At 40.9% G+C, this 71,603-nt stretch overlaps 2 protein-coding genes and 3 long non-coding RNA genes across 7 annotated transcripts in view; 3 read left to right on the top strand and 2 right to left on the bottom strand.

The window, feature by feature from the left end:
* Nucleotides 1–1,384, bottom strand: part of LOC149401316 (uncharacterized) — a 4,803-nt gene extending 3,419 nt beyond the window's left edge. The window contains exon 1 of the mRNA XM_089610662.1: nt 1–1,384. This exon is cut by the window's left edge and continues 3,419 nt beyond it. Coding sequence (XP_089466788.1) covers nt 1–1,384 — 1,384 coding nt within the window.
* An 11,637-nt stretch (nt 1,385–13,021) lies between these two features.
* LOC149401315 (uncharacterized) lies at nt 13,022–34,916 on the top strand. 2 transcript variants are annotated; one of them, XR_016296542.1, is made up of 7 exons: nt 13,022–13,263; nt 13,749–13,859; nt 14,525–14,609; nt 14,985–15,221; nt 27,579–27,650; nt 27,783–28,004; nt 34,555–34,916. It is a non-coding gene; the product is annotated as an uncharacterized LOC149401315 (long non-coding RNA). The 2 variants fall into 2 exon arrangements; XR_016296543.1 differs by having other exon boundaries at nt 13,722–13,859.
* A 997-nt stretch (nt 34,917–35,913) lies between these two features.
* On the bottom strand, nt 35,914–55,727 carry LOC149401314 (putative leucine-rich repeat receptor-like serine/threonine-protein kinase At3g14840). Of its 2 annotated transcripts, none has more exons than XM_089612335.1 (24): nt 55,596–55,725; nt 55,263–55,437; nt 47,615–47,686; nt 47,401–47,469; nt 47,244–47,315; nt 47,101–47,172; nt 46,925–46,996; nt 46,631–46,702; nt 46,469–46,540; nt 46,297–46,368; nt 46,118–46,189; nt 45,958–46,029; nt 39,741–39,809; nt 39,509–39,565; nt 39,394–39,429; nt 39,262–39,302; nt 38,809–39,188; nt 38,508–38,703; nt 38,058–38,216; nt 37,399–37,517; nt 37,111–37,321; nt 36,789–37,026; nt 36,565–36,715; nt 35,914–36,490 (listed from the first exon to the last, which is right to left on the bottom strand). In XM_089612335.1, the coding sequence occupies exons 1-24, from the start codon at nt 55,681–55,683 to the stop codon at nt 36,116–36,118; spliced, it is 3,012 nt and encodes a 1,003-aa protein (XP_089468461.1). In that variant the 5' UTR covers nt 55,684–55,725; the 3' UTR covers nt 35,914–36,115. The 2 variants fall into 2 exon arrangements, with proteins under 2 accessions (XP_089468461.1, XP_089468462.1); XM_089612336.1 differs by having other exon boundaries at nt 36,237–36,490; nt 36,560–36,715; nt 55,596–55,727.
* Nucleotides 55,728–58,440: 2,713 nt separating this feature from the next.
* On the top strand, nt 58,441–60,047 carry LOC149401313 (uncharacterized). The gene is made up of 3 exons (XR_016296304.1): nt 58,441–58,600; nt 59,282–59,413; nt 59,970–60,047. It is a non-coding gene; the product is annotated as an uncharacterized LOC149401313 (long non-coding RNA).
* Nucleotides 60,048–67,798: 7,751 nt separating this feature from the next.
* LOC149401311 (uncharacterized) overlaps nt 67,799–71,603 on the top strand; it is a 7,196-nt gene continuing 3,391 nt past the window's right edge. The window contains exons 1-2 of the long non-coding RNA XR_016296309.1: nt 67,799–67,911; nt 68,593–68,724. This is a non-coding gene — a long non-coding RNA (uncharacterized LOC149401311). The remainder of the gene's footprint in view (nt 67,912–68,592; nt 68,725–71,603) is intronic.

Here is a 71,603-nt window from a genome sequence, read left to right as displayed (position 1 = left end):
CATTCATGAGGGCAACAATCGCGTCACCGTCTTCGTAATCACCCACTTTATTTGACTCGTCGGTGAATCGGGTGAGATACTTCTGAAGAGATTCGTCTCTCCCTTGCTTGATTGACCACAAGTGGGATTTCTCCTTCTTTCGAACTCGCGAAGCGGCAAAACGTGTGAGAAATCGGCCTTGTAGGTCTTCGAATGAGCGAACAGTTCCTTTTCCAAGTCTCTGAAACCACTCAAAGGCAGTGCCTGTAAGTGTGAGACAGAACGCTTGACACATCGCCGCCGGAGACAATCTCTTCATCCTCATTGCTGTCTGGTACTGGGTTATATGGTAGGACGGGTCACTCGTTCCGTCGTAAAGAGGAAAATTCGGTAGGCGGAAGTCGCCCATGATTTCTTCTTCGAGTATGTCCGCGATAAATGGGGAAGCCGTACTCTCTACTAAGTTCCGGACAGCAGGCGTGAGAGTTCGTGCCTCTCTCAGCTCTCGAACTTCCTCCCTTAGCCCTTGGATCATTCCTTCCAGGTCAACTTCGGTAGTCGCCGTTTCTCTAGGAGCGGGTTGCATTGTGCGACCCATTTCGTTGGGTTCCTGATTGACCGCAGCGACTCGCAGCGGAGGACGGTTCGCTACAACCGGTTCCGTCGCGTTCATTAGATCCGTGTTCACTCGCTCATTATCGCGGCGGGGGATTTCCCATCGCGCGTTGAGGTGTTGCCTTAAGTCTAGATTGCGCGAAGACGGTCTCGGAACACTTACTCGCCGTGGTTGTGAGAATCTTCGAATGTCTCCACTGTCTGCAACTTCTTCTCCTCGACCTAGGCGGGCAAAGGCAGAACGATGGGAGGTTTCTGCCCTAGGAGCGGACGTCAAGTGGACACTCCGGGGCTGGTTGTGGTTTGTTCGCCTCGGTGGCTGACGAGGGCGAGCTTCCACGCGTCGGGGTGCTCGGTCTTCTTCGTGGTCGTTCCTTTCATTTGAGCGTTCTCTGCGGTCTATGTCTCGGATACTTGGGTCGGGGGCATCATCTTGCGCGTCATGGTCAACGTATTCATTTCCCTCATGCCCCTCGGCAGCCTCTTCCGGCTCTTGTCCTTCGTGCTCCGGAAGGGCTCCAACCGGATCTTCTTGTTCGCCGTAGATTTCGCCTAGGGTGTCTTCTTCTCCTCTCATCCTCGCGATCATGCCGGTCAAACGAAAAAGATTATTCTCAAGGCGTTCCATTCGAGCATCTCTTTCGAGGTGGACGGGTCCGGAGGTTATACTCGCTTGGGGAGCGTCTTCGACTTGATTTTGTTGGGCTTGGAGTTGAGCCCGCGTGCGGTGAGCAACGTTTCCTCTTTGGCGGGGTGGTCCGCTCTCGGAGATGGCTACTCGGTTGAGCATCTCGTAAGGATATCGCCTAGTATGGTCGCACGGAGTGATCGTTTGTTGGTAGATCCGAAGCTCTATTTGTGGAAAGACGAAATTTTTCGTTGGGAATTCGTGGTTGTATTCGACCACCCCTCCTTCTAGCGCCAAAATGTTAACGCCGTTTTCGGGTTAAACACTTAGAATCACACGTGGCTCGATCTAGGGCCGGACCCTATGATCGCACGTGGATCGAGAGATGGTGAAGTTGATTGCTTCTTGAATTGTTTCGTCTGAAGTGGTTTTCGGGTTCGCTTTATTCTCCGAGATCTTCGTGTTCTTCGGTTTCTTCGGGTTCTTCGAGTTTGTTGTTTTCTTTGGGCCCTTCGAGTCCTTCGGTTACTTCGGGTCCTCCGGGCTAATCGAGCCTCTCACCTAAGAAACAAAAAACGTAAGCTTAAAGAGACGCGGAGGGTTTCCCCTCGACGCGCGCTCCGACGCTCAACATTAGTCCAATTGTGGTGCCGAGGTGGGTGATATCAAGTTCGTCTATAAGGATTTCAGAGAGAGGAAACGAGTTGTGATTTGGGCAGCCTTTTCCCAAGTTTTTTATCACTTACCTTATGTCTTGTGAAGGTGGGGTATTTATAGGTGAGCTTTGAGGTTGTGGCTGTTGGAGTTGTAATCTTTATTTTGAACATTTGATGTAATAAAGTCTCATGAAGACTCTTGCTTGTAATTGCCTATTCATTCATTAATAAAGTTGAAACGTTCATTCAATCTTCCTTGTCTGAAGCTTTATGATAAAACCATAGTCTTTTAGTCCATAAACAAACTAAACAATTTACGAAGAGACAAATGTAGATTTGCATGAACAAACTCTTCGTAGTTTGCTTAAAACGATATATTCGCAATCTTAGGGTCAAAGGACTATTGACCTCAGTATGATTGTTAGAAGAATCTATGATGTCTGGTTATGATGCATTGAGAGTTTGGGACTCTATAGTTCTTCTAGGTATCTTCCGAAGATACTGAATTGACCAGTGCACTTCTAGAGACAATATAAGAACAAACCATTTAACCTCTTATGTCTCGAAGTCACTATGTATGAATTACATCATGCTTACCTTAATCCTGAAATGAGACATGCCATTTCACACCTTAGTATTCTCATTTGAGAAAGTCAAAGTTCGGACTCACTATGTGATTCCGAACAAGGCCTATTGGTGAAGTACTAAGTTGTGAGTCTGTCATGAGTAACTTTGTGAAGTTCTCATAGATATGGAATTCATGTACAAGATTGCTGAAATGCAATGTATGTCACCTCATGCTTTGTTCCTTGGAGTGTGAATAAATGAACTGGCCAGTGTCCAAATTGAGTCCTGACTCTTTTGGATGAAACAATGTGACTTGTTAGCTCCTCGTCAATACATTGTTTCTAACTTATTCACAAGCGACAAAGGAGTTGAGGAAATAACAGCTAGAAGGGTAAAATGATAATTTAGTAAATCCCGACTAGCTGATGACATTCATGAAGGGTAAACATAGATAATATTCAGTGGATCCGCTCATTACAATTAGGTGAATTCTTGAGTAGAAAATAAATTCATTTGAACCGAGAGATTTTCAGTGTCAGCTCTTTAGTGGAGTCAGTTGGCATTAAGCTAAACTTGGAAAAGGTTTGTGGACTTTTGAGTCCAAGTGTTTAGCTAAAGCTTTGTTCATTTGGTTCCATGAGGTCACTGTCACGAATCACATCGATAGGAATAGTTAAACTGGAAGCTACGTCAAAACAAGAACGAAAATAGTTAAAAGGGTATTTTTGTCTTTTGAGACAAATAATGAAATGAATGTCAATAAATTTTTGACAATGTCATTTTATGACATGTTTCACTCGGCCATGACTTGATCATTGGGCCTTGTGAATTAATTTCATTTCATACGAATTTTATTGAAAATTCTTATTGGGCCTTTTTCATGTTGTCATGAACAAATGGAAAAGCTTCTAGAAGCCCATTCTAGAAGGACATAGGCGCCCAACATACCCAACCAAGAGATAATATTTTGTGCATAAATGTATCAAGATACTTGCCAAAAGAAAAAGAGGAAACAAATTTGCATGAGGATGCTTTAGGGTAATCGGCCAAGAGAGAACAAGGCAAGGCAAGGAACAAAAATGGAAACAAATCCAAGCCTTCTAGAAGGCATCCTTGGCCGAGCATCTCAAGTGGGAAAAGAGGTAATTGGCTCATGAATATGTGATATTCTATAGAAGAGGAAACTACCTTATAGAAGGTGAGACCTCTCATATAAATAGGAGCCCCTTTTTCTCACAATTGATTCATCCAAAGTTTTAGAGATTGAGAGCTTCTCTCTCTAGACTTGGCCGCCCCTTCCTCTCTCTCTCTCTAGTTTATATTTTCGATTTTTCTTGTCTTGACACCTAGGTCCTCACTCGACCTAGTCTTTAGCTCTGCGACTTTGAGACTCGTTCTTAAGTCGTAGTGTTTAAAAGTGTCCACTCACTGATTCCTTCTTTTCGAGTGATTTAGTGATAGAAACTTTCGTGGTTGCTCGAGGTGCCGAGGAAAGAAAGAGAGACGTGCTGCGAGGGGAGACGAGCGTTGCAAACTTTCCACAAGCTTCTTCAAAGTTCAAGCTTCAAGAAAGGTTAGTAAACTTCTAGCTCATATTGGTTTTTAATTACATGTACTTGCACTTGTCTAGGTTAGTAAAAACTGTTTTACTTGTAAAAGAAAATTTTTAAAATTCCGCCGCTTACCGAAGCGTTAATTATTTTCTCAAACCCTAGATCGATTCCAACAAATGGTATCAGAGCTATGGTCATAGAGATGCATGTACATGTTTTTTAAAATTATGAGCTTGAAAATCGTTTTCGAAAGTTTACTAATTTTGTGACAAGTTAGAATTGTTATCTTAGATTTTTTTTTTAATTTATTGCTCTTGTCTTTAAATTAAAAAGCATGTTGATTTTCTATGAGTTTGGGATGTTTTTAAAACACATTAGAATCAGTTCTAAAAGTTTTTAATTTTTTATATTGAAAAACGTGTTTTAAAGGTTTGAGAAATTTCGGTAAATTTTGTGACTAGTTACTTTGTCTTTCTAGTTTCTTTTATTTACCGTATTCGTTTTATGCTTGTTGTTATTTCTTTTATTCTATGTTATTACCTTGCTAATAAAACACAAATAAAAGCTTTAACAAACTTCTTTAAACGTTCCGTTACACTCGATTCTTTTTCGCACCTAAAAAGGACCAAGCTTTAATTATTTCTTTTTTCTTCGAGCTAGAGTAGACCCGCATTAAAAGTGACATAACTCTCTGCTCAGAAATCTTAATTTGATGATTCTTGAATCAAATTAAAGCTCTGTTTGTCCTCTGTCCAATGCCACCGGTTTCGGCCCAAAAGGACATCGGAGCCGCCAGATATGGCGATTTTACTCCGAGGTGCGCAGCTGTCTGAAACTCCAGTTTTTTAGAAATCCGGATTTTCAAACCCCACTACCATGAGTTATAGAACTCTAATGAGAAAATTTTCTTGAGCAAAAATGTTTTTCATATGATTATAAACATGATGTGTAAGATTAAAATGTTTTGATTTTTGAAAGTTTAATTGAAATTGAATTTTTACAAAACTAGTTTGAATTTTGAAAAACCGTTTTCACTTTCAAACTTTAAAAATATTTTGTCATCCAAATCAAATAAATTTTCAAAATGTTTTCAAAACTATATCTATATCACATATGTTCAAAATCTATATGCTCTTGAAAATTTGAGTGGGAGGTCTCCTTGTAGACAAACCGAAAAATAAAAAGATGTGTAATCTCAAACTTTCAAGTGTTCGAGTGAGTTGAAGTTCACACTTCCCTCACGCACTTTCCCGAAATAGAAAATAGGAAAAGATCGAGTATGTACCTTGTGCCTTTATGCACTAATACTGCTCTGAACATGTCAATCTAGGATTCTCTTCTAGTTGTCCGCTCTGTCGCTCTCTAACTAAGAAATTTGTTTCCGAAATTATAAGAGTCGATGAACCAACTCCAAAAACTAAGTGAGAGGGTTATATTCGTTGTTTGTAACCCACGATCCCCAACACTAATGAAAGATGCAATAACGTGGGACTAAGAGCCGCTCTTGCGACCCTCACTTAAATGTGAGTACTCCAAGGCGTTATTGCTTCGATCATTGCTCAATGAGCTACGTCCGAGAGTGATGCAATGATGGCAAGGCCTCCCCTTGGGGGATTGTTTTTCAAAGCTGATCTTTTGGACTAAGTGGTTGGTTGCACACTTAGGCTCAATCCCTAGTATCCTCCCTTGAGGCTATGCGAAAGGATGTGAGTGATCAAACCAATTTAAAAGGTGGCTAGTCAAAATAGATGTATTGACATCTTGGCTTAGCATTAATGATGTGTCATTTACTTATAAATGGAGATTTTTTGCGGCCTTCTCTTGAGGGTGTAAATTATCGTTTGGTTTATAACACCTTTGGATTTTACAAAAGTCTTAATAAAACTTAAATCCTAAACCAAAGACTAATCATAAACTTGTTTCAACTTTTATAGGCAATATGTCTCTCAACCCTCTCTCTACAATTCTTTCCTCGAATAAACTCGAAGGCGACAATTACGTCGATTGGAAACGTAACCTCGACATAGTCCTTACTGTCGACAAGCACAAATGGGTTCTCACCACCCCCTGTCCTCAAACGAATGATGATTCGACGCAAGAGGAGAAAGACGTCCTGGCGGCCTGGCTTCGATCCGATGAGATTGCGAGATGCTATATTTTGGCATCGATGAACAATGTATTGCAACAACAACATCGTGATTATGAAACTGCCACCGATATGCTCTACAATCTCCATGAGATGTTTGGAGGGCAAGGACGTCAAGCTAGGCAACAAGCGGTCCGACAATTCATGAACTGTCGTATGAAGGCTGGAACTCCCGTTAGAGATCATATGATGCTGATCATTAGCTATCTCAACGAGATGGAGATTCTTGGATCTGAGATTGATGGGGAGACTAAAATAGATATGATCTTGGAAACTCTCCCCGAAACCTTTGATACCTTCAAGTTGAATTATTCCATGAACAAGCTAGAGTACACTGTTACCGAGCTCATGAAGGAACTTCAAACCGCTGAGGCACTCACTAAGAAAAAGAGGGCTCAAGGAGAAGTACATGCTACTGCCTCCACCTCTGGATCTAAGAAGAGACCTCGCAACGCCGAGAAGAAGAACCAACCTAAGGTTCACACGAAGAAGAAGGCGCCAAAGGCTCCAAAGGTGGACAAGTCTAACGACAAGTGCCACCACTGCAACGAGCCTGGTCACTGGCGTAGGAACTGTCCTGCCTACCTCAAAACCAAAGCAAAAGGTATTGTACTTGTTACTGAAGCCTGTTTAGTAGCTGATAATGTATCATCGTGGATTATTGACTCTGCTGCTACTAACCATATTTGCTGCTCCTTGACTGGTTTTAGGAAAAGCAAAAGCTTAGAGGATGGCGACTTCTACTTCAAGTGGGGTGATGAGAGCGTGGTGTCTGCGAAGGCTGTGGGATCCGTGACGCTATCTTTTGAAGATCGAACTTTAAATTTGAATAATGTTTATTATGTTCCTTCCTTTGGGAAAAACCTAGTATCTGTTGCTCAACTTTTCGAGCAAGATTATTATTTAAAGTTTATAAAGAATGGAATTCGTATTTCTTTTTCTAATTCTTTCGTCACTGATGCATGTATGAAGAATGGTCTTTTTTACATCTATCCCACTCAACCTTCTCTTTTAGACACTGAAATAGATAACGATCTAATTAGGGAGCCAAAGAGGATCAAACTTTCTGAATCCTCCGATCTAACAAAATCAACATACCTCTGGCACTTAAGACTGGGTCATATCAGTCTAGATAGGATTAAGAGACTTGTGAGGGATGGTCCACTCCAAGCCTCTGCAATAGGTTCACTACCTACTTGTGAATCCTGCATAGAAGGAAAAATGACTAAGCGACCTTTCTCCGATAAGGGTCGAAGAGCCACTGAGTTGCTGGAACTAATACATTCTGATGTATGTGGTCCACTCAACCAACAGGCACGTGGAGGATACGAATACTTCGTTACCTTCACTGATGATTACGCAAGATATGGGTTTGTCTATTTCCTTAAACACAAATCCGAGACCTTTAACGTATTTAAGGTCTTTAGGGCTTTAGTGGAAAAGCAAACTGGCAAAATGATCAAAACCCTTCGATCTGATCGAGGTGGTGAGTATATGTCTGGAGAGTTTGATGACTTTCTTAAAGAAGAAGGTATCGCTTCTCAGCTTACCGCACCTGGCACACCTCAACAAAACGGAGTGTCAGAGAGAAGAAACCGAACTCTTATGGAGATGGTTAGATCAATGATGAGTTACTCATCACTCCCGCTTTCCTTTTGGGGATATGCCCTCGAAACAGCCGCCTACATTCTGAACCAAGTTCCGTCCAAAACGGTTCCTGGTACTCCTTATGAACGATGGACTGGCCGTAAAGTGAATCTTGGCCGCATCCGAATTTGGGGTTGCCCTGCACACGTGCTGAGGCAAAAGACTAGCAAGTTGGCTAGTAGGTCAGAATTGTGCCTGTTTGTAGGATATCCGAAGGAAACCAAAGGTTTTACTTTCTATAGTCCCGAGGACGATAAGACTTTCGTTAGCACGAATGCTCGTTTCCTCGAGGAGGACTTTATGAAAGATGCGAAACCTAGAAGCAAAATTGTGCTTGAAGAAAAGTTGGGTGAGGAAGCTTCTACCTCATCTGTAAGAACTGTTCTTACCCCAACTGAAACACAACCTAACTCATCAGAATCTCGTCAAGTAGTACTTAGACGTAGTGGGAGGGCTACTCAAAAGCCTGACAGGTACATGTCTTATGGAGACTCTCTTGTAGCCGTCTCCGACATGGATGACCCTGTTTCCTATAGCCAAGCGATGGCTTATTCTGAATCAAACCTTTGGCTTGACGCCATGAAAGTTGAAATGCACTCGATGTATGTCAACAAAGTCTGGAAACTTGTAGACCTTCCTGAAGGGATTAAACCCGTAGGGTGTAAGTGGATATACAAGAAGAAAAAGGGTCCTGATGGGAACGTCGAGACGTTCAAAGCACGACTTGTGGCAAAGGGTTATACCCAACAAGAAGGGATTGACTATGAAGAAACCTTCTCGCCAATCGCAATGCTTAAATCCATCCGCATACTCCTATCCATAGCTGCAGCTCTCGACTATGAGATCTGGCAAATGGATGTCAAGACAGCCTTTCTGAATGGCAATCTTGACGAGCGCATTTACATGGCTCAACCAGACGGTTTCGTGGATAAAGGTCAAGAGACCAAGGTTTGTGAGTTGCTTAAATCCATTTATGGACTAAAGCAAGCATCTAGGTCATGGAATATTAGATTCGATGAAACTGTAAAGAGCTTCGGCTTTGAACAGTCAATAGATGAGCCTTGTGTTTACAAGTTAATACACGAAGGCAAAGTTGTGTTTCTGGTACTATATGTCGATGATATACTACTCATTGGTAATGACGTGGGTAAGTTATCTGAGGTTAAGGTCTGGCTAGCAAAGCAATTCGATATGAAGGATCTAGGAGAAGCCGCGTACATTCTGGGAATCCAAATCTTTCGAGATAGGAAAAACCGGACCCTGTCGCTCTCTCAAGCATCTTATATTGATAAGGTGATGGATCGCTTCTCGATGCAAGACTGCAAGAGGGGTCAAACACCCTTTAGGCATGGAGTTTCACTCTCTAAGGACCAGTCTCCCAAGACTGCACAAGAGATTGAAGACATGAGGAAAATTCCTTACGCCTCTGCCGTAGGAAGCCTTATGTATGCTATGCTTTGCACTAGACCTGACATCTGTTTCGCCGTTGGCGTAGTTAGTCGTTTCCAATCCAACCCTGGACCCGAGCACTGGATTGCTGTTAAGCATGTTCTTAAGTATCTTCGAAGAACTAGGAACTTGATGCTTACATACTCAGGTATTGACCTGACTATGACGGGATATACCGACTCCGATTTTCAAGCGGATAAGGATTCCAGGAAATCCACATCAGGATCTGTGTTCATCCTTAATGGTGGAGCTGTTGTGTGGAGAAGTATTAAGCAATCTTGCATTGCTGACTCCACAATGGAAGCAGAATATGTGGCTGCTTATGAAGCATCCAAAGAGGCTGTATGGCTTAGAAAATTCCTTAAGTATTTGGAAGTTGTTACAAACGTCGACGAGCCCATGACCCTTTATTGTGATAATAGTGGGGCTGTCGCTAACTCAAAGGAACCTAGAAGCCATAAGCGCTCTAAGCATATTGAGAGGAAATACCATTTGATTCGAGAGATCGTGCAGCGCGGAGACGTGGAAGTGAAGAAGATCTCAACGGTGGACAACCTAGCAGATCCATTCACCAAGGCCCTAGCGAACAAGGTCTTCGACCAACATCGTGAGGGATTAGGCATGAAAGACTACACACATCTTCTTTGAGTCAAGTGGGAGTTTGTTGTCAATGGTGCCCACAAGAAGAGTTGTAATCTTTATTTTGAACATTTGATGTAATAAAGTCTCATGAAGACTCTTGCTTGTAATTGCCTATTCATTCATTAATAAAGTTGAAACGTTCATTCAATCTTCCTTGTCTGAAGCTTTATGATAAAACCATAGTCTTTTAGTCCATAAACAAACTAAACAACTTACGAAGAGACAAATGTAGATTTGCATGAACAAACTCTTCGTAGTTTGCTTAAAACGATATATTCGCAATCTTAGGGTCAAAGGACTATTGACCTCAGTATGATTGTTAGAAGAATCTATGATGTCTGGTTATGAGGCATTGAGAGTTTGGGACTCTATAGTTCTTCTAGGTATCTTCCGAAGATACTGAATTGACCAGTGCACTTCTAGAGACAATATAAGAACAAACCATTTAACCTCTTATGTCTCGAAGTCACTATGTATGAATTACATCATGCTTACCTTAATCCTGAAATGAGACATGCCATTTCACACCTTAGTATTCTCATTTGAGAAAGTCAAAGTTCGGACTCACTATGTGATTCCGAACAAGGCCTATTGGTGAAGTACTAAGTTGTGAGTCTGTCATGAGTAACTTTGTGAAGTTCTCATAGATATGGAATTCATGTACAAGATTGCTGAAATGCAATGTATGTCACCTCATGCTTTGTTCCTTGGAGTGTGAATAAATGAACTGGCCAGTGTCCAAATTGAGTCCTGACTCTTTTGGATGAAACAATGTGACTTGTTAGCTCCTCGTCAATACATTGTTTCTAACTTATTCACAAGCGACAAAGGAGTTGAGGAAATAACAGCTAGAAGGGTAAAATGGTAATTTAGTAAATCCCGACTAGCTGATGACATTCATGAAGGGTAAACATAGATAATATTCAGTGGATCCGCTCATTACAATTAGGTGAATTCTTGAGTAGAAAATAAATTCATTTGAACCGAGAGATTTTCAGTGTCAGCTCTTTAGTGGAGTCAGTTGGCATTAAGCTAAACTTGGAAAAAGGTTTGTGAACTTTTGAGTCCAAGTGTTTAGCTAAAGCTTTGTTCATTTGGGTCCATGAGGTCACTGTCACGAATCACATCGATAGGAATAGTTAAACTGGAAGCTAAGTCAAAACAAGAACGAAAATAGTTAAAAGGGTATTTTTGTCTTTTGAGACAAATAATGAAATGAATGTCAATAAATTTTTGACAAGGTCATTTTATGACATGTTTCACTCGGCCATGACTTGATCATTGGGCCTTGTGAATTAATTTCATTTCATAAGAATTTTATTGAAAATTCTTATTGGGCCTTTTTCATGTTGTCATGAACAAATGGAAAAGCTTCTAGAAGCCCATTCTAGAAGGACATAGGCGCCCAACATACCCAACCAAGAGATAATATTTTGTGCATAAATGTATCAAGATACTTGCCAAAAGAAAAATAGGAACAAATTTGCATGAGGATGCTTTAGGGTAATCGGCCAAGAGAGAACAAGGCAAGGCAAGGAACAAAAATGGAAACAAATCCAAGCCTTCTAGAAGGCATCCTTGGCCGAGCATCTCAAGTGGGAAAAGAGGTAATTGGCTCATGAATATGTGATATTCTATAGAAGAGGAAACTACCTTATAGAAGGTGAGACCTCTCATATAAATAGGAGCCCCTTTTTCTCACAATTGATTCATCCAAAGTTTTAGAGATTGAGAGCTTCTCTCTCTAGACTTGGCCGCCCCTTCCTCTCTCTCTCTCTAGTTTATATTTTCGATTTTTCTTGTCTTGACACCTAGGTCCTCACTCGACCTAGTCTTTAGCTCTGCGACTTTGAGACTCGTTCTTAAGTCGTAGTGTTTAAAAGTGTCCACTCACTGATTCCTTCTTTTCGAGTGATTTAGTGATAGAAACTTTCGTGGTTGCTCGAGGTGCCGAGGAAAGAAAGAGAGACGTGCTGCGAGGGGAGACGAGCGTTGCAAACTTTCCACAAGCTTCTTCAAAGTTCAAGCTTCAAGAAAGGTTAGTAAACTTCTAGCTCATATTGGTTTTTAATTACATGTACTTGCACTTGTCTAGGTTAGTAAAAACTGTTTTACTTGTAAAAGAAAATTTTTAAAATTCCGCCGCTTACCGAAGCGTTAATTATTTTCTCAAACCCTAGATCGATTCCAACAGTGGCCAAGATGGAGAATCATTGAAGACCCTTGAGAATGGCCTAGAATCTGAGCATCTTCGTCCAAAAACGTGACACCGAGCATCGTCATGAGACTATCGGCATTGAGTCTTGCCGATAGTCTATGGGATGATCGATGGTTTGTGCGCCGAGGTTTTGCACGCCGATAGTCTGATGGGCTCGTGTTCGCCGAAGGTCACGATCGCCGATAGTTTCACGCCGATAGTCTCGGTCATGTAGGTTCGCCGATGGTCTCGTCACTTGGAGGCTCGCCGAAGGTTTTCATGGACGATGGTTTTGCTTGCATATTGTCAATAAATTTATAGACAAGTCATCGGTTCGAGAATTTTTCCTTCATAAATCGCCTCGCACGATATTATTTATGATTTTTTCTCAACGGCATTCTTGATGACTGACTTTAGGATTTTAGCTCGTTGAAGTATCTTGAGTTGTTGGTCTAAGAGTTGTTACGTAATTCACTTCGAGATTTTTCATAGAGCCTTTTTGTCTAAGGATTATCCCCTAGTTGACGTTGCGGAACTTTTCTTGAGATGTCGTCTCGAAGCTATTCACGGTTCAACGCCGTTCATGGGATTTGGTTAGGCATCGATTTTAGTCCAATCTCGACACATCAAGTTAATGGGCTTCGTTATTGGAGGGATGGCCCAATACTTCGTGGGCCTATTTTTTCGGTGGTCCGCTAATTTCACATCTTGGAAAATAACGTAATAACATGAACTATTTCTCTAAAGAAATAGATAGTTATGCTATAATTTAAAAGTCTCCTCTATTCCTCTATAAGTAGGCTAGTTGTTTACAAATCTCAATAATTTTTAATAGCTATGGCAACGACTTGTCGTTGAAATTGCATATTTGTTTTGTTTTTTATTGCACCGCTGAATGTCGTAGTAATAGAATGGTTCACCTATTTTGCTTGTAAACTTCTCTGAGTGGTTATCCCTCACGATGCTGAAAGCCAAAAAAAAAAAAAAAAAATACGATGATCAAAATACATCATCTTCCTTCTAAATATTACACTCATAATCTCCTTCCGAACTTTTCCCCTTTTATTCACATTGTTAAAATCGAAGCCCCCTTTGAACGCTGCTGAACTCGATCGCCTATCTCCGGACGTCACTCTCTGTGGCGACTCGTTCAACACTACGACTATCCTTGCTCTGAACACACGGTTTTCTCTCTCTCTCTCTCTCTCTCTCTCTCTCTCTCTCTATATATATATATATATATATATATATATAAAGCTTTGAATGAACTCTGTAGAAATTGAAACGAGATGAATGACCAGAGTATGTTCGATATGATTGTTATTATTATTAGTCGTACAATAATCTATGAGGTTCTGATGATTTATGTAAGAAATTTGACTGCTAGCGGTTGAAATTTTGTTGACCCCTTGGGATTGGTAGGTTGGTGGGTTATAGACGTATTTTGCAGAGAGCCACTGGAATTGTATTTTATACGGAAAAGAGATAAAGGCGGGGAATTTAGTCCATGGATTTCAATATTTGTGATTTATTAAAAGAAAAAGGCACAATTTGACATGTCCACTGTTATACTTCATATAATCAATTTGTTTTTCTTCCCCTTGTTTTATGCCATTACTTTTTTGGCCTGATAATTTCTTAGATTGTTGTTGCCGTTTCAACACCGCAGACGCCTTTCACGAGATTGTTGCCGCACTTCACAGATTGCCTCCTCCCTTTGGACATCATTGTACTCACATACCACAGCCCACCTTCGAGAACAGCAGCGTGCATTTCAGAGGTAAACATTATTTGAAAAAAAGAATAAAAAATGTTCTTTTAGTCTGGTTTTATTCCAGCAAAAATAAAAAAATATAAATCCCGTGTTCTTTTTGCGTTATATTGGAAAATGTTATTCAATCAGAGTGCTTTGTAAAAAGCTGTTTTGGGTTTGTGTATGTGGTCCGGGGTTTCTGGTTTGTGGGTGTCTTTTTTTTTTTTTTTTTTTTTTGGGAATATTTGGTTTGGGAGTTCCTTTCCCTCAGGCTGGCTTATTTCTCATGCTCGATCCATGTTTCAAGGCTTGTGGTTCTGTCCCATTGGTGATGTAAAAAGTCTCTTTCATTTTCTATGTCGGTTGTGTTTGTGTATTGGAATCTCTCTTCACGGTTCATTAGTGTTTTCTATGTTTTATATTCATTTATCCTTTACCAATTTTGTTTCTCATGATGTGTTTTGGTGTTGCCCTGTTTTCACACTTTCTTTTTAATCTTACATGGTGTTGTCTTTCCTATATGTGTCATTTGTTTATAGCATTGATACGTGTGTGTGTGTGTGTGTTTTTTTTAAGCACTTCATTGTTTTTGTGTTCTGAGATTGTTTTCATTTGGATTTCATTGTTATAGTCACTGATTAAGTTGGTATAATTTACATGGATTTTGTTATTATGCTCATCGATCATGTTAGTTGTTTCAATTCTGTTTCTTCCTTGACGTGTCTTCGACTCGCCATCGACGCCGCTGCAACGCCCGACGTTGCTGCTCGTTTCAAGGTAACTAGTTCCGTTAATGATATCATTCGATAATGAATTTATTTTTGGAAGTCTGTAGTTTATGATATCTGTTAATGTGAATATATGTTCTATTTATGAAAATATGTTTCTTATTTTTGTTTAGTAATTTTAATAATTTGGTTTCAAAAGGTGTGACGAGTACATTTAATTTTTTTTTTTTTTTTGCTAACTAAGTGTTTTATTCGGATGATACGAGCCAAATCACCAAGGCTCCATAATTTGGTGGTACATAGTTGTTTTTTTTTTCATTAAGTTTCAGAAGTTAGGCATAATGCTTGGTTTTATAAAAAATATCAAATTAAAAGTCTATTAGTTTAATATATTTAGGTTTATTGTATTTTCGAAAATTTGTAGATATATGGTCGACAATAGATAAAAGTTGGATATTTGAGGAGAATCGGCTGAGTGAGAAGTACTTTACCGGAGTTATGATGTTTTTAGCTCTCGCAAAAAATACCGTTATGCCGTCACTTCAAGAACCACGGAGGGGTCCAAAACATCGAAGGAACTTTTACAAAGTGTCCGGTAACGGTTAATGATGTTGTTGTTTGGAAACTTTGTGTTGAGAGGTTTTGTAGCAAAGAGTTCCAGGTTAGTCAATACGTTACAGTTTTCAATTATTATTGTCAGTATTACTCTTAAATTAAATTTTAACTTAGAACGCTGAATTAATGAAGTAAAAACATATTCGAAACAAGGCGAATTCCATGAAGAAAATTGAAACTACCAGACAAGGATCGTGCATCTATGCTAGCCATCGATTTGCTTTGGTTGGATATATTATCAATAGTTTTTCTTTTTTTATGAATGATGTGAATTGACCTGGACATTTTGTGGTAGTTGGGATTTTATTCGCAGGTATTAGTAGTAAGGCATAGTGCCGGGTTTGTCAATATTTAAGGGGAAATTATGACAAAATTTCTGTAAAACTAATAACTGTTTTTTTTAACAAGAATCTTATATTAACAGGCTAAAAGTGCCAATTTACAAAAAGAGAGAGCAAAACGCTCTCCAGACCAATTCATAACCTCCCACAACAAACCAGGAGGTCGGTCAGAAAAAAGGTACCAAAAAAACAAAAATCCTAAAAATATATCCAAAAGATTTCTATGTGTTGTCGCTGTTTTTCGGACAACTATTTAGGAGCCACAGACGGTTAGACCCAAGGCCGGACCAAGTGATCTCGTCTTGACTCGAGCGTGTCGGACTTGGTATCCCAAGTCGTCCCTTAGCTGTGGGTGTAGCTCACCTCGTCTCGATACCTGAAAAGCAAACAAGAGCTTGTGAACTACAAAGGGGAAACAGGGGGGGGTGCCCCTGTTTACCTCTCCGACGCTCAACATTAGTGTGATTGAGGTGGAGTATAGAGGTTTTAGGGGTGTTTGGAGGCCAAAGCTTGAGAGAAACGAGCGAGGTGCGAGTTCGGCAGCGTTTCAGTACTCAAGAATGGATTACCTGGACCAAGGGGGGTGCCTTGGTATTTATAGGCAGCCAAGGGGTGGTTTGAAGACCCCTTGGCTGAGTGAGAATGTTTGGGTCGGCCTTGGAGGAGGCTGGGTCGGCCAATGGCCGAGTGAACATGGTGGTGAGGTTCACTCGGCCATTGGCCGAGTGAAGGTCTTGGGCCGGCTGAGGTTCACTCGGCCATTGGCCGAGTGAATTGCTGGAAGGTTCACTCGGCCAATGGCCGAGTGAACTGCTGAGGCAGCTGGGAGGTTCACTCGGCCATTGGCCGAGTGAACTGCTGGAAGGTTCACTCGGCCAATGGCCGAGTGAACTGCCTTGGCGGCTGGAAGGTTCACTCGGCCATTGGCCGAGTGAACCGCTGGAAGGTTCACTCGGCTAATGGCCGAGTGAACTGCCTTTGTGGCTGAAGGGTTCACTCGGCCATTGGCCGAGTGAACTGCTGGAAGGTTCACTCGGCCAGTGGCCGAGTGAACTGCCTTGGCGGCAGGAGGGTTCACTCGGCCATTGGCCGAGTGAACTGCTGGAAGGTTCACTCGGCCAATGGCCGAGTGAACTGCCTTGGTGGCTGAAGGGTTCACTCGGCCATTGGCCGAGTGAACTGTCCCATGGCCGAGTGAGCCATTTGACCCAGCCAATGGCCGAGTGAGCCATTGACTCGGCCCATGGCTGGGCTTTGACTTGGCCATTGGTTTGGGCCGGCTCCTGGTTGAGTCAGGGTTCCGCCGCCCAAGACCTCGTACTAGCCATGTGGGTCGAAGAGATGCCCTTGTTCCCGTTGGCCCTAGACGGGCCAACAACATTAGCCCCCCGAGTTTCCGGTCGAGCGTAGGTCGAGTGGAAACTCAAAATCTACGCTTTTATGCGGATGCGGGATGAATGCTCTCGGGTTTGCACCATGAGGAGTGGCTTTCGCGCGTCGCGAGGGACGAATTTTTGTTTCGGGTTGATCGTGCGTGGCTCATTTTCTCGATCTACCAATGAGGGCGTGATCGATTAGCACGGCTTTATTGTGTTGTGCGCGTCTTATTTTCTCGACTTGCCAACGAAGGCATAATCGATTTGCACGTCTTTGTTGTCTTGTGCGCGTCTTGTTTTCTCGATTTGCCCACGAAGGCATAATCGATTAGCACGTCTTTGTTGTATTGTGCGCGTCTTGTTTTCTCGATTTGCCCACGGAGGCATAATCGATTTGCGCGTCTTTGTTGTTTTGTGCGCGTCTTGTTTTCTCGACCTGCCAACGAAGGCATAATCGATTAGCACGTCTTTGTTGTATTGTGCGCGTCTTGTTTTCTCGATTTGCCAACGAAGGCATAATCGATTTGCGCGTCTTTGTTGTATTGTGCGCGTCTTGTTTTCTCGATTTGCCAACGAAGGCATAATCGATTTGCGCGTCTTTTTTGTTTTGTGCGCGTCTTGTTTTCTCGATTTGCCACCGAAGGCATAATCGATTTGCACGTCTTTTTTGTATTGTGCGCGTCTTATGTTCTCGATTTGCCAACGAAGGCATAATCGATTTGCACGTCTTTGTTTTGTTGTGCGCGTCTTATGTTCTCGATTTGCCACCGAAGGCATAATCGATTTGCACGTCTTTTTTGTATTGTGCGCGTCTTGTTTTCTCGATTTGCCAACGAAGGCATAATCGATTTGCGCGTCTTTTTTGTATTGTGCGCGTCTTATGTTCTCGATTTGCCAACGAAGGCATAATCGATTTGCACGTTTTTTTTTTTTTTTTTTTTTTTTTTTTTTGTTGAGCGAGCGAGCCCTAGTTTCGTTGAGCATTGTTTCCCATTAGCCCCCCGAGTTTCTCGTGTACTCGTAGAGGAGACTAGGAATTATAATGCAGCAAGATAAAGACTTCGAGGTGAAATGTGATACAATTATCATGCAAAAATAGTCAAAAATTACATCCCTGGGCCATTGGCCTTATTGAAATTCGAGATTGTCTTAAAACCGGAAATAAAATGACATAATGAGAAAAGGGGACGGGCTTAGCCCACGACATGCAGCTGTGAGCTCTCCGGTTCTTCAATCGCTGCCTGGTTCATGACAGTCACCGTCGCCGGACCCTTCCTTCCCTGCCGCGGATGGCCTTCGTGCATCGTGGCCGCCCCGACCGTTCTCAGGACATACTCTTTTAATTTCCCGTCCTGAATCAGGGCCTCGATCTGACGCCTAAGATGATAGCACTCGGACGTCAGATGCCCGTGATCCTGGTGGTACTCACAGAACTTGTTCCGATCCCTCTTCGCGGGATCCTTCGCTAGAGGAGCCGGACTTCCTAGCTTGTCGCGGTGCAGAGCTAGGATCCGCTCTTGCGGAGTGTTCAGAGGGGTGTATGTTGATGACGCTCGGAAGCTATCAACGTGCGACGATCTTGGACCGGAGAGGGGGCGACCGTTAGGGGCCCGGCCTCCCTTGCTCCTCTTGCTTTGAGGGTCGGGGCGATCTTCGTCCTGTTCTTCGCGGTGGCGACTACCTTGTCCTCCTGACTTTCGGCCATCGAGATAGTCCTCGATTCCCATATGTGTGCGGGCTCTCGTCATCAGCTCCGCCATGTCTCGCGGGACTTGCCCGACAATGGACTTGAGGAAGTCGCTCGTGCGAACTCCCTCGGTGATCGCCGTGATGGCGTCCTTGTCGTCGAAGCCCTCGACTTTGTGAGACTCCTCGGTGAAGCGAGCGAGGTATTGTCTCAATGTCTCATCTCTCCCCTGTCGAATGGAGAGGAGGTGGGTCTTCGATTTCTTTTGTGCCACAAGCGTGGCAAAGCGAGCGAGGAAAGCCTCTCGCAAGGCCCTGAAGGACGGGATGCTTCCAGGCCTCAAACTTTGGAACCACTCAAAGCCCGACCCTGTGAGGGTCAGGCTGAAGGCTTGGCAGAGGGTGGCGTCCGTCTGCCCTTGCATCGTCATCCACGTCTCATAGTGTTGGACGTGGAAGTGGGGGTCCGTACGTCCATCATAGGGGGGAATGGACGGTAACTTAAAGTTTCCCACGCATGGCTGCGCGAGGACCTGTGCGGCGAAGGGAGAGTATGATTCCTCGATCCCTCCGTACGGCCTTTGCCTCCCAGACTCCCTCATCTCGATGATTTGATTCTGGAGGCTCTGAATCATCGTGACCACGTCAAGCCCGTTAGCAGGGCCGACCGTCGGGGCCACGGGAGTCACCGGTTGGCGTTCGTTGGATGCTTGGTCCATGACATTGGCCTGAGGTCGGCCAAGAGTTGCGGCGGGGAGCGCGTCCCTTCGAGAATTTAGCCTTTGGCGGAGATCCTCCCCTCGGGAGTTTCTCTGCGCCGTCAAGCGCTCTCTAAAGTCCACGCTTGGCGCGTGACGAGGCGAGGTCGCCCTTGGTCGGGTCGTCCGGCGAGCGCTTCGGCTATCGGCTCCATCGTCGACCAGAGTCGCTCTCTCCTCGGCGAGGGGCCGTGTCCGGCCACCTCTTGAAACCGAGGGGGCGAGTCCCCGGGACTGTGACCGTGCCTGTTGTCGCGCCGGGTACAAAGGATCGGCCAACGCACCGTTGGCCCTCTCGGGTCGCGCTTGAGCGAGGCTAGGGGTGGCCTCGTTGGTCCTCGACTCCTCCACGTATTCGGGGTCGGAGTAATCCTGAGCAGATCGATCCTCGACGTCGTAGCCGAGGAGACCGGCGATGAGGTAGCCGTCAACGTCGGGACGGTCAAGGAGCTCCGCGAGCCGCCGAGCCGTGTCCTCTCGGAGCTCGGCCTCGGGGTCGTTCACCGGGTCTTGGGGCTGGCTCTCGCTATCGCGAGGTTGCCCTTCAAGACGGTGTGCGAGGAGTCGGAGACCGTACCTCGAGCTCGTCGCTCGGGTACCCGCGGAGGTAGTGGGTAGGTGACTCATCTCTCGAGAGTCGTAGGTGTAGTGAAAGTGTGGAATGGAAGGGAGAGCGTGCTAAGGTCGGTGGTCCCCTCCTTCTAGCGCCAAAATGTTGTCGCTGTTTTTCGGACAACTATTTAGGAGCCACAGACGGTTAGACCCAAGGCCGGACCAAGTGATCTCGTCTTGACTCGAGCGTGTCGGACTTGGTATCCCAAGTCGTCCCTTAGCTGTGGGTGTAGCTCACCTCGTCTCGATACCTAAAAAGCAAACAAGAGCTTGTGAACTACAAAGGGGAAACAGGGGGGGTGCCCCTGTTTACCTCTCCGACGCTCAACATTAGTGTGATTGAGGTGGAGTATAGAGGTTTTAGGGGTGTTTGGAGGCCAAAGCTTGAGAGAAACGAGCGAGGTGCGAGTTCGACAGCGTTTCAGTACTCAAGAATGGATTACCTGGACCAAGGGGGGTGCCTTGGTATTTATAGGCAGCCAAGGGGTGGTTTGAAGACCCCTTGGCCGAGTGAGAATGTTTGGGTCGGCCTTGGAGGAGGCTGGGTCGGCCAATGGCCGAGTGAACATGGTGGTGAGGTTCACTCGGCCATTGGCCGAGTGAAGGTCTTGGGCCGGCTGAGGTTCACTCGGCCATTGGCCGAGTGAACTGCTGGAAGGTTCACTCGGCCAATGGCCGAGTGAACTGCTGAGGCAGCTGGGAGGTTCACTCGGCCATTGGCCGAGTGAACTGCTGGAAGGTTCACTCGGCCAATGGCCGAGTGAACTGCCTTGGCGGCTGGAAGGTTCACTCGGCCAATGGCCGAGTGAACTGCCTTTGTGGCTGAAGGGTTCACTCGGCCATTGGCCGAGTGAACTGCTGGAAGGTTCACTCGGCCAGTGGCCGAGTGAACTGCCTTGGCGGCAGGAGGGTTCACTCGGCCATTGGCCGAGTGAACTGCTGGAAGGTTCACTCGGCCAATGGCCGAGTGAACTGCCTTGGTGGCTGAAGGGTTCACTCGGCCATTGGCCGAGTGAACTGTCCCATGGCCGAGTGAGCCATTTGACCCAGCCAATGGCCGAGTGAGCCATTGACTCGGCCCATGGCTGGGCTTTGACTTGGCCATTGGTTTGGGCCGGCTCCTGGTTGAGTCAGGGTTCCGCCGCCCAAGACCTCGTACTAGCCATGTGGGTCGAAGAGATGCCCTTGTTCCCGTTGGCCCTAGACGGGCCAACAACACTATGTAAACCGGGAGGTCTATATAGCACTACTCCAGTCTCGCTGAAGGTCCACCAAAGAGTATTTTTTAAAATCCTTGCAAGCAGTGTGAAGCCAAAGAGCAATGTTCCGATTGAGAACTTCCCGGACTCCTTCTTGACACCATCCCTCGTTCTAAAAAATACATTTATTCCTGCTTAGCCACAGAGCCCAAAAGCCTGCCAGCACCCCCGTTTTAACCGCCTCCTTCCAACGATTGTTCTTCCCCGGTGTCTCATGAAGCAAGAAAAAATCAGAAAGAAGAACAATCGAAGAGGCATTAATGTTTAACTTCCCGAAGAGCCACTTCCAAATGCTTGAGGCTGCTGGACAGTCGACGAAAAGGTGATGAATGTCCTCCGCTGCTCTGTGACAGAGGATACAGCAGCTCGGGGAAAGGGCCTGGTGAGGATTCTGCCTTTGAATGACGTCCGCCGTGTTTATTCTTTTGCGTGCCAGTCTCCACCCGAAGATTTGAACTTTTTTTGGGGCAGCGCACTTCCATACTGTTTCGTAGAAAGACACTGTAGTGGTCGGTCCCGGAGACGCGAGTGCAGCATGCATAGCTTTTACCAAGAACTCCTCCGAGTCATCCAACCAAACCCTTCGATCCTCTACCCCGTCCCCGAGGGAAACAGACTCTAGGGAGTCCATCAGCTGCGCATATTCCAAGGCCTCTCTATCTGTTAAGTGTCGTGAGACCATTTGCCTAATTGGCACATTTTTAAGAGAGCTTAAACGGAATAACCCGGGGAAGCGTGATTCCAGAGTCTCACCGTCGCACCAGACATCCTCCCAAAACCTGACTTTATTACCGTCTCGTACTATCCATGAGCACCGCTTATAAAATTCTTCTTGGATCGAAAAAATGGATTTCCACGGACTCCTAAGGGTGCATCCCGTTGCAGGCCCCGGATCCCATCTGTTTTCTTGAGTTCCGTAGATTGCTTTTATCACCTTATGCCACAACTCGTTCGGCTCGATTGGGAAGTGCCAAAGCCATTTCGCAAGCAAAGAATTGTTTTTCGCAACTAGTCTCCCAATCCCCAAACCTCCCGCCTCTTTTGGCTTGCAACACTCATCCCAAGAAACCGCTGCCCGCCTTTTCTGGTTTTCGAAACCTTCCCAAAAGAAACATTTCATAATTTTCTCCATTTCGTCAGCTACCCCTCTGGGCATCTTGAAGATTGACGTGAAATAGGTCGGTAGGGCAGATAGCACCGATTGTATGAGTGTCAATTTCCCGCCTTTCGACAGAAAGCCTCTCTTCCACCCAGCGAGTCTCTTCGCAACCTTGAAGAGAACGGGGTCCCAGAAAGATTTGCTCCTCGGGTTGTCTCCAAGGGGTAATCCAAGATAGGTGATGGGCCAATCCAGCTTTTGACAACCGAGAGAAGCTGCGAGACTCTCACTTTCCTCTACTTCGCAGTTAATACCAACCAAACTACTTTTCTCAATATTGACTTTAAGACCCGAGTCTTTGCAAAAGTCACGAATGATGTCTACAAGGTTTGCCCAACTTTGTGTATCGAAAACCCCGAAGATGAGAGTGTCATCCGCGAACTGTAGATGGGAGAGACTCAAACTCGGGGAGCCTACCTCGAGGGGTCTGAAAGATTCGTTTTCCACACCTCGTAGAATTCTTCTGGACATCGCATCCGCGGCTAAGATGAAAAGGAAAGGCGAGATAGGGTCTCCTTGGCGCAAACCTCTCGAGCTCGAAAAATGATTCCTATCTTTCCCGTTTATGATGATAGAGAAGGAGACCGATGAAAGACATCCTTTAATCCATTTTCTCCATCTTCCGTCGAAACCTTTCATATCCATGACGAAATCAATAAAGTCCCATTCCACCATATCGTAAGCTTTCTCAAAATCTATTTTAAAAACAGCTCATTTCCTCCCCGACCTCTTGGTTTCCTCAACCACCTCGTTTGCAATAAGGATCATATCTGCGATTTGACGTCCTTTGACAAAAGCACCTTGGAAAGGGGAAATAATTTTGTCCAAAACTGTTTTGATTCTTTCCGCCAATACTTTTGCCAAAATTTTGTACAATCCTGTTACCAGGCTGATTGGTCTGAAATCCTTGGCTTTACTGGCATTGAGTTTTTTTGGAATCAAGCATATGAAGGTCTCGTTTACACTTTTGTTTATTGTACCCGATTCCCAAAACTCGCTAAAGAATTGAAGCACCTCGGCCTTGATGATCTCCCAAAAATCTTGGAAAAACGCCATGGAGAAACCGTCCGGTCCGGGAGATTTATTCCTCGCACAACCAAAAACCGCTCTTTTTATCTCTTCTTCTTCGAAAGGTCGCGAGAGGTTTTCAGCGATATTGGAGTCCATAGGCTGCCAAAGAATGTCGTTCCACTCTCCTCTCGTAGATGGGTTCGCTCGGTACAAAATTTCGAAAAAACTGTTAATTTCTTCGACGATTTCAGCCTCATTGACCATGATGGTCCCATCCGCCTTTTCCAACTTCCAAATGGAATTCTTGGCCTTTCTCGCACTCAAGAGAGAATGGAAGAGACTCGTATTACCATTTCCATGTTTGGCCCATGCAACTTTCGACTTCATCCTAGCTATCCTTTCCTCATTCTCGAGAATACTGTCCAATTGTCCTTTCAAAAAGGCCATTTCGAAACGGTTTTCTTCCGACCAGTCGGGACCAGCCTCCTTTCTATCTAAAGTGCGAATTTCCTTTTCGATTTTCAATTTTTGGCCTATCTTTCTTTCTTTTTCACCAGATGCCCATGCTTTGATTTTCTTTTTTAGACCATAGAGCTTCCCCATAATTCGGTGACATGTCCAAGCCTCCGGGACGGGTTCCAACCACGAGCTGACGACCAAAGCCTTGAAATCGGGGTGTTCCAACCACTCGTTGTCCAATCTGAAAGGACCCGGGCCCCATTTGACCGGTTCTGTGGTAATCGTGATTGGAAAGTGATCCGAAACACCCCTAAATTGGACCTCTTGTAAATAGTACGGGAAGATACCCCTCCAACCTGTTGTGAAGAGGAATCTGTCTAGACGTGAACACGTGGGGCTTTCCCTGAAGTTTGACCATGTGAACTTTCCATTGTGGAGCGGAGGATCAGTCAAGGCAAGGTCAGAGATGATCTCGTTGAAAAGTCTCATGCTTTGTCTAGCTCTTACTGGTTTATTTTTCTCTGCGGCGAATCTGATGACGTTGAAATCCCCTCCGACACACCAACGAGAGCCGCATATCTCACCTAGCCCTGCTAACTCATCCCAGAATTCTGATCTACCAGCGGCTCGACACGGTCCATAAATCCCGGAGAACCACCACGGAAGGTCGCCATTCTCTATATTAATCGAAACCGAGAAATCCCCTACTAAGCTCTCCACAACCGACACTCTTCTTGAATCCCATATAATAACGATCCCGCCTGCTGCTTCGATTGACGGAAGAAGGACCCATTCTTTGAACCTAGAACTCCACACACTTCCTACGAACCGTCTATCGATTTTTGATCTTTTGGTCTCCAAAAGGACAAGGATATCCGGGTTGATCTTGCATACCAAAGATTTTATTCCTCTTCTCTTATCGGGGTGACCAGTCCCTCTGACATTCCATGAGACGATCTTCATTTACAAACAGGCTTCCTCCCGGAGCTTTTAGCCTTACCGAAGCTCATATCGAATTCCAATTTCCTCAGCTCTCTTTTTTTCTTTTTTGAAATCTTGGAACTATTTTTCTTTTGAGTGGACCCTCCATCGTGGTTTTTGCTGATACGTCGTTGTACTCGTCCGCCCCTACGTGCACTAGAATATAGTGTAACCGAAGTAGATAAAAGTGGTGATACCTGAGAATTTAGGTTCGGTTCGATGGGGGGCGAGCCGTCGGACGATGATGTCGATGAACCAAATCCGAGCATTTCGGCAATACCTTCTAAACACTCTGAAGAGTCATCACTCGGGATATCTTCGGAGGGCCCAATAGACTCCTTCGAAGAGCCTTCCGTCGGGGACGAGACCACGTCTTGAGTTTCCAGAAGACTATCTTGTGTTGGATCAATTTTGTCGTCTTCGTCAAGACCAAGAGGCGGAGGATGGAAAGCCGACTCCGCCTCCTGATTACCGAGCCACCATCTATGCGAGAAAGTCTTGCCGAAGGCGTCCTTTTTCCTCCCTTCCACCTCACTATCGCTATAACGATCTAGACAATCCCTCCTGATGATCGGCGACCTCTTCTTTTGAGTCGTATAGGCGTTCCACCTATCAATAACCCCCTTGCGGAAAGATGCGCGCTCTTTTGGACGACGAGTCTTTGCGTAACTACCTGCGCTCCTTGCTCTTACGAAAATGGCCGAATCAAACTCTTCTGGAAAGCGGCTCAGTTCGGAATGGATTTCTTTTGGAGCCTCCACGGAACCAACTGGAGTTTTTGGAGAGAAAGATTTGGCAAAAGATTCGCAGTCGGTAGTATGTATGCGCGCGATTTGGTCAGCTATGCGTGAGTGTAGATCTTTGATAAAGTGGCTCACACCGAAACCTATTAGATTAGCAGATGAGTCAGCCTTGTTGTGCCCCGTGACCCCATTAGACTTCGCCTTCACGGGGAGCTTCTCGTGATTTGACGTCGACTTTTCTTCTTCTGCTTTCGGATCTTCACTCGACCTCGAGCCGCTCGAAACCTCTTGAACCGTAGACCTACTGACTTCCTTTTCTTCCATCTTCTTTTTTCCTTTATCCTCTTGGTTACTCACCGGCTGAACGGTTTTTGACGAAGAGGCGATGCTCGGAAAGTCCGTCTGGTGTATAGGAGGGTGAAACGATGAAACCAGTATGGGACCTCTCGGCGATTCCTATAGATTGAAAAGACCAACTTGGATCGAATACTCTCTGTAAGGCAGCTCCAAAGAGTGCGCCATTAGACCGCTCTTAGGGCCTTTAACCTTAATTTTCGCAAATCTGATATCTGAGAGTTCCAGCGTCTCTTTTGCGATTTGAATCGCCCCTCCGCATTTAGCCCCAATAGTCTTCAGTGCGTGAATATTCCATAGATCCAAAGGGAGGCCTTCAATGCCAAGCCAATCATTCTTTACCTTCAAGAAGTTACCTTCCCATTGTTCCGAAGCCTTCCACTCCGAGAGGATCGCCACGTTCTTCCTGTTGATGAGGATCAAGCCGATTTTGAGGATTGCATTTTTTACTTCCAAATCTCGGCACCAAATAAGGCCTTTGTTCCCGGAAAAAGGTGAGATAACCACTTCATGGGAGGATAATTTGAATATGGCTGTCTGTATCTCCTCCCAGTTGTTGAAGCCGTTAAACCTTCTGACCACCACGGCCAAAGCCAGCGTTTTGGGGTTGTCTGGTGTGGCAACTGAGGGTGTTTGTTCTGCAACCTCCTTTCCGTTCTTTTTCCGGTACCCTTGAACTGCTCCACTGTAGCTTGGCCTCATGTTGGACGCTATAGATTCTTCGACTTTACGATCTCCGGCCTTTTGATTTGCAGACCATCGTCCTAGGACCGCATCCAAAGATCTCGAAAAAATCTTCCAGCCTTGCCTTCTCTCGCCCTCAGGAACCAGTATCATTCTTCCTTGTCCCTGAGCAATCTTCAGAATTCTTAAACAAGAATCTCTTTTGTTGATCAATACATCCACGATGACTGAGAAACCATTTCCCACAATCCTTCTCCATAACCCTGTGTTTGGGAGATAAAGCAAGACTTCCGTCGATAACCTTTGCGAGCCATACCACTGTATCCCTGTTTAGAAAAATACTGAAAGAAGACCTCCTGCTCTCCTCAAGAAGACGGACGATTCCGCCGTCTCGACCAAGAGACACAACGAAACGCTTATCTTCTATGACGAAGCTATCCAGAAAAACATCTTCTCTTAGGGCAACCATTATTATCATCCACGGAGGGAGCAGAGAACATCATACTAATTGAACATAGCAGAAGTTGCTGAGAGCAAAAACACAAAACTCACAGTGCTGTAGAAAAAGAGCGCTCGAAACGGTTTCTAAGAACGTGGAAAAGGCCGAGAAGAGTCAGATGAAACAGAGGGAGCCGGAAAAATCGAAAAAAACGACCAGGAGGCGGCGCGTGACCCGCACGCGCGGCGGAGGGGGAGGCGCGTGGGTCGCGAGTGGCGGCGCGTGACTTGTCGCCCGGAGCTAAAACCGACACAGACCTGGACGAAATTGGAAATCCGGTAGATCTAGGGGGGTGGTGGGACTTGAAATCCATTCTCTCCAACCATTTCCGGAGTTTGAAAGAGAAGAAAGGGTTTGGGTAGGAGAGAGAACATAGAAAATTATAGCCGTTAGCTTTGGTCACCACCAAAATTCATATTCTTTGCACCTTAGATAGGAAACTGCTCTGTAAAACTAATAACTGTATTTGATATGTTTTTAGAGAAATCAAGAAACATGAAAGTTAAGAGCATAATGGAAAACTGGTGACCAATACATGAAAGATGGGGAGAAGGTGAACGATGCCCTGCGCGACACTTACTTGAATAATAGTCATAAATTATTTTATTCATTAACATATATATATATATATATATATATGTATGTATATATATGTCTGTATTATAATTCAAATTTTATGATACAGGATCGGATGCTTGAGTAGCAGACAATTATTACCCAAGAGGAGTCTATTGATTTGTCATCGAGGATGGACGCTGATGAGATCGAGACGTGTGCTGTCGAGAACACTTTGGGATCGCGGCGCGACCTTCGTAAAGGAGTCGGTGCATTGTTACCAAAGATGGTGAAGATGGGGGCTGATATTGCTGAGTCTTGCTCTTCTCATCACCCATGTCTAGTTTCCATGGTGAGTCTTGTTGAACCGATTTCTCGACCCAACAATCTACACTAGATTATTTCGAGTTATCTAGTATATTTATTTATATAAATAGAGGGTCTCAGATCCGTTTATGAAGACTGAACTAGAATCCGATACAAATTAATAAACGATATAAATAAAAGTATAAATAGGGCGAAATGATGTTCCTTTTTTATTGATAATCGAATAAAGCTCTATAAGAATAAGAAAAATTCGAATGGAAATGAACAGAAAATAAGCTTCAGAAAATAATATCACAATCTCTCTCTTCCTCCAAAAATCCGTCCTTCTGAACGAGGATTGAATGAGCTTTTATAGCCACTTTGCTGACTTTCCTTCGTCTTCAGATCGATGCACGTGTACGTGCAGAACTGGTCTTCGATCCTTTATTCTTGCGCACATCTCCACTCTTCTAGGTGATTTGACCGTTTCTTTGATGACTTCGAACTTCAAATTCCTCGGCGGGACCGTCTAGGAACATCTACGGGCCTGGGTCGAGCTTAGACTTCTTCGAAATAATGTTTTGGACCGCTCTTGCGCGTACCCAGGTTTATCAGGTTGAACTGGGCTTTGGGTCTTTCTGACGATCATCCTCTTTTGGGCCGAACTCGCTATGGGCCCGGCCGATCCGATTCGCTAGAAGGAGGGGGGAGATATTTACTCCCACAATCAGTCCCCCAGTATCTTCTATATTATAAGATAATCTATAGAATATACTTTGGCGAACCGAGATTTTTCGGAATCCGGTTGAAATTTAACGAAATATTCGGGTATTTCTACCTCTTGGTTGCTTTTAAACAGACGCCAGGGACACGTGTCGCCACGACCATGTCTCGATAACTCAAAGATTTTTTTTTATCATGACGATCTTCTCGGGATTCTCAACCGTCGATTTGACGCTTAAATAAAGCCGCGACCCTTCGATTTTTATCGTTAATATCAGTTCATTCGCATCCCAGAGGTAAAAATCGTAACTTTCCCTTCTTCTTCTTCTTTCTTTTTTGCGTTTCTTGAATTCCTTTATTTCCGCCATTTTTTACTGTGACAATTTTAGAAATCCCTTCTGTTATATTAGCCGGTGTCGGGCTTTCTAGGTTTAGTCGATTCCAAGTCCTTGCCTTTTCTTTTTCGGAACCAGTCTTTGAGAAAAATGTCGGCTCCCGACAAGAAGGGCGATGATCCTAATCGTGAGTTGTCGTCGCCGTCGTTGCTGACGAAGCGCGACCTTAACGATATGGGGGAGCGATACAACTTCCCCGATGGGCTCCGGGTGAAGTTAGGAGGCAGGTCCGCCGATCGAATCATCCCTGGATATGTTTGTGCATACCAGGTATTTTTCGAGGAGTGCGGACTTCGTTTTCCTATTCCCCGTCTGCTCATCGAGTTCTGTGACCGCTTGGGACTTCAATTCGCCCAAATGTGTCCGAATTTCGTTCGCCAGGTGATGGCTTTGTTGCTATTGTCTAAAGAGGCCGAGGTTTCTTTAGACGTCAATGACCTCGGCCGTCTGTTGGTTGCGAAGCGTAATTCTAGGTACCATCCGGTGTGCTTTTATTTGGCGAACCGACCTCACCAAGGTATAGTTATCGACCTCCCTGGTAAGGACAAGAACTGGGGTTCGAAATACTTCTATTTCGAAATCTGCGAGAAGACGTTCGAGGTAGTGAAGGATTGTTTGTCCGTTCCGTGGAAGACGGACTATGGTAATTGGGGGGGGGGGGGGGGGGGGGGTGGATTTTCGGGCGATCTGCGAGCTAGTTGTCACATGCCTGGAGCGAACTGACGTTTTGTTGTCTTCGTCTTTGCAGAGAAGATCGTTGTGTTTCCGTCGGACGTTTTCGATCTAAAAGTCCAGAAGCTGCGCGCTTGCGAAGTCTCCTGGAAATCTTTTTCCGAAGCTCGGTTCGTAGTAGCCGATCTTTGGCCCGCTCCTTCTTTAGGTCGGTCTTTATTTCCGAATCCTTATTTTGCTTCGTTGCTTTATTATTTTTATTTATTTTCACGTATTTTCCTAGACGATACTTCGGACGACCTCTCTTCCTCGCCCGAGATGAACGACGAGGACGTCGACTGGCGGGCTAAGAAGAAGGCCCTCAGAGCGGCCAGTGAGACCAGAACCTCTTCCGGATCGACTGAGAAAACCATCCCGCCCGCTTCGGCGGCACCCATCTCCACTCCTGGTTTTCAGGAGCTTTCGGTTTCGGTGCCTCCGGCCACGCTGCTCATCGAGCTCGACGGTGAGCCCGAGACCGCAGAGACCGTCCAGGCTGCCAAAGCCGCCGAGGCTCCTTCTGCCAAGGCTACGTCCGCCGAGGTTGCGAAGGCCTCGGCAACCGCGGCCAAATCCTCATCGGCTCCGTCTTCTCAAGCTAAGAGGAAGGAGGTAGAAAGCGTTCAGCCGGGCGACTCGAAGAGGGGACGAACTGAGGACCGACGAAAGGCCGTGAAGGGCTCTGGTCAGCCGCAGGGATCTCAGCCGGGCTCCTGCAAGCTGAAGTTTAACTACAATCTCGACAAGCCGATCTGCGACGATCCGGCGGCGGCGGCGTGCCTCATGCGATAATTTAACTACCCCGAGTATCGGCTCCCAGTGGTTTCGAGGATGCACGGGGCGAAATTTTATCGCTCGATTAGCGCGGCGGGCTCTCGGGTAGGTTCTTGATTTCTGTTTAGTTTATGTTATTCCTGAAGCTAACTTTTAGTTCTTGCAGTTCATGGCCGAGCTGAACAAGGGCATCCTTGATTATGAGGTGATGTACGACCGCCTAAACCAAGAGATGCGAGCTAAGTTGAAGGCCTCTGAAGACGAGCTCGTGAAGTGTCAGGGCTCTCTTGGTCAAATGGACCATCTCATCGCCGAGGCGAATGAGTACGCCCGTCGCGTGAAAGACCTTGAAGATCTTCTTCAAGACTCTGAGAGGACGCGGGTTACTTTGAAGAGGGAGCTCGACCTGGCTGAGGCCTCGCATCGTAACCTTGGGTCCGAGCTGGACCGGGTGAAGGCCGAGCTGGCGAAGGAGAAGACGGGGTATCGTTCCTTGTATCGAGCCTACCGTTCGGCTAAGGACGACGGCATTCGTTCGGGCAGGAAGGCCGCTGGGACGAAGTATAGAGGGGCGCTGGTGGCTTATCGTCAATTCGTCGCGGCTGTGAAGAAGAGGACGACCATCATGCGGAACCTCGACCAAGCCAAGGCGGCGTCGTCGATCTTCCAGGAGGTCGTCAACAAGGAGATTGCCGATGCTCCCGCTGAGCTCAGGAGGCCAAGGACGAGCTGGCGAAGCTTCAAGCTGAGCTCGATAGCGTTCCCCTTCCCTCTCTTGCCGGGGCCGAAGATCTCGAGTTCACCCCTTACGATGATCGATCGCCTCCCGATTCGTCTGCGCCTGGGACTTCCGAGGTCGCGAACCAGTTCGGCTCGATGCTTGACAGCTCGGGGGCCGTGCTCGCGTCGATTGATGAGACCGGGGAGAGCTCGAAGGACGCCAAGCTCGCCAAGGACACGCCGGCCTAGACCTGCCTCGTCTCTCCCATTTTCTTTCTAGCTCGTCTGAATAATTAATTTGTTTTCTTGGGCCCCTGCATGGGCATATTTCATTTTGGGCCCGATGTCTGGGCAAGGTTGTCGAACTTCTTTATTATCGTTATTTCCTTTTATTTGTGTCGAACATATTTCATGAATTCTGTTAAATGTTATTTATTTCGTATTTTTCCTGCGTTTTTATTCCAATGAAGGCCTTGACCGACAATGCATAATTATCCTTGTATTTTTGAACGAACGCACTGATTTACTACGTCGTTTATTTGTTAACTTATTTGCATGATGTATGTCGGCCATCGTCAGTCGAACCCCTAGTCGTGTCGGGATTACGTATACGGCACGTCACCAGGTCATGCCTTATACGTGATTTGTCTTTCCCGAACTCAAACTCTGAGTCTTTCTTTCCTCTCGAGTTAGGTTTGTAGTAATTTATCGTACACTACGCATGAACGGAGCCTTAGGCACGTTCATTTGCGGGTGTAGGTCGAATCCGTCGCGTTTGGCGAATTGATCTGAATCGAACTTGTTTGTTTCAAGTTTCTCTCGTTTATGTGAGGTGGGGGCTGAACCTTGTCTCAAGGCTGCCTACGTACCCATGTTTGGGATCAAGCCGTTGCGTAGTTCGATTGTTGTGATATTACCCTTTAACATTAATATTTCTTTAGGTTCATGATATTCCAATATCTGAGTACTGGGGTACCGTCGAGCGTTTCAAGCTTGTAGACGCCTGTTCGTGGGACTTCTGAGATTCGGTACGGTCCTTCCCAGTTTGCTCCCAATTTTCCTGCATTTTCTTCGGCCTTGTTTTGATACAATTTCCTCAATACGAGATCTCCAGTATGAAATTCTCGGAAGTTGACTCCTTTATTGTAGTATCGGGCGATTGATCGTTGGTACAAATTCATGCGCGTTAGGGCTTGATTTCTTCTTTCGTCTGTCAAATCGAGGGAGTCGCATAGCATTTTATTGTTAGTTTCCCCGTGATCGTTCGCGTACATGGTGCGAATTGTTTGGACTTCGTGTTCAATGGGCAATATTGCTTCGACACCATAGACCAGAGAGTACGGGGTTTCCCCGGTGGGCCTTCGCGGACTCGAGCGGTAGGCCCAAAGTACTCCGGGGAGTTCATCAGCCCATCGCCCTTTCCTGGCTAGAAGTTTCTTTTTCAGGTTACTAACGATTGTTTTGTTGGTAGCCTCAGCGTGTCCGTTCCCTTGTGGGTATCGGGGTGTCGAGAATCGTAAAGTGATTCCTTCTGCTGCGCAAAATCGTCGGAATTCTTTTGATATGAATTGTGCGCCGTTATCAGTGATTATTTATTGTGGCGCTCCATGTCGAAAAATTATATTTTTCCAAATAAATTTTTTTACGTCCACGTCCCTTATTGAGGCGAATGCTTCGGCTTCAACCCATTTGGAAATATAGTCTGTTGTTATAAGGAGGAATTTTAGCCCGGGCCCCGGGTGCTTTGGCTAGGGGGCCGACGATATCAATAGACCATTTTAGAAATGGGTATGGAGCGGATATGGAAGATAGTTCTTCGGCTGGTTGTTTGATATTTGGGGCGTGCTTTTGGCATTGGTCGCATTTCCGCGAATGTTGTTCGCAGTCGGCGACCATGGTTGGCCAAAAGTACCCTTGATTTTTTATTTTGACGGCTAGGGCTCTTCCGGCCGCGTGGTTCCCATATTCTCCTTCGTGTATTACGGAGAGGATGCGTTTGGACTCTTCTTTTCCTATACATCGCAGGTATACTCCGGAGAAACTTCTTTTGAAAAGCACTCCGTCTATTATGGAGAATCTTGCGCTTTGGTTGATTAGCTTTCGGCGCAATTGTTTAATCTTCCTGATTGATTGGGATATCTAGCATGCGATATTCGATGTCATATTCGATGTCTCGCACCCTCACTTTGAGACTCAGATATCTAGCACGGTCACGACTCTAGTCTCGCAGAATCTCCGCGACTTTGTTGCTATACTAGAAAGAGACAATATTGGGATGCAGATACCTGAAATACCGATGGTATATGATCAACTTCAAAAGACTCGTGTGGAATCTCCATTGACTACTCCTAGATCGTCAGAGCAATCTACATCATGATAATCCCAGTCAGCCCCTGATCATTTGTCATCTCAGAATGGACCTACACCAATAGAGCCAACAACGACAATGTATCAAGCCACACTGGCGGTTACACGAGGAATGCGAGGAGGACGGGCCGTCCAAACTTCAAAACGTGGACGTTGTTAGTTATATTAATTTATATTTACTCTTTTGTTTTTATCTTTTTGCAAACCGCACTCTTATATTTTGCAAAATTGATTTATAATATGATTTCAGTACTTTTGCTCAATATATTATCATACATATGATCTTTGATTTAATATAAATTATGTTTGATTTATAATATTATATATTTGAAATAAAATACCTAAATAATGACTTTTGTGGTTGTAATAATAATATGAGTCGTCGTTAACGTTTGGCGCAAATAACTGCGAATGTCTATCACAAGGATTCAGAATCGTTACAATAGTTATATTACAACGACACTTTCATTGCAAGAAAGTGTGTGCATTTAATTATTGTAAATTCCTAAAACAGCGACATATTACGTTGTAATAGATATGTAACGATATATATATTACAACGACTATCGTTGTTGTAGTAGACTTCTAGCTACATGTTTCGAACAACGATTATTGTCGTTGCGATAACGTTTCAATGTCGTTGTAAGATAGGTATTGCAACGAGTATCAAAGTCTATTGCAACGACACATGTTGCTGTTATAACGTATATTAATTGTAGTGTATTTACTTAAAATTTACCAAGCATTGGTTATATGGAGTGATTTTAATTTTCATGTAACCATATATCTAGAGAGCCCTATTTTTATGTATAATTTCGATATGCTATATTCAAGAACCACATGAAACGTACAAGATTTTATCTTTTCAGGTTTCTAGCCCGACATTATTTTTTTTCCTTCCTTTAGGTACATTGTGTTTTCAAGTGTATCTTTGGTCTTGGACGATGGAGGACAAGATCATCAAACTGCAAGATATATCTCATTCAGAAGAGAATGAATTGTGAATATGGATAACCTTTGTATTCAAGAGGGGCGAGAAGAGGTCCAGTTCAGCCTTTTCCCCTTCCTTATGGAATCCGAAAGGAAACCTAGATATGAACTAAGTGGTTGCGGACAAGTTTTTGTTCATTTTTGGCGTCATTATAGATATGTAATGGGTTCTTGTGAAAGAACGGTGGAATTTTGACAAAGCCTTGCTATTACTCAAAGACATTTCATCTAGATGATGATGGTTGTATTTCAATAGCATGTGGCTCCAAATAAATGAAATTCCGGTGCATGTAATGGCTTCATTGGTTCGTTTTTTGGAAATCATATTGGTCATGTATTGGAGGTGGATAGTGATGGTCGGGCCGTGGTTCAATTTGTTTTCTGATAGTTCGGATCCTGTTTGACACGAGAGTTTCTATGAGACGGGATCTTAAGATCAAGCACGAGAATGAAAATGAAGTTAATTGGGTTGACTTTAAGTATGAAAAACTACTTCTATCTATTTTAGGTGTTAAAGTCTGACTCACTCAATTAAAGAGTGTAGGAAATGATTTGTGACATTAACCTAAATCAAAATATAGAGAGCTGTTTTGGCCTATTTCTTTGTGAGTCTTCATTCCAAAATCTTGATGGGCTTTGAAACTCCCAACGTGACTCCTCCGTATGGTCGGAAAGAAAGAGAACTTAGATGGTCATTGTTCCCCGTGAAAAAAAAAAGATGGGACAAGGTTTAAACGCGAAAACACCAACATTTAGAAACCATATGTATATATTTATGAGTATCATTGATTTGTTTTTTTACCTTATATTTAACTACAATAGCATTATAGCGGATGAACTTTAAGCACAAAAAAATAAGAAGTGTTATATGAGATTTTAACACAAATATTGTTAAACTCATGTTATTTTATCAAAATCAATTAAATATAAAATTTAACGCTTTTATTATAAAAAATCAAGAGAGAGAATTATTTTCATATAAAATTATCATTTTGTGACTGTTTTCTTATCTCGTGACCGATATTTTACAAAATTTTAAAATCGTTCACAAAATATAAAATATTATAACCTATCTATCTATCACAAAATTATGAAGAATATTTCAGTCTTTTTACAACTTATTTATTAATAGAAGTGTCAAATTTTAAGTTTTAATTACTTTTGGTAAAGTGACATAGTTGCATATGATTGAAATATGAGTTTTAACATTGAAGTTAAAAAATTATTACCCTATTTAGTTTGAGTGACACTACCTCTTTCTTACGAGGTCTTCCGTAACAATGCAGATACAATCTCCATATATGATGAAATGTCTGTACATGCACACCAATATTTCTAGTATTTCACTAGATACCAACATCAAAACTCTATTTTTCTTAATTAACATCCACTTAAAAGCAAAACACATTCACTAGCAACAACAACAACATGATCACACATGCGCGCGCGCACACACCAAGGTTTGACATGAATACCTTTAGCTCCTACTCTTCCCATAGTAGTCAGAATAAGGGTTGACCGGGTAGAGATCAGACGAGGACGACTGTGTCAGCGGCCCATCCATTGACTCAGTTTGAGTTTGGCTTTCTTCTTCTATGTCTTCATAGCGTCTCCTCATCTCATCTAGAACGTTCTTCGATGACATGGCATCGATAGTTGCAACGTCCTGAAGTGGAGCTTTGCCTTCGAGCACGCTCACAACCGATGACATGCTCGGCCTGGCTGACGCGGACACGCTGGTGCATTGTAGAGCCAACTTGATTGTCAATAACACCTCTTCTTGGTCGTAGTCTGTGCCTAGTCTCGGGTCAACTAGCTCCATCAAATCGCCTTTCTCTTTCAAAAGAAGTGCCTACAGAGACATCGAAACAACGGGTTTAGTAATCAAGTAATGTTTGGATCCAAATGATTTATTTTTTACCTTACCCAATCAAGGATATAAAAGCTCTTTTGATTTGCCCTGTAAGTTGTGTTACTTCTTCCGCTGATGATCTCAAGGACGACGATTCCGTAACTATAAACGTCTGCTTTATCGGTCAAATACCCGCGCATTGCATATTCTGGAGCCATATAACCACTACCAGTACCATATTTATTCAGTTGATTTCGTTAGAGGAAATATTAATTTCGTGAATGCGGTTGAAACTTACTAAGTCCCAGCGATTCGGGTGCTTATGTGAGTGTTGTCTTCTTCATCGAGCTTGGCCAAACCAAAGTCCGATATTTTGGGATTCAAGTTTCTATCGAGAAGAATGTTAGTCGCCTTGATGTCCCTGTGAACGATCTTCAATCTCGATTCTTCGTGGAGGAAAGCCAAGCCTCTGGCGACGCCAATGCAAATCTTGCTCCTGGTTGGCCAATCTAATTTTATTTGGCTTGCTTCGGGACCTTCAATTTGTAGGAAAACAAAACCATTTACACCAAGTATTTAATTTCTCTTAGTTCTGAACATAAATAGCCAAAAGATTTTACCGAATAAGGCACGACCGACATTGTTGTTTTCCATGAACTCGTAGACGAGCAACAGTTGATCGGCTTCAATGCAACACCCATGGAGCTTGACAAGATGAGGGTGTTGAAGAGCTGAAAACATTGCTATCTCGTTCAAAAACTCGCGATTCCCTTGCTTTGATTTAGAAGAAAGCTGCTTCACCGCAATCATAGTTCCATCTGATAGAAGACCCTGCATTGTACACACATACAAAACTTATTCAATCAAAACTCTTATAATTTCAATCATAATTAGATTTCAAAATGTACCTTGTATACAGAGCCAAAACCACCTTCTCCGATCTTATTTGTGGCGTGAAAGTTATTCGTGGAAGCTTTGATTTGCCTCAACGTAAATATTCCAGTGTGCAACTCCAAGCCGCTTAAATCTGCATATAAGAGGCAAACTTATAATTAATCATATTGTCAAGATATCTGTTTTACAATTATTTTCGTATTGAACAAACACACACACACACACACACACACACATATATATATATATATATATATATATATGTGTGTGTGTGCGCGCGTATAGACAAATCATGCAATTTGACAATCAAGAACAGATTACTTGATTTGCAAATAATTGACGAACACACACGAAAATGCTGTAAAATTAAGACACTCAAGTTTTATCTTGGTTCGGCAATGTGTCCAAGTCCAGTCGATCTAGCTCTGATACCCACTAATGAATATATATATATATATATATATATATATTATATATATATATACATATATATCTTTTTCATTCTTCAATATAGAACACAAACTGCTTAACTAGACTAAATGAATTCAGCCAACTTAAGAGCTATATTATGTACAAGTAGCTCAAAACTCTGACTTGAAAGAAAAGACATCAGAACTTCCAGAAAGCATATGTTTGAACATGTAAATGACTAGGTCGATTTTCCATTGATTACCTTGTTCTAGATTGCTTTTCTTTCTTAAACAGAACATCCACCAAAGAAGACTGGCGATGGCCAATACAACCAGCGTCCCTGAAACCACTACGCCAATTTCCTCACCAATTGGTATGTGGCTTTCAGTTTTAGCTGTTGGTGTGGCCGGAGGTACAAAATCTGCCAAATAACATTTTTTTGGCAAAGCCAAATATTACTCAATATTACACAACAAAAGTTCTGAATTTGAATTGAACCAAATTGCCATATTTAAACGAACAAAGTAAATGCTGTCAATTTTTTTTTTTTTTTTTTTTTTTTAATAATAAAAAAAATGGTAAGCTCACCTAAAGTCATTTTAATCATGGTGTCATGTAATGTAAAACCCTTTTGGATATCTTGAAACCCAAAAGAAGAAAATTTGCGTGGTACATTCTAATAGGTTAATGCTAACGGCGGCTTAAAGCTTACTTGAATACATAGAAATAGCTGATATGAGAGGACCATAGACTCCTCTTGTTGGGATAGCAGTTGTTCCTCTTCCAGCCCAATAGAATCTTACTTCCAAAGTAGAGCCACTCACATTAACCAAAAACTCTTGAACTGTTGCTTTGCCTGTCCCGCCGGCCTCTGCTGCGATATTAAAGTCCTTCAACACTTGCTTTCCCTGCACACACCAGTTAACATTCCAATTAATAAACGGCGACAAATGAATTTTTTTTCCCATAAGTCTAATCATATTTTTGTTACGTTCATCTCTGAAAACCCCGACCTGAATGTAGACATCAAACACACGCCTTCCGAGGCTGAGGTACGTTTGGTCACTTGTGAACATGGTCTCCGCAAAATAGAGTCTCACGGTGTAGTTTCCTTCTCCGAGGCAGAAAGCATAGTAAGTCAGGGATATGGGTGATAAGCGTGCGTTCATGTAGAGCTCGGGACTTGCCATGGTAAGTCTACTTGTGTTTCGTAAAATATAATTGTCAGAGCGAGTCTTGTTGTCTGTGAAGAATCCGGTGGTGCTGACACCCCAGTAGCCGCTGCTGCTTTTCGAGAAAAAAGATGATGTGGCAGGCGAAGTGTCGTCTTCATACTCGGTATTATTGATTCTCATGCTTGGTCCACCACAATTTATGTGAAGACTGTACAAAACTGAGAAAAGTAGATTTTTCTTTAAGTGATAGAAGATAAACCATCATTGTTACTTTCAAAGAAACTCGCTTACGTTTGGTGCAAATGAACCCTCTCAAACACGAAGCAACACCGCTGGTAGAATAAAAGACCATGTCAGGAATAAAATCTTGAGATTGATATCCAAATTTGAGGTTAGTTTTCTCTGAGTGTTGAAACTACTTACGATGTATTCGCTCCCGATGAGCTTGCAAAAAAGTTCCTAGAAGAAAACAAAATAAAGTGTGAATCTGATATTTTTCTTTTTCGAAGCCAAACCAGAAACAAACAATATCTCTTACACTTGCCCTTGCTGACATTTTGAAGTTCCAGTTGTGAAGTTGTTGTATGAAAGGTCACTGCACAATGAAATTGCCGGTAGTTATCTTAATAATGGTCTCAGTATATCGGATTTTCTGTACCCCATGAAATAAAAATTTCAATCTTAAATCATCTTTTTAATTCCTGTTTGAAGTGCAGATATACAATTTTTTATTTAATTATAAAGATAGCTATTAGATATGAGAAACTTACACGTTGACGTTGGTTTTTACAATCAATTGACTGGGCACGGCGCCGGTTAGCATATTCCCTGTCAAGAATCTAAACAAAACCGATGCAAAGAGTAAGAAAAAAAAATCCAAATAAGTAGGTGTTTTGATACGTACTTGGTTTATGGTTTTAAATGAGAAAATTGGGACTTTTAAATTTTGAATTAAGGTTTTTAAATCTTCCGATTAGTATTTTCAATTAGGGTCTAGAAGATATATATAGCCATATTTACGTGTATAATTTGCCATTTAGCCAACGTTTAATAAATATTTGGTAAATAACCAACTTTTTTGTAATCAGTTGTAAATAACAGTTGTAAATAATAAAGTAAATTAGTTGTAAATAATAAAATAAATTAGTTGTAAATAATTGCAATTGTAGTAAATGTTGACTATTTACAAAGTATTTACTTCGATAAAAAATATGTACAAAATATTTACTAAACGTTGGCTAAATAGCAATCTAAATATGTAAATATGACTAGTTTGCTAATTATTTGGTGTAATAATGTGCTTTTTTTTTTTATTACGAATTTAAATAAATTAAGTAAGTTTAATGTTTTATCATGTAGCTAGGTTTATACTTTCTGGGCCGGCCTCTCAGGTTATAAACATTGGTCTATTTAAGAGGCCTAAGTCAATGAGAAAATCAACATCAAACCAAATAACTTAATCTCTCTCAAGAATGATAAGATTAGGTTCCAGTGGAGCTTTGTGTTCTTCATTCTGCTTATTATAAAAAAATCTAATCATCAACTGCTCCCGTTACGATATCTAAATCTCGAGCCGTATCAATTTGGTATCAGAATTGCTTGTCGTGGGGGTTATCTCAAAGAAATTTCAAGCAAGATTGTAAGCGTTTATGATGATGACAACATTGCAACCGAAGCAACAGTAGGATCTGGTTGTCGCTCTTCAAAAGAAGCTAACGGCGGTGGAGGCACGCGTGGATATGTTTTCATTTGGACAGAATAGCAGTCTGATCATCAAGGATGCTGCAAGAAGAGAAAGGGCGACGCGTTCGACAAAAGTATTGCAGAAGATTTCAGATCTAGATCTGAAAGTTGGAGGCGAAGGAAAAAAATTCAAAATCTCGGAGAACACGTCCCCGACGGCGCAGGTGGTTGGTCGGACATAATTGATAATGACAACCCACCAGAATTGGGGAATATTGACGGTGTTGGAAGAGGCAGAGGCCTAGGGTTTCGATTGACATGTGGACCCAAAATCCAAAACACGAGGCTTCTTAGTCAGGCAATGGGCTGTCTACCAAAGGAGGTTGCAAAATTGATCGAGGGCGAGCAAGGGCTGGTGACGGCGGTGGCTGCTCTGATGGCAACAATCTCAGCAAACTCGAAAGCCTAGACTCTAAGTTTAGGGTTAACAGAAGCAGCAGACAAATCGCCGTGGCGGTCCAACGACGGGGGTCTTGGGTGTATTTACTCTGAGTTGGCCTTTTGGTTCAGACAACTCTATTGTCTTTGATGATGTCTCTAGCATCGCACAGAACATTATTGTTGTTGTACGAACAGGATTCGACATGGCCTTCCTGACAGCTTTTTGGCTATCCTCGTTCTGTTGTGCTCCATCTGTCCTGGTGTCCGATCTCAGGACATTCTCTTTTGTTGTCTCTTATAAAAGAGAATTTCATACCCTAGGAGAGGTTACCAAATTTTACCGCCGAAACCAACTTTTCAAGAGTGTGTGTGTTTTTGGTTTTCTAGGTTTTTTTTACTATCGTCTGGCGAAGTCTTACCTAGTGTGTTTTACAGTTGTTGCTGTGGTATTTGTTATTGTAATGAAGTGAAACACTGAGAGAGTATAACACTGAAAAGTGAGGGGAGCTCAAACCTATGTGGAGCTTAGGTTAACAACACCATAGAAATAGCTTGGAGTTAGGAATAGTGGAAGGTGACCATCCATTGTATTCCGACGTGTACTCAGCGTATTGTCTAGTGAAGTTGTTCTTTTCACGGGGATTGATATCTCCCCAGAGTAGGTATTTGAAGCCGAACTGGGTTACCATTTCTTGGTGTTCTTTACTTGCTTTCATCACATGTTGCTTGTCGTTTGTCTTGTTGTTCTTAACATCATCTAACAAGCTGGTTACACAGTAGATCTGGACTTTCAAGTGGTATCAGAGCAGGCACCCTAAGGTTCTGGGTGAGGTTCTCTTCATCTTACTGTTGTTGCTAGATATGGACATGTTCAAGGAAGGAGGCTCTATTTCTCGAGCTCCGCTCCTCGATGGCCAGAACTACACATATTGGAAGGCCAAGATGGGAGCCTTTATACGGTGCATCGACCACAAGATCTGGAAGTCCATTATTACAGGGTGGGAAGCTCCCAAGAAGGCTATGGAGGATGGCGTTACCCTTGTAAAGAAAGCTGAGATTGAGTGGAGTCCTATAGAAGACGAGGCCGCTCTATCCAACTCCAAGGCTCTCAATGCCATCTATAATGGTGTAGACAAAAATGTTTTCAGGTTGATCAATACCTGTGAAAGTGCCAAGAAAGCTTGGGACATTCTTGAAACAACCTTCGAAGGGACGGACAAAGTGAAGAATTCACGTTTACAGCTTGTCACCACCAAGTTTGAAAACATGAGGATGCTTGAAGAGGAAACAATCAACGAATTCTATGTGAGGGTCAGAGACCTCTCCAATGAGTCTCACTTTCTTGGAGAACCAATATCCGATGCCAAGCTGGTCAAGAAGATCTTGAGATCTCTACCTGAGAGGTTCAAGATTAAGGTGACCACCATAGATGAAGTGCATGACACCTCGGCGATGAAGGTGGACGAGCTCATAGGATCTTTACTCACCTACGAGATGTCATTTACAGGGTTCTCTGATAAGAAATCAAGTGGTCTTGCTCTCAAGTCCACTGCCTCTGAATCCTCATCCTCGAACGCTGGGATGCCTTTAGAATCATATGAGGAGTCCCTAGCCTTGATGGTCAAGAACTATGGGAAACTCATGAAGAAGTTCGAGAAGAGATCACGTAACTTCTCTGGACAGGCCTCTGGTCCCTTCAACCGCGAGAAGACTTCTCAGGGTTACAAACCTAGGAATTACATCAGGAAGGTACGAGAAGATCAAGGAACCTCTTATGCGTCCAAGGGAAATGGGATTCAATGCAGGGAGTGTGAAGGTTTTGGCCACATACAGGTTGAGTGTCCAAACTATCAGAGGAGGCAGCAGAAAATTTTTAACTCCACTCCCAGCGATGAAGACAGTGATTCCAGTAGTGAAGCAAGAGAGGATGGAGGCAACAATTTTCTTGCCTTCATGGCTCGGAGTTCAGATTCTCAAGACAGTCCATCAGAGGAGAATAAAAGGAAAATCACCCTGGCTCCTTCTGAATGCTCCAACAACTCAAGTCAGCTGGAAGTGGGGAACTCAGTGACGAATTTCTTCTTCATGCATATGAAGTCATCATGTCATAGACTGGTTCCACAGGAAGTGCGAAGTCCTGCACAGGAGAAGTGGAGGACGAGCTCGGTGATGAGGTCATTCTTGAGGCATACAAGACTCTGTTTGTGAAGTGGGCCGACGAGTCCAATGCCTTTCTCAAGCAGAAATCCAGGATTGAAGAATTTTAGGCTAAGCAATCTAGCTTACTCGAGGAGATAGAAGACCTGAAGAAGGACTCTCTTGACATGCTGAAGAACAAGATTGAATCGCTGCTTGGTGAAAAGTCTCACATCTTGAAGTCATTGGCAGTTTGAAGAAACAAATCGCTAAACTCAATGCTGATCTAACGAATATGACCAAGTCAGTTCAGATGCTGAACTCAAGAGCTTCCAGCCTGAATGAGATCCTAAAGATTGGGCAACCGTCCTCAAGTCATAGAGGACTTGGATATCATTCTGGTGCCTCTACCTCGCGCAAGACTGTCTTTGTGTCTCCGTCTGAGGTGTCGGTGGAGAATAGGCGCAAGGTGTCTCCATCATCTCAGAAGACATCAAGTCATGTTCTGCCAAAGCCAAGGTCTGCTCCTAAGTCTGACTGGAGATGTCATTTCTGTGGAAAATGAGGGCATATCCGCCCTTTATGCTATTCTCTTTATGGCAGGTTTCTAGAGAGGAAGAACACTGGTCAAAATGTTCTCTATGCTCAGAGTAGATTTCCCAGGATGAAGGTGGATATGAGAGAACGTTCAGAGAGGCAGCACCCGGACACTGGGGTCGGTTTCTCCTGCGTCTGAAGACTCTATGCCCTCCAGTTTGAGCTTGTGAAGGAACTGTCGGGTGGAAAAGATGAGAAGGGTTGGCCTGAGACTGGTTTATACCGAGCCTCTCTGCTTAGCTCCAAGTACTCCATCTTGCACAAGATCGGAGTCAAAAACTGGCTTCCCTCTACTCACTCCACAGATGTCTCCATTGCCATTGCTCAATTTTTATACATGATAGGGACTGGCCGGACATTGGATTTTGGGAAGTTCTTCTACTCTCTAATCATCAAGCATGCAGACTCCGACGCCATCTAGCTTCCCATAGCCTACCCGGCTATGATTACTGGGATCATTTTTCGCCAGCACCTGGACATTCTTACTCCTGAGGAACTGAAGGCTTGCAGCTCGGATCTGAGCAAAATTACATTCAGCTACAAGTTGTTCCAGAAGCACCATGTAGCTGATATTCATAAGCCGCCTCAGACCAGTCTTCCTCACGCCAAGTTCTTCTCATCTGATGCGCCAGTTGTGCCGCCCATGTCATCGGACATCAGGAAGCTCATTGCTCTCTCTATTCAGGATAAGATTCAATACTTGGAGTCCTTCATTGCCACGTCCTCGGAGCGCAAGAAGACCATTGAGGAAGCTTTGACGTAGATGTTCTCTGGAGACCCTGCCTCGACTTCTCGCTAATCACCCTGTTTGCTCAAGAATTTGGTTGTTATGTTCTTATTTCCTATTTCATCATCCTCCTTCTCGAACCCTCTGGTCTGTAATATTTATTTTCTTACTCTAATTCTCTCTTCTTTTTGTGTTTGCTTGGCAAAAAGGGGGAGTCAATTGCAACTCTTTTTTTTTTTTTTTTTTTTTTTTTTTTTTTTCTGATTTCAAGCTGATACAATGCTATATAGTAGTGTATTCTCTGCTTTAGCCTTCCTCTGTCAGTCACTGTGACATGAGTGAATCTTGCAGCGCCTTGTTGAGGGCTCAGTTGTTGCAAGATAGAGTTTTGTCTTCTCAAAGCCAAAAAGGGAGATTGTAGTTACTCTGAGTTGGCCTTTTAGTTCATGCAACTCTATTGTCTTTGATGATGTCTCTAGCATCGCACAGAACATTATTGTTGCTGTACGACTAGGATTCGACGTGACTTTCCTGACAGCTTTTTGGCTGTCCTCGTTCTGTTGTGCGCCATCTGTCCTGGTGTCCGATCTCAGGACATTCTCTTTTGTTGTCTCTTATAAAAGAGAATGTCATACCCCAGGAGAGGTTAACAGATTTTACCGCCGAAACCAACTTTTCAAGAGTGTGTGTGTTTTTGGCTTTCTAGGTTTTTGACTCTCGTCCGGCGAAGTCTTACCTAGTGTGTTTTACAGTTGTTGATGTGGATGGTGTAACGGGCTCAGCGAGGTGTTTGGTCTAACACTTACAAGAGTTACAATTCGAGCTAATATAGCAGGGAGGACTACTGTGATAGAAGTGACGACAACTGTTCCGCCTGTTTGGGATTTTTAGGTTTGAGCTTGAGGACAAGCTCAAAGAGTAGGAGGGGAGCATTGATATGTACTTTTTTTTTATTTAAGGTTCTAAGGAAATTAACAGTTTTAAATTATGAATGAAGGTTTTTAAATTTGGCAATTAGTATTTTTAATTGTATGTTATTCTTATATATTACGAATTATAATTAATTAATTAAGTTTAACTTTTTATTAGGTAGCTAGGTAGCCTAGGTTTATAATTTTTGGGCCTTTCCCATAAGTTGTAATTTTGGTCTAGTCAAGAGGCTTTTAAGTCAATGAGAAAATCAACCTCCAACCAAATAACTTACTCTCTCTCAATAATGAAAAGAGATTAGGTACATGTGGATCTTTGCGTTCTTCATTCTTCTTATTATAAAAAATTTAATCATCAATTGTTGCCGTTACGAGATCTAAATATATGGTCGTATCATACTTCCTTTAATGTCTTATATAGCTTGCTTTGATGCAAATTCCGTTCAAACGTTGGTAAGATTCTGAATTACTTACATGTCCTCGAGACGGGATAGAGTGGTAAGACTAATAGGAATTTGTCCACTTAATTTGTTGAAGCTGAGATCTCTGCAAAACGTAAAAAGCGTTCGAACTTAAGCGCATATGCACAAACACCACAGAAATATCAAATAAAGTGAAAGACTACTATACTAACAAATATCTTAAATTAGGCATGTCCTTGAAATTATCAGGTATTTTTCCTTTGAGATTGCAATTCCTCAAGATCCTGCGGAACGAGGGAAATAACAAATACAGTTAAATTATAAAAATTGAATGAACAGATTCTAGTACACTTTTTTATCATATTTTACTATAGGAAAACGATAGACCCACAAAGTTTGCAACTTTGGCATATTTTCAAGTGGCGGAAAAGTTGCTTCTGGCCCACTCAAGTCGGTGATTCTCCTGTACAAAAACAAATAAACATCGGATCGAATATTAATGTTCAAAATACTTTTTGCTCAAAAAGAAAACGAGGCACATGCACTAGTCTCTGCATACTAACATGTCAGTTATATTTTTCAATTTGGAAATGCTTGCAGGAACAGGCCCAGTAAAACCGCTTGCATGAATGAATCTGCGATTGCAAAAAAAAAAAAAAAAAAAAAAAGCGTGAAAAAAATAAATCATCAATTATCCTTCAAAAAGAGATCACAGAAAATCTCACATTTTATTTAGTTTAGTCCAGTTTTGTATAAACCCTGGTATTACCCCAGTGAACTTGTTGTCTCCAGCGAAGCTGCATAAAAGCTAATCAACATTAGAGTTGTCAAAGATACCACATCGAAAAACATTATGGAACCTATTAATTAAGGTTCATAACGAGTAACTCCTCTTATCAATCTCTCTCGGATGGAAGGCCAAATTATTATGATGATATTAGAGCTCAAGCATATATACTGAGCAACTATTGCTAATTCATTAAAAAAAAAAAAAAAAAAAAAAAAAAAAAAACCCTTACAAGTCTTCTAATGTCGCGAGATACGCTAGCGTTGTCGGTAGTTCTCCAGTAAGATTGTTTGAGGTAATCAACCTGTATCAGCGTAAACATGTATTGAATCTTCCTAATAATTTTTGGGATGCAGTTATTGATGATAATAAACAACAAAAGCAAACAATGGTTAAAGACTTTCTTACATTCTTTTCATGCCAGTAAGTTTGCCTAGCTCTGCGGGTAGCTTTCCTGATAAATGGTTCATCTCAAGGCCCCTAAATAATATATTACATTTGTGGTAAGTTAGTTTGATCACAAAAATGGCAATATGAAACTTAGAACTCACAAAATTTTCAGGGTACTGATGTTTCCGAGCTCTTTTGGTATAGAACCTGTTATCCGATTTTCTCCAATGGAACTGCATTTTATCGTATTCTCAATTTTAATTTTTTTTTTTTGTGTGAAATTAAAAGCTTGTGAAAAAACAGAGTGAGTGAGTATACATCATGACAAGCTTTGAGGAGCCCCATTCTAGAGGAATTGGACCGCTGAGCAAGTTACGTTTGAGGTCACTGAAAAAAAATTCATACAGTCACAACGAGAACCGCCTAACTAAATTCATGTTAATTTTTTTTTTTTTTTCCCTGTATTTCTTTGGGTTGTGCGAAGAAAAGACACATGCGAATTGTAGTAAAGAGAACGATTGAAGGAACGTACAGTTGTTCGAGATAGGGAAGCCCTGTGAGATCCTTGGGCAGCGTGCCTGCCAAATTCTCATTCGAGAAATCTCTGCATTTAAAATATATATATATATATATATATATATATATATATATATATATATATATATATCGCGGTTTCTTTGGTTAGCCAGCTTCTTAGAAAAAAGTTAGTCAGCTTCTTTGCACTATTTTTGTGTCGTGATTTTTCACGTTTGAGACAGTTATACTTTTTCGAAAATTGGAGTGTTTAGTAATTTAGTTAGAGCATCTCCGAACCCAAACTCTAAATTCCACTTTTTTAAATTTCAAAATACAATTTTCTATCACATTTAAACAGTTACAATTTCAAAAAAAGTATACCCATCTCTTATTTTTCATTTTAATAACTTTATCAATTTTTAATATATCGTATTATAGTCCACATATATTTAATTTATGTCTTTTATATTCAACCAAGGTTTGAAATTCCGCGGATTCCGGTCGAAAACCGGACTGGACACCGTTTTTTGAGAGTCCCGATACTGGTATGTACAAAACCGGAATTTTTCTTGGATTACGAAGAAATTGTTTCGGTTTCCGGTGTTTCCCGGGGAATCCTTCAACTTTCCGGTTGTCTTTAGGCAAATTCTCACGTATTCCGACGGAAACTTACCGGTAAGTGATCAAATACCGACAATTCTTAAAATTTGATGATATTTAGTGTTCTTTACAAAATTTGTCGTTAGTTTTTGATGATTTAGTTTAAATTCTTAGTTTCTAACTTCATTATTGTGTTTAATTGAAGTTTGTATCCAATTTTTTTCAATTTTTTTGTTACGTCAGAAAATAGGGTTTAGATTTGAATGTATTTTTTTTTTTTTTTGCTAAATTAGCTGTAGAATATGAAATTTTATGTATAATTAGTTGATTTTTAACATGAATATTATCATTATTTTGATTTTGTACTTTGTATTGAACTATATCATTAAGTTTGTGTTAGATTTTTGTTGAACTATTATTGTAGACTTTTTCCATTTTTATCTTATGTTATGTATGATTTTTTTAAAAAGTATTTATTCACTACATTCCTCTCAGTAAATACGGTATTCGACGGTATTTCTCGACGGTAACGGTATTCTCAATGGTACAGTTTTCTTTTTCCTTTTCTGAATTCCATGGTATTTCACTGGCTTACCTTCAAATACAGTAAAATCTGAGTCCCGAAACGGTAACAGTAAGTAACGGTATTTCGATCATTGTATTCAACTATATTATTATATTTCTTATTCTATTATGTGAATATAAAGTTTTAAGTTGGATATAAAATATTGTTTGATACGACAATATAAAAAATTGAGACAATGTATATTTTGGGTTGAAGATAGACTTAGATCTATAAATAGTCAAACTATGAGTTTATCACCAAACATTTGTACATATATCTTCATAGACAAATATAAAAAAAAAATTTAAAAAAAATCACATTTGTACATAAACTTATATATAGAAAAAAAAAAGTGTCCATAAACTTTGTGAAAATTTATAACAACAATATTAATCTATTTCTTTTGTTGAAATATATTCAACTTTTGTTATATGACTACTATGAGTGTATCACCAAACATTTGTACATATATCTTCATAGACAAATATATAAAATTAAAAAAAAAAAAAAAAAATCAGATTTGTACATATATCTTCATAGACTTATATATAGAAAAAAGAGTCCATAAACTTTGTGAAAATTAATAACACTAATATTAATCTATTTCTTTTGTTGTTGAAATATATTCAACTTTTGTCAACAACGTGGAAACCTTTTAATAGTTATCATAAACTTTGACTTTATATTGGAAGTTGTTAGGGCATCACATTATTTTTGTGTTTTTAGCACAAATTTATTTTCCAACTCTAAAATTGCATACTAAAAATATTATTCTCCATGATTATATTATTAAAATCAACAACCTCTTTAATAATAAACATTTCAACAAATATTATAATTCTAATACTTTATAATTAATTGATTAAATTTTTTTCTTACGTGTAATATTTAAAAAAATTAAAATGTATATTGATAAAATGAAATATTTTTAAATTATGACTTCCTAAATACTTTTAGACCGAAATCCAATATGTCAAAATTAATCCAAAACTATGACTTGTCATTTTGGGTAACCTCTCTCTCTCTCTCTCTCTCTCTCTCATGTGTGGTTGAGTTTTACTTATGTTTTTGAGTTGCCGAATGCACATAATCAAGGTTTGTTCTCTTTTTCGTTCACTAAAGGGTTTATAACTTTTCATTGAAGAAGTTTTTCGTTCTATTTGTGTTTTTTTTTTTTGTTATCTGTATGTGGTATGTGAACTTAAAACAAAATGAACTAGCGATTCGGGAAATTTAGGGAAATTTTGGGAAATCGTTGAAAATTTATTGGCATCGTTGTCTTTTTATTCGCAATGATGTCAGTAAATCTTCAAACGATTCTGGGAAAATCCTTTGAAGATTTATTGACATTTTTGACAATAAATAGACGAAAATCCCAATATATCTTGACCTTTTTTATTTTTATTATTTTGTTATGATTTTAAATCTTTAAAAAGTAGTTTTAAATGTTTAAAATAGAAAAGTAACATCCCGATTACTCTCTTTTTATGCAGTTATGGGTGAAATTTCAATGTATGTCAAGCATAGTGGTATATGGGTTAAATCATGTGTATACTAGGAGGGTGAATCGTTTGTACTTGTGTATCTGGATGATTTTGACAACCATCATCTTCTCGAACTCTTCCATCATGCTGTCGAGATTGTCGGGGCACGAGAACAATATGAGCGCATCGAGGTCCTCGTAGGGTAGCTATAGAAAACTTCAAAAGTTTTGTTGAATTAAATTGGGCGTATTAAACTGAAATTATATATATATATATATATATATATATATATATATACACTTTAGTTTTTGGGCATTATTTTTTTTTGGAATTGTTGACATTAATGTGTCTTGTTTATTGATATTGTTGTCAATGATCTATTTAGTTCATTTACATAATCATCTATAATCTATTTGATTTATTAACATTATCGACATTCGATTTTTTTTTTTTGTGAAATATGAAAAATCTAAAAAAAATCGTTTGAAGATTTATTAACATTTTTGTCTTTTTAATGACAAAAATGTCAATAAATCTTCAAACGATTTTAAGAAATTTTTTTGAAGATTTAATGACATCTTTGTCAATAAAAAGACAAAGATGTCCATAAATTTTCAAACTATTTTTTTCAGATTTCTAACCTTGCTTCTGTAAGTATCAACAACTCAAAAAGAAAAGAGAGAGAGAGAGAGAGAGAGAGAGAGAGAGAGAGAGAGAGAGAGAGAGAGAGAGAGAGAGAGAGCTCTTCAAGTACGGTCAAATAAGTCAAGAAGCAAATATACAAATGATATATGTTAAGTAAATAAAAAAAAAACTAAGTACAAAAGATAAATAAAAAGATATTTCATTGAAGGTATTTTTGTACTAACAATATCAAGAATTCATATTTTTGGATTAATTTTGACATTTTAAAGTTTGATCTAAAAGTATTGAGCAGATCATAGTTTAAGTACCTTGATAAAATGTTAGTATGTCATAGGGAAAAATTAGTCTTATGAATATATATATATATATATATATATATATATATATATATATATATATATGTATGCGCGCGTGCGCGTTTTTGATAAATTGTTTTTAAAATGATTATTGGTGACACTATAATACAAGAATTAGGTATAATTGATATATATATATATATATATATATATATATATAATGAAAAATATGGCGATTCTCATATTTGAAATTAAAATTTGTTTATGTTTACATGTATTTAGTGTATGTAATAATTATTACAAAAAATGATAACATATATTTTTGTTTTCTAATATGAGTATGAAACTTTTATATATAAAAAAATGCGAGATAACTGTTTAAAACATTAAATTATTAGTATTTAATAAAGTTAAACCAACAAAATATTCGATCTACAAGACACATAAAAAATTATGTGAAAATGTGATATGATTTTTTTTATGAAAATATTTTATGTTAAATGGAAGTATCTTGATGTAGTGTATAAAAAAAATAGTACTTTCTCAAAACTCTAGGTTATATAAGCAAATAAGATAGCTTAAGGGATAAGTACCTCAACGTTCAGTTTGAGTACTACCCTTTACAAAAAAAATTAAAAAAATTGTTTACATGCTTTTACATTCCTAGTTATATTTAGTTAATATTAAACCAAAGACAAAAGGGCTTAAGATTATAAATATCAAGCCCTATAAATATCACGGTTCAAAATGCCGGCGAAAATCCAGGAAAGTCGCTGGAAATGTCGTTTTCGGACAGCTGACGGCTGGAGAAAAGAAGAATGCCGTTTCTCGTCGTTTTGTCGTTCGAAAATCGACGACATGGGCATGTCGTTTCCAGCCGGTCATTTTCGTTTTTATACCTTAAACCCAGTTTTTTATTTTGTCATTTTGATGTTTAAGCTGATTTTTTTTCATAAGATCGCCTTCATTAATGTTGTTTATTACTTGACGATCTATCATATCTATTTTTTTCAGATTTTTTGGAGAACTTCCGGCGAGTCACCATTTTTTCCGGCGAACCACCATTTTTTCCGGCGACCCACCATTTTTTCCGGCGACTCAAAAATCAGATTTTCAACTACTTATTTGTGTATTTTTAAGTAAGATCATGTCTTCAAATTTTAAATTACGTATACTTATGTTTTGAATTGGAATTGGTATATGTTGAATTGAATTGATGGTGTTTGATTTTGAATTGAAATTGAAATTGTTAGACTTTGAATTGAAATAGTTAGACTTTGAATTGAAATTAGTTTATCATTTATGCTAAAAATGAAATTGTTAGAGTATGAATTGAAATTGTCACATTTTGAATTGAAATGAAATAACTTAGAATAGAATTTATTGACATGTTAAATGGAAATTTGTTGACATATTGAAATGAAATTAGTTGATGTAGACTTTGAATTGAAATTAGTTTATCATTTATGCTAAAAGTGAAATTGTTAGAGTAGGAATTGAACATGTATGATTTGAAGTGTTTTGAATTTGGACTATATTTACAAATATATATGTATTATTTTGTTTCGTCACATTATTTCCATTCGGTTTTTCGTCGGCACGTCGGTTTTCCATCGAAAACGGAATTTGAAAACGGCATTTCATTTTCTATTTTCCACATTTTTTCGTTCGGTTTTTCATCGCAGGACGATTTTCCGTAAATCATGAGGCTCGAAACGACAACGAAAACGATATTTTTTCCATGATAAATATAGCCAAAAACAACTTTTTGAAATTCACAAATGCGTAAATGAATACTGGTTTTTTTAAAAAGAAAAAGAAAAGGAGTTCACTTATGGTTTTTCACATAAGAGTAAGATACACAAACAAATAGTAACAATAGGCAATTATGAGTTTGTGACATAAATTAGGCACCGTTGACTAGGAGTCAACGAACGAGACTAGCGGGACCCAAACTTTCGCCCATGAAGTTTTAGGCAACGACTTTGAATTTCTAGCCTAGTCCGACAAGATATTAATGGTTTTAAATGTTTGGCTTTTGTCTATTATCTCTATATAGGCCAGAAAGTTCTATGATCGGGATACCCCTGTGGGACCATATATTTATTTCCTTTGGTAACCAATAGACTTTTCATTATCAGAAGAGGTAAAAGCATTTCCCTAAATAAAGAAAAAAAAGAGAGGTAAAAACAATATGTGCCTTGAAATGTCAATGCCCCGACAGAAAATACGAATGGTTCGAAACTGTAATAAGAGGACATATAAGACATAACATGTGCATGTACATATGCGATTTTAGTCACATAGGTGTGATTTTAGTCTCGATATTCCGTGATTTTAGTCGTAGCCAATGCCAAAACAACGACATTTGAATAAACAGCAATTAGATTGGTTGACAGCACACATTAAACTGATTTCATAATTTCAATAATAAAGATTCAAATATTGTTTATTTAAATATATATATATATATATATATATATATATATATTTGCATTTTTTCTTAAGATTTCTTATTAATTCAAGACCATTTGATTCCTTAATTTTACTATTTTTTTTTTATAAAGGCATTTAATGTTTCATACTTCATTCTTCTTTCAATATTTATAAAAACTTATAAGACAAATTTAATTGTTTAGCAATAGCCATGGCAACTTTTATGTAAGTAGTCACTTGTTTCATGGATTTTCTTTATTCTACTCTTTCTAATATGCCCTTTAGCTTTTTTCTGATGTAATTTTTTATTTCTTATTTTAATCTTACTGATATAGATTTTTTTAATGGAATGAATTTGAAATTTCTCTCTAAATTTCTTCCTTCTACTACATTATTTTTTTTCTCCTCTATTCTTATATACTCATATTATTCCCTACGGATATAACATGTCTCTTTTTCTTAATTAGTTGACTCATATATAACATGGATCCAAATCAATCTTACATTATAAACATAACTCAATTTTAATTACGTGAAACAAGTTTGGTTTTTTGAGCTATTTTTCATATTCAATATAATATATATATATATATATATATATATATATATATATATATCTAAATCAGTTTTCCTATGTAACGGATTATATTTTACGAATCATACTTTATATATTTTGTTGGTCTATATGTATAAAGTCTATCAAATCGCATTTACACTTCAATTATGTTGATATTATGAACCTTATCCCATATGAATAGTTAGTTTATAATATAATACAAATCAGTATAAGTTTTTAGTTTAAATACCATATTTCATATTGAAGCAATTATACCAGCTCAATTGATCACTGCTCACTCTCTTTTTAAAAAATAGACATAATTTCATTTTATTATGAAAATAATTTATCAGACATAAGTTAATTTAATTAATAATTAAATTAACTTCAGCCTGATAGATTATTTTTCTAATAAAATAAAATTTAGACTAAATACTTAAAAGAGACAAAAGACTACAGACACGACTGATAAACAGACGCGACTTGTCGATTGATTGTAGATGCGACATACAGACACGAGATGTCGCGTCTGTATGTCCTTTTTTCGTTGTAAAAAATAATTCCCGCCTTATGACGGGAAATATATAGATGCGACTTCTCGCGTCTGTAGAGATTAATGTCTTATGTGTGCTGCTTGGAAGATGGTTTCATTAACAAAAATCGATACGAGATTACTAATATTACAAACTTAATAATTTTTTTTTTCCTTAAGATGTATTATGTTAGTTGTTTAATGTGTTTTTTCCTGTTTTACTTTCAACAAGTGTATAGTTGCTCACGGTCTATACAAGTCTTCGGCTTTCTAGTGGGACCTTTATAATACAAACCTACAAAGGCTTTAAATGAAATGGGGCCGAAAGATTAAAGCCATCTGCCCCGCTTACAATAATGCTTGAATTTTCTAAATAAATTATTTTCAATCATACCGGCCGTCAGAATAGAATATCTGAGCATCCCACTGACACTACCAATTCTGTATTTAATGTTTCATTTTCCGGTTGGTTTCTTATGACCTAATCTACGCACATTTAAAGTTTGAAATTATAGGGAAAAAAGATAAAAGAGTTCAACTTAGTACGTACAGGCCAGTGACGCGGCATAGTGTGTTGTTGTTGTAAGAACAATTACATTTCACGCCTTGAATCTCAGTGGAGTTGCAAAGTGTGTAGTTGTTATTAGAACAAACACAGGTCACGCCATTCTCAGCGCTGTCTAAACTCTTCCCAAGCGTTTTCGCTATTTCCACCAAAGCTCGCACTGAAACTCAGTATTAAAGTATTAGAAACATCACACACACACACACACACACACACACACACACATATACTCAATTTCTAATTTTCCTGTTTGTTTGTTTTTTATTTTTTGCATTTTAGTAAGAGCAATTACAATGCTTAATATTCAATCACTATGACCTTCGGATTTTGGCAAGTGAGCAGCAGCCACAAGGCAGACAACGGTTGTGATCGAGCCCAAGAAGAGAAGAGATTGAGAGACTACCATTATATTTTGAGTATGTCTGTGTCTAATGTTTGATGTGTATATATAATAATAAACTGAATGAGAAAATTAAAACCCGAGTAAGTAGAAAAGACCTGACTTGATATATATATATATATATATATATATATATATATATATATATATATATATATATATATATATATGTGTGTGTGTGTGTGTGTGTGTGTGTGTGTGTGTGTGTGTGTGTGTATATATACAATTCATTTTCTAGGATTTTTATTTGAGATTTATTAGTAAGAGCATCTTTTAATGCACAATTTCAAATTTATTACTAAGAACATCTAATGCACAATTTCAAAACTCTATAAATAGAATTTCCTCTCTAATGATAAAAAATTCAAAACTCGTTCAATAGTTCACTCAAACTGTTTTCATTTTATGTTTTTATATTTTTATGCTTGCACGCACTCTAATAATTTTTTGTAGTTGTTTTCAAATAAATGTTTGGTGGAGATTTCAATTTTTTTATTCAGTTTTTACGTTGTAGTGTAATAATCCACAGAAGAATTAGGCGTCGAGATATAAAATAATTGAAAGTCTTTGCTGCGACTATCATTGTCGTACTTTTCGTTTGGATAATTGTCCACAGAGTCACCAGAAAACACCACATTTGTCGCCGGAGTTGGAACGACAACCGTCAGATCCTGAAACCTAATTTTGACTAAAATAGTGGAAACTGATCTATTCAATGAGAGTACGGTTTGTGAAACAGAGTTCCGATTATTGACATATTAGAGTTTAAAGATTTCTCGCCAGAGTTGCGAAGCTTGAGTTTTTCGGGGAACAAAAACAAGTTCAATATTCGAAGGTGAAGAAGATGGAATGATATTGAGAGTAGAGAAAGATATGTCAAAAGGAGATAGTAATTTTTTTTTGAAAAGTTGAGTGAAAAATTGGAACACACCTAAAAACTGTTTTCCGATTTCATTTATTAAAACAAAATACAGCTTTAAAACTTTTTGAGTTGTATTATGATAGTTATCAAACAAACACTTAATTTAGTTATTTTATTGTTCAAGTTTGGAAAGTAAAAAATAATTTCAAGTTATCAAACAAACAGACCCTAAAACTCTATATTTGGTGTAACTTTTACAACAAATGAACAGTTGTATATCAAATTTAGTGTAAAATTGTACATTTGGTGTAAAAATTACACAAAATATTTAAATATTATTATAAGGGTCCATTAGGTAAATAGTCACATTTACAGTTTGACATTACTAAATAGCCAACGTTTCGTAAATCTTAGGTAAATAGTCAGTTTCATATATTTACATACGCAAATCATAGGTAAATAACCACTTTCATTTATTAGGCCACGTCATCTTTATGGCTATTTTCCTAAGATTTACGAAACGTTGGCTATATAGCAATTCCAAACGTTTTAGATGGCTATTTACTTAATTTATTATTATTATAATCTAATTAATTTATAATCTTAAATTAAAAGTATATATTTAATTAATTTAAATTTAATCAATATATTTTTAACTATATGGAGTTTTGTTTATAATCCAAATCAATTTCTTCAATACTACTTAAACTAGACCAATATTTAAAAAAAAATTATAGATATTAAACAAAATTAATTCAATTAGTAATTTTCAATTTTTTTATTTTTTAATCCGTATCATTTATTCCCTAAAAAATGTTTTATTATTAATGTAATGAAATGTATTAATTTTCACTTTTACTAATTGCATTTTTTAAAAATAATTTGATAAATAAAATAAAATTATATTTTTATATCTAATTAGACATTACAAATAACTAAGAAAATTAAGACACGTTAATCTAAAAGCATCTTAAATAAAAATCCTAATAAGAAAAATATATTATTAAAATATTCACTTTAGTGTAAGATATAATGTAATATTATCGGAGCAAAACAAATATTTGGTGTAAAAGTTATACTAAATTTACAGAAAGTTGAATATAAAAAATGGACTTTTCTCTCCGTACGATTGACTTTTCTTTCCGTACATCCCTTTGAGTAAACTTTTCCGGTGGGATAGTCGTTGGTCCCTGGAGGGTGGCTGTAGCGACTCGAAGTTTTAAGGTTAATCTTGTAAATTAAGTTAATCAAAGGACGAGAAAATTATGTAAATTAATTTTCTAAGAAGTATTTCCAGTATTTTTGGTTTTGAAATATATTAAGGTAAGGAGAAATCTCGGAATAAAATAAAGGATTTATCGAGTTTGTCGTGAATGATAAATTATTTTCCGATGAGATATTCCGGAATTTAATTTAAGAAAATAAATTCTTAAGGACGAGAATTATTTCCGAGAAACCTTGAGTATATTTGAGTTATTTGAGAACGAATGAGAATTTTCTTGGTTTTGAAGCTTTTAATTAAAGGTTCGATTGGTTACGGTTGAAGTCACAAAATTTTGTGACAAGGACGTGGTTGTCATGTTTTCTGGAGTTATTTGAAATAAAAAGTTAAGCTCGGGGTCGGTTTGTTTGAGGTGGAAGTGAGGAAGACTAGCAAAATTTGAGGTTTTTTTTCTACACATTTCTATTTTGTTTTTTCTTCTTCTCTCTTCTTTTCTTTCTTCTTCTTCCACGTTTTCTCTCCAGATCTTTTCCTTTCTTCTCCATTCTCGCGCGACCCACACCTACACAGAAGAAAAAAAAAAACAAAGCTTCAACAACCAAAGAACCACGAAACCAGTCGGCCGATCCTCATCCACTACCTTCTTCACCTCGTTCTTCTTCTTCTTCTTCTTCTTCTTCTTCCTTGAACGTCTTCAGCTCCAGCCACCGAGCCGAGACAGCGCGCGCCCGCCGTGACCGAGAGAGAAATCGCCGCGAGCCACCAAGGACCGCCGCCGAGGATAAGACACCGGGAAAGAGAAAGTGAGCACCGAGGAAGCTGAATCTCACGAAAAGTGGGTAGGAAAATTCAAACCCGAATTGGATTTGTGGAATCTAGGGTTCAACATGAAAAAAATTGGGGATTTTGTTTATCTTGAGGAATTTCGAGAAAATTATTGGTCTTAAAGGATTGTTGAGCTTGTTGTGATGTTTAGTATTCGAAATTGTGGATTAAAAATTGGGTTTGGAATTTTTCTCTTGGATTTTTGGCCGAAATCTAGGGTTTGTTCATCAAATTTGGGGATTTTGATTTGTGACTGTGATATGTTGATTCTGAAAACTGTTATGAGGATTATTGGTTTGAATTGTGGTTGGGTTCGTGTTTATTACGGGTTTTTGGACGAGTTCGGTGTTAATTTGAGCTTGGCCGTGTGTTTGGTTCCTTGGCCGTGTGGAATTGTTGGCTTTGACCATGTGTTTTTTTATATATGAAAAGTTTGAGTATGGATAAGTGATGACTTGAGATAAGTTATTGACGGTTTTGAATTTGGAAAAGAAAAGAATGATACTTGTTTCGCTAGAATTATTTTCAGATTTCATTATGGAAATGAAATTAGACTCGTTCAAGAAATGCGAATTTTGGACTTTATAGTTAGAAATGTCTTTGGGTTATACGATTATTAAATCGTACTTTTGAGTTGAGTATCGTGAATTATTCATAGGATTCTGATTCAGGATCGGTTTGTTTTACCGTGATAGGACTCAAGACTGAAAGTCGTTTAGAGGTTCACGGAGTAAGTGAACGTCTGGATTCTCGATATTAGTGAACGTTCAAGTTCACAGGACGAGCGGACGTCTCGTGGAAGAGCGATATAGACGCTTACTCTCGAGGTAGGTTATTATAACCCTTCTCTCTTGATTTTATGGTTTGGCCTCAAGTATATATTATTTTCGAAATGAAAATGTTTGTGAACGTGCCACGTAACCTAGAACCGTTTTTAGAAAATGTGGCGGAACTTCAATTCGGTATATCCGATTATGAAGTTGAGAATATTTTCGATATTATACATATCTCCCGTATTTACGAAAGGAAATGTTTCGTATATCCTGGACAAGCCGGTTTCACACACACATGTATACGGTGCGGAGAGTGCACCTTGCTTTGATCAGAGGACTGCCACGGGTTAAGTTGGCAGGCGGCTCAGGAGATAGTACACGTTTTAGAAGTATCCAGGGACACATTTAAATTTCCGTCATTTACATTTCTGCAATTTACATTTCTGCAAGGTATACTTGTACGTGTATGGTGATTTACACGTGACAAGAATAGTAATATTATAAAGCTAAGTATTATTTTCGAAAATCTTTTTAAAATCAAACCATTATTATAGCACCTACTGGGCCTCAGGCTCATCCCTATTTCTTCAATTTTTTTTTTTATAATCAGGGAACGAGAAGAAGGGTTAGGACGACCTCGGAGTTTTACGTCGTCAAGTTTTTGAAGTTTTTAGTTTCGTTATCTAGCAGGTCTGTATATAAGCTTTTGGTTTATCAAAGTTTGTTATATTTTCTGCATTCTGTTTTGTTTATCTTTGGATCTGTAAAGTGAATGACTGAGTATGCACTGTGGGATGTTTAGTTACTCGTTTAGTGTTTAATAAAGTGTGTTTAATATCGCTTATCTTCGCTTAGTTCACGTCTCGTTTCTCGGGGCGTGACAGGTTTGGTATCAGAGCGTCTAGGTTATAGAATCTCTAGGGAATGCATACTCGGTTTGCTTTACACTCATGGTCCATTGATTTACTTTCAGAATGGCACGACGTGGTAGGCCGCCAGGTGCGAGACCACATAATGTTCCACCATTACAAGGAACCGTGCGACCCCCTGAACCTCCTGAAGATGTGGCTGATGCGATGTATCGCGCCTTTCAGGAGATGGCCGCACGTGCACGGAACGAAGTGCCAGCTGTTCCTTCAAGGAGTCAATGTCTGAGAGAGTTTCAGCGACTCCATATCTCTGCATTTAAAGGTGATGCTGAACCACAAGTGGCAGATCATTGGTTTCAGAACCTTATAATGCAGCTGGATACGATCAGAACTCCACAAGAGTATCGCATAGAGTTTACGGCTACTAAACTCGAAGATCGTGCTGGCGTTTGGTGGAGGCAACTGAGGAGGACACATGACGTTGACGCCATGACGTGGGAAGAGTTTGAAGAGCTGTTTTACTGGCAGTTTTTCCCACAGAGCTTCTGAGATGAAAAGGTTAGAGAATTCATTGGACTTACTCAAGGAAGCATGACGGTGTTTCAGTATGAAGCGAAGTTCAGTGATTTAGCTCGCTTTGCTCCTTCGATTGTGGAAACCGAGCACATGAGGTGCATAAGGTTTGAAGATGGTCTGAAGGCTTCCGTTCGAAGGCAGATAGTTGCTTTGGAGATCCGCGAGTATGCTAGACTCGTGTCAGCAGCTTTACGTGTCGAACAAGACAGCCTAGCGTACCAAAAAGAGCGGGCTGAGAAAGGTGAATTTTCTGGAGGACCAACCAGAAATGTTCATCGTTCAGGAGCTGGACGGGGGCAGTCCAGTGGTGCTGCAAGCGCAAGCCAAGCTGGAGGAAGTGGTACCCGAACGTCTGGTAACAGGTTGTCTGGTGGCAGCAGCTCTGTTCCGTATGGCTACACGTGCTACATATGCGGAGAACCTGGTCATCTCAAGCGAAATTGTCCGAGGAATCAAGGACAACAACCTCCGCAGACTTACGTTCCATTGAGTTATGGGCCGACAAGTTATGGTCAGCCAAGCTATCGGCCATTTGTGCCTCAGCCACAGTATCGACCACCAAGTTTCCCACAGTCTCAGGGAACTGTGCCTCAATACTTTCCTCAACCACGACCACAGTCTTCGGGAAGTGTGCAATCCCCGATGCAGAATCAAGCTAGACCTGGAGGCCAGAGAGGTTCTTCTGGAGGAGGAAAAGGACGAGCCGAGGGGCAAGCTAATGTGGTGATCAGAGAAACTTCAAAGGCGGGAAGTAGTCACACTGCCATGGACGGTATGATTCTCATCTCAACATCTTGGGCTAAGGTGTTGTTTGACACTGGTGCCACGCATTCGTTTATTTCGGAAGATTTCCTTAATATCTTGAGATTAGAAACGAATTCGTTAGAGAGACCTTTGTTTCTGCATACACCCATCGGTGAGGCCAGAGCGACCCTTAGTTGTCACAGTCAGGTAACCAGTGGGAATGGTGAACAACTAGATGTGAATTTAATTGTGTTGCCTATGACTCTGTATGACGTCATACTTGGCATGGATTGGTTGTCAAAGTATAGAGTCCAACTAGATTGCCATAAGCGAAGAGTAACGCTACATACGGGGTCTAGGAAGACTGTCCTATATCGAGATGATGAAGGTCAGGAAGCAGGGAATCATATTTTGAAAGCATCCGTTGGAGGACGGAAGAATTTATCGTGTTATGCACTCATTGCCTCGTTAGAAGAAGATGTAAGGAATGTTCAGGAAGAGTTAGCTATTCCTGTTGTGGATGAATTTCCAGATGTTTTTCCAGAGGAATTGTCTAGCTTACCTCCTGATCGAGAATTAGAGTTCTGCATTGAACTTATTCCTGGTACAACTCCAATCTCTATTCCTCCATACAGAATGGCACCTGCAGAGCTACAAGAATTACGAAAGCAACTTGATGAGGTGGCGAGTAAAGGGTACATTCGAAATAGTACGTCACCATGGGGAGCATCTGTGTTGTTCGCTAAGAAACACGATAAGAGTTTAAGGTTATGTATCGACTACAGGAAGCTGAATGCAGTGACGATAAAGAATAAATACCCATTACCCAGGATTGATGAGTTGTTTGACCAACTGGGAGGATCTCGATTCTTTTCCAAGATAGATCTGAGATCTGGGTATCATCAGCTGAAGGTTCGTGAAGAAGATATTCCCAAGACGGCTTTCAGAACTCGTTATGGTCATTTTGAGTTTCTGGTAATGCCTTTTGGATTAACGAATGCTCCTGCAGCTTTTATGGACACGATGAATCGAGTTTTTCGACCATTCTTAGATCAGTTTGTCATTGTCTTCATTGATGACATTTTGATTTACTCGAAGGATGCGCAAGAGCATGAGCAACATCTTAGAGTCGTTTTGCAGACTCTTCAGGAGCATTAGTTATATACTAAGAAGGAATGTGATTTTTGGTTTACATAAGGTTTGGGATGCGTTTTGATGCAAAATGGACACGTAGTCGCTTATGGTTCTCGTCAATTGAAGGCTCACGAGAAGAACTACCTAACTCATGATCTTGAGTTAGCAGCCATCATCTTTGCGTTGAAGATATGGAGATGCTACCTTTACGGGGCAAGATTTCAAATCTTTTTCTGATCATAAAAGTTTGAAATATCTTTTCACTCAGCGAGATCTGAACTTGAGACAACGTCGATGGATTGAGTACATGGAGGATTACGATTTCACTCTCGAGTATCATCCGGGCAAGGCTAACGTGGTAGCCGATGCACTGAGTAGGAAAGGTGCAGGTGTTCTAGCAGCACTAGCATTGCTGGATTGGAAAAGAGAAATGGTAATTGGGGATTACGATCTTAAGCTCTTCGAGAGTCGTGATTCAGCGGTGATTTATAATCTGGTAGATCCACCGTACCTGGTCCAGCAAGTTAAAGAGAATCAGCAGCAAGATAAACATCTTCTAGGTGTTCTGACAAGATTGCAGAATGGTGAGACGCTAGAGCATTGGAATGTTCGAGGGGATGGAAGCTTGTATTTCAAGAATCGTTTAGCTGTTCCACAAGTAGACGAGATCAAGAAAGCGATTATGGAAGAAACTCATAAGTCTCATTACGCCATTCATCCTGGAGCCAATAAGATGTACCAGAATCTAAAGAAACAGTTCTGGTGGCGCAACATGAAAAGAGACGTCCTTGACTATGTCAGGAGTTGTCAGAATTGTCTCAAAGTAAAAGCTGAGCGACAGAAGCCAGGAGGAATGTTGCAACCGTTGCCCATACCAGAATGGAAATGGGAAGAGATAACCATGGATTTTCTAACAAACCTACCGAAGTCACATGAAGGTTTTGATACGATTTGGGTAATCGTGGATCGACTCACAAAGTCTGCACATTTCATTCCCATCAAGGTAACGTACTCCAAGAGGAAACTAGCTGAAGTGTATCTAGAAAACGTGGTGAAATATCACGGTGTTCCTCTGAGCATTACTTCAGATCGTGATACACGATTCACTGCTCATTACTGGAGAAGTTTCCAAGAAGCCATGGGAACGATACTGGACTTCAGTACTGCTTTTCATCCTCAGACGGATGGGCAATCTGAGAGAGTTATTCAAATCCTGGAAGACATGTTGAGGGCATGTGCTTTGGATTTTGGTAACAAATGGAAAGACAATCTCTCGTTTGCTGAATTTGCATACAATAACAGTTTTCAGTCCAGCATAGGCATGGCCCCATTTGAAGCTCTGTATGGAAGACCGTGTAGATCTCCTGCACTAGTACAAAATATAGCATCAGGTGCGATTTTTTTCGCACCTGAAAGTGCAAAAGTCGCACCTGAAAGTACTTTCAGGTGCGACTTTAGATGCGACAAAGTCGCACCCGAAAGTCCGCACCTGATAATCCTCTTGAGCATGCGACTAGTCGCACCTGAAAGTCCTATACTATCAGGTGTGACTAGTCGCACCTGAAAGTCTTGACTATCAGGTGCGACTAGTCGCACCTGATGCTCTTTATCTTTTTTAAAAAAAATTAATATGCTGATTATATATTGTATAATCAGCATATTAAAACTAATCAAAACTAATTTCATTATATTCCTAATTGATAAATTACAATATATCTTAATTTTAATTTATTTAAACTGTTTGTAGCATATGCCCTCTTGAGGCTCTAATTAGCAAGTATTTTTCGAAGCTAAAAGCAGCAAGAAATTATACAAGCATGTTCATTATTTGATTACATAGATAGCATAAAAAATAGAGAAAAAATGATCGAGAATGTTATGGTTTGTGTAATCGAGAATGATCGAGAATGTAGATATTACAGATGGTACCACCGAACTTCTATGATAATTTAACTTCGATTTCTGGAGATTATAGAATAAGTGATTTAAGTTCTCCGTAATAGAGCTCTAATTGATTATGCTCCGATCCACCCTCTTCTTTGACTTTTTTCGCCACAAGAGAATCATTAAACAATCTCAAAGCCTCTATCGTCGAAACAGAACGTGTAGACTCGTATAATTTCTTAAACCCGTTTCTTTATCTGTAAATCGTCATCGAAAGGCAATCGTCATCGAAAGGCAAATCGTCTTTATCTTTATCTGTAAGAAAATATTTCACATTCTCAAGTTGAAGGATAAGTCATAAACAGAGCAGTTGAATGAAGTCACAGAAAACAAACTACGAGAAATTATCTTCATCTGAGTCGAGTTAAATTGATAAAGGCTCGTCATGATTTCTTGTTTTCTTTTCTCAGAGTAATCAGTTAAGTGTGTCCACAACCTTCACTTTCTATGAAGCTATAAGTGCTTTATTATCAAGCATGGTGGTTAGGGAACATGATTAGGATTCGTTTACAAAGAGAACAAAGAGAAAAAGTAACCTTGTCTTATCACCAACCAACTCCAATAAACTTGTAGCTCAAAATGATATGAAACAAAGATAGCCACACAACATCTCAGAATGAAAATTATTTGGAATTCAACAAGTTTTACAAAATAACATAAAATATCTTACATCTACTTGAAGTGTAATTTTTGCGAAAAGACTATCAAATGAGGCTCGGAACTAAACACTAATCACAAATTCTAAACTAAACACTAACCTGCAGAGACTCGGGACGAGGCGAGCGCACGGCAAATGAAACTTGAAAACTTGAAATCGAGCTACAAAACTTGAAAACTAATCACAATGACCCATTAGCGCTTAAGCCATCATAACTCAAGCTACAAAACTTGAAATCGATTGATTCTAGCGGCAAATGAAAGTAGACTCATGTAGCTTTCTAACGAGATATTACAAGCATATATACGACAAGAATAGCTATCTCAAAAACAGCTCGTAATTCACTGTTACAATTCTGGAAATCCCGTTTTACTGCTGCGAAACACAAACTTTGGAAATTCATAACTCATTCAATACTCAATGGATTTACATGTTCTTGGTCGTTTTAGAAAGCTCATACGGTCTACTATCCATGAAAAATATCCAAAAATAAGAACTCAGATCATATCGGTCTGTCCACGTCGATTTACAGAGGCAGTTCAAACAGTTTTTCTTTTTCACAAATTCGGCCAAATTCAAACCACAACCAAGAAATCCGAAACCAATCACCAATTTCAAGTCCTCAACATCAATAATCGGGTCCAAAGAACAACTAAACACAATCAATTGCTTAGAAATCATCCCGGAATCAAAATCCCCAAATTATGAGCTATAAACCCTAGCTCGAAAATCCATCCGAGAAAGAGACATTCTCACCTTATTTTCATGGAATTAGATTCTCCGGCAACCACTCACTCCTTCCTCGGTGGTTGCTCTTGCGCCGGCGTCCTCGCGACTCCCGGCGACGTCTCTTTTCCTCGGCCTGAAGTGCGCGGTGGAGGATGGGTCACGGCGGCCACGGCGAGCTCGCGGCGGTGGCGCTCTGCTCGGCTCGGACGCGCGCGCGGTGGAGCTCCCGGCGACGTCTCTTCTCGGCTCCCTCTCTCTCTTTCCCTTTCTCTCTTCTTTCTTCTCTTTTTCTTTCCCGTTTCATATATTTTCTTTTTAACTTATTTCTCATTTTAAAACTGAATGAAAAAATGAGGGGGAGAATTGGCCCGCTTAAAAAATTTTAACAATCAGGTGCGACTTTGTCGCACCTGAAAGTTTTTTTAACAATCAGGTGCGACTTTGTCGCAACTGATACTCAAAAGAAAAAAAAAATTTAGCGAAATTTTTTGGACTTCTGGTTGACAATCTGATGCGACTAGTCGCACCAGAAAATCATTTAGATGCGACTTTTAGGTGCGACTAGTCGCACCTGATAGTCATGCGCATCAGAAAACTATATTTGTAGTAGTGCTGTGTGCTGGATTGAACCAGAAGATCGTGTTCAGACAGGAGCTACGATTATTGAAGAAACTAATGAGAAGATCGCGATCATTCAGCAGCGATTGAAGACAGCTCAGAGTCGACAGAAGAGCTATGCTGATAAAAGACGAAGACCACTCGAATTTGAAGTAGGAGACTATGTGCTCTTAAAGGTATCTCCACGTAAAGGTATTTCCCGTTTTGGAAGGAAAGGGAAATTGTCTCCTCGATACGTAGGACCTTTCCAGATTACTGCACGAGTAGGTCTTGTGGCTTATCGACTTGCTCTACCCCCAGAGTTAGCGTTTGTGCACGATGTTTTTCACGTGTCAATGCTTCGGAAGAGCGAACCCGATCCTACAGCTATCGTTCAACTCGAAGATGTACCGATTCAAGAGGATGTCACTTACGATGAAGTTCCAACCCAGGTTGTCGATAGAAAGATGAAGAGTCTTCGTAACCGTGGGATTCCGTTGGTGAAGGTTTTGTGGACTCATCATGGAAGCAAAGAAGCGACTTGGGAACTGGAAAGCGATATGATGGAAAAGTATCCGTACTTATTCCATGTACCCAGTTAGATCTTAAATTTCGGGACGAAATTTCTCTAAGGAGGGGAGAACTGTAGCGACTCGAAGTTTTAAGGTTAATCTTGTAAATTAAGTTAATCAAAGGACGAGAAAATTATGTAAATTAATTTTAATTTTAATTTTAATTTTAAGTTTTAAGTTTTGAAGCTTTTAATTAAAGGTTCGATTGGTTACGGTTGAAGTCACAAAATTTTGTGACAAGGACGTGGTTGTCATGTTTTCTGGAGTTATTTGAAATAAAACGTTAAGCTCGGGGTCGGTTTGTTTGAGGTGGAAGTGAGGAAGACTAGCAAAATTTGAGGTTTTTTTTCTACACATTTCTATTTTGTTTTTTCTTCTTCTCTCTTCTTTTCTTTCTTCTTCTTCCACGTTTTCTCTCCAGATCTTTTCCTTTCTTCTCCATTCTCGCGCGCGACCCACACCTACACAGAAGGAAAAAAAAAACAACAAAGCTTCAACAACCAAAGAACCACGAAACCAGTCGGCCGATCCTCATCCACTACCTTCTTCACCTCGTTCTTCTTCTTCTTCTTCCTTGAACGTCTTCAGCTCCAGCCACCGAGCTGAGATAGCGCGCGCCCGCCGTGACCGAGAGAGAAATCGCCGCGAGCCACCAAGGACCGCCGCCGAGGAAAAGACACCGGGAAAGAGAAAGTGAGCACTGAGGAAGCTGAATCTCACGAAAAGTGGGTAGGAAAATTCAAACCCGAATTGGATTTGTGGAATCTAGGGTTCAACATGAAAAAAATTGGGGATTTTGTTTATCTTGAGGAATTTCGAGAAAATTATTGGTCTTAAAGGATTGTTGAGCTTGTTGTGATGTTTAGTATTCGAAATTGTGGATTAAAAATTGGGTTTGGAATTTTTCTCTTGGATTTTTGGCCGAAATCTAGGGTTTGTTCATCAAAGTTGGGGATTTTGATTTGTGACTGTGATATGTTGATTCTGAAAACTGTTATGAGGATTATTGGTTTGAATTGTGGTTGGGTTCGTGTTTATTACGGGTTTTTGGACGAGTTTGGTGTTAATTTGAGCTTGGCCGTGTGTTTGGTTCCTTGGCCGTGTGGAATTGTTGGCTTTGACCATGTGTTTTTTTATATATGAAAAGTTTGAGTATGGATAAGTGATGACTTGAGATAAGTTATTGACGGTTTTGAATTTGGAAAAGAAAAGAATGATACTTGTTTCGCTAGAATTATTTTCAGATTTCATTATGGAAATGAAATTAGACTCGTTCAAGAAATGCGAATTTTGGACTTTATAGTTAGAAATGTCTTTGGGTTATACGATTATTAAATCGTATTTTTGAGTTGAGTATCGTGAATTATTCATAGGATTCTGATTCAGGATCGGTTTGTTTTACCGTGATAGGACTCAAGACTGAAAGTCGTTTAGAGGTTCACGGAGTAAGTGAACGTCTGGATTCTCGATATTAGTGAACGTTCAAGTTCACAGGACGAGCGGACGTCTCGTGGAAGAGCGATATAGACGCTTACTCTCGAGGTAGATTATTATAACCCTTCTCTCTTGATTTTATGGTTTGGCCTCAAGTATATATTATTTTCTAAATGAAAATGTTTGTGAACGTGCCACGTAACCTAGAACCGTTTTTAGAAAATGTGGCGGAACTTCAATTCGGTATATCCGATTATGAAGTTGAGAATATTTTCGATATTATACATATATCCCGTATTTACGAAAGGAAATGTTTCGTATATCCTGGACAAGCCGGTTTCACACACACATGTATACGGTGCGGAGAGTGCACCTTGCTCTGATCAGAGGACTGCCACGGGTTAAGTTGGCAGGCGGCTCAGGAGATAGTACACGTTTTAGAAGTATCTAGGGACACATTTAAATTTCTGTCATTTACATTTCTGCAATTTACATTTCTGCAAGGTATACTTGTACGTGTATGGTGATTTACACGTGACAAGAATAGTAATATTATAAAGCTAAGTATTATTTTCGAAAATCTTTTTAAAATCAAACCATTATTATAGCACCTACTGGGCCTCAGGCTCATCTCTATTTCTTCAATTTTTTTTTATAATCAGGGAACGAGAAGAAGGGTTAGGACGACCTCGGAGTTTTACGTCGTCAAGTTTTTGAAGTTTTTAGTTTCGTTATCTAGCAGGTCTGTATATAAGCTTTTGGTTTATCAAAGTTTGTTATATTTTCTGCATTCTGTTTTGTTTATCTTTGGATCTGTAAAGTGAATGACTGAGTATGCACTGTGGGATGTTTGGTTACTCGTTTAGTGTTTAATAAAGTGTGTTTAATATCGCTTATCTTCGCTTAGTTCACGTCTCGTTTCTCGGGGCATGACAGTGGCCGCTGTTACCATGCCTCCGTCTCGAAATGAGTGAATCTACGCTGTCATCCCAAGGTGCGCCAGGGGATAAGGAAGTAGATGTGGGTAGGCATGAAGATCAAACCTTGACCTTGCTTGCGTCAGAACTGTCGCTTGCTGAGTCTTCTCAGAACTCGGAGTATCCTAGGCCTAATGCGGAGGTCTTATTGGCTAAAGTCCTTTCTACAAAGCCTTTGCGAAAGAATACGTTCATGGCTGTTTTGACGAAGGTGTGGCAGAGCAGAGGGAAATGGTCGGTCAAGGAGCTCAGCTCGGGAGTCTTCCTTCTTAGCTTCGCTCTGAGCACCGACCGGGAGGCATTCCTAGCAAGGCGACCATGGACGATGAGTGGACGATGAGGGGAGCGCAGATGGTGGTGCGCTCCTGGCCGGAAAATATGCCAATCGAGGAGATCGTCTTCTCCAAATCTCCGTTTTGGGTCAGATTGTGCGGGCTCCCCCCCGATTTCATCCATGCCCAGAGTATTAAAAAAATTGCTGGGCTTTTTTGGTGAATTTCTTGAGGGTAATCTGAACTAGCTGAACCGGTTTGGTCCTTTTATGAGGATTAAGGTGAAGGTGATAGTCTCTTCTCCTCTGGTTCCGGGTTTCTTCGTCGACAGGAGAGATGGGCGTGCTCTATGGATCCAAGCGAGATATGAGAATCTTGGACTATTGTGCTTTAAATGTGGATTTTTAGGGCACGAAAGCTCCGAGTGCTCTGCGTTGGAGAAGTGGGTTGTTCGGAAACAGGGCTTTCCTGAGGTCGCCCTGTTTGGTCCTTGGCTTGACTCCAAATCCCAATGGCTGAACTGCTTTGAGTTTGCGGAGCGGAAATCAAACCTGGGGAAGAGGCCATGGCCGGAAGTGAAGGTGGGCGATGGCGGGGCTGAGGAGACAGAATGCGTGGGTCCCAATCGCGGAGGTTCGCGCTTGGAGCAGGTGGGGTGCGACAAACGAGGCGGTGGTAGCTCCGCGGCGCAAGACGTGGGTAGAGATGACAGGCGTCTGGGAGCTGAAGAGGTCACACCTTTCCCTCATCATGATATTCCTGGAGATCGGGCCCTGAAGAAGGGAAAAGAGATTGCTCAGAAGCCCTCTTCTAGGAATTCCTTTGGTCTGAGTAAAAAATCTGACACGGTGAGGAGGGTAAGACGCAAAGCATGTGAAGACAAAATGGACCTTGGGGAAGATGGCAAACGTGTGGGCTTTACTGAGGAGTTGGGCCTGGAGTATGCAATCAACTCGGCCCACTTGGCCCCTAAGAGGAATGACCTGGAGGTTAAAGGCCCGGATTCACATTTGGCGTCTGTGGATCTGAGACCCACTATTGGGCCAAAGGAGAACCAGCAACAAGAGCCCACTTTTGTTAGGGGGGGGGGGGGGGGGGGGGGGGGGGGGAGGGGGGGTACAAGGGGATGGGAGCCATGGAGTTGGGCCCGATCCAAAGCTTGTGGCACAAATATGTGAATCCTTCCGTGCAACATTCACGCCAAACATAAGCACAAACTCAACTCCAACGGCCAAGACGAGACGGGAATCTCCAGCTTCGGCCCGTGGAAGCAAGCGCCGGCGAGAATGAGTTGAAGGGAGCGGCGATGCGGAGGTTGGACTTGGCCGAGGGGGGGGGAGCTTTTTCCGAACAGTGAGGCGGGGGCGGTGGAGCTCACGAACACTACTGATGGAAGGGAGTTGGTACTACCACACACTAATTTATCGGCGGCCGGCCATGGGCGGGCTGACCGGACCCAATGAAACTCATATGTTGGAACGCCCGGGGGTTGGGTAACCCACGGGCGATGGGCTGCTTACGGAATCTTATCCGTGAGCGGGCCCCGGACCTCCTCTTTCTTTCGGAGACGAAATTAAGAGGAGTACGGGTTGATCGTTTAAAGAGAAGTTTGGGGTGCACAGAGGGATTTGGTGTGTCCGCGAGGGGGCGGAGTGGGGGGTTATACCTGTTATCGGCGGAAGAAGTGGTGGTCACTATCCGGAGCTATAGCAAGGGGCATATCGACGCGTTAGTTGGA

This window comes from Urtica dioica, chromosome 4 (genome assembly GCF_054948205.1).
Source record: "Urtica dioica subsp. dioica isolate 48M chromosome 4, U.dioica_male_clone48M_v1_H2, whole genome shotgun sequence".
NCBI classification, from domain to species: domain Eukaryota; kingdom Viridiplantae; phylum Streptophyta; class Magnoliopsida; order Rosales; family Urticaceae; genus Urtica; species Urtica dioica.
The sequence above is the reverse complement of the archived record's forward strand: the minus strand, read 5'-3'. Positions and strand labels throughout refer to the sequence as shown.

Coding starts and splice junctions, on each gene's coding strand:
- LOC149401314 (XM_089612335.1), bottom strand. CDS start 55,683: ATGGTAGTCTCTCAATCTCTTCTCTTCTTGGGCTCGATCACAACCGTT. Junction 38,704..38,808: donor TGTTTGATGTCTACATTCAG/GTCGGGGTTTTC, acceptor TGGTGTGTGCAG/GGAAAGCAAGTGTTGAAGGA. Junction 36,491..36,564: donor GCTTTTATATCCTTGATTGG/GTAAGGTAAAAA, acceptor ATGTCTCTGTAG/GCACTTCTTTTGAAAGAGAA.